The sequence below is a fragment of the Triticum urartu genome, chromosome 2A, assembly GCF_056163025.1.
Source record: "Triticum urartu cultivar PI428250 chromosome 2A, HENAU_Tu73, whole genome shotgun sequence".
In the NCBI taxonomy this organism is placed as follows: domain Eukaryota; kingdom Viridiplantae; phylum Streptophyta; class Magnoliopsida; order Poales; family Poaceae; genus Triticum; species Triticum urartu.
This window is the reverse complement of record NC_141874.1, coordinates 434,948,023-435,020,111: the sequence shown is the minus strand read 5'-3', so window position 1 is coordinate 435,020,111 and position 72,089 is coordinate 434,948,023. Positions and strand designations below refer to the sequence as shown.

Sequence of the window (72,089 nt, the reverse complement as noted above, 5' to 3'; positions counted from 1 at the left end):
CAACGAAACATGGTGTGTAATTTCTCGTGCAAAATGCGATCTGGCCGCGTTGGCCTGAGGTGCCGCATTAGTTATCGACCTTTATTTTTTTAATGGCGTGCCGATCAGTTTTGAAGCACGACTAACTAGTATTGTACACAGAGAAAATGGGTTGTATTTGTCCTCCACGGTTTAGAGGCTGACTTGTGGGCCTAGCAAGTTGACGCGTACACAATCAGGAGAAGATTGTACGTGGAGAGGATGACAGCAGGGACCCGCCAAGGTCATGGCAGTACGCAAGCAAGTGCCTCCTTATTTCAAGCCAATAAAAAAATGGCTCCTCCTAGTGGATTTCTGACATCTGGGTCCCATGCCATTGTCAACGTAGTCAATAAACGAGAGAATTGCACAACGAGCGGCTGACACCAGGGACCCAGCAGCTCGCCCAGTTATTTTTGTTTTGGGTTAATTTGATAAATGCTACTCCAAATCCGGTGTATCCGAGAAATGCCACTGCAATTTCCAAACTTTGAAAAATGCCATTTCATGTCATTTCTAGTGGCATTTTTCGAAGTCTGGAGTGGCGTTTTTCAAAGTTTGCAAACTGCAGTGGCGTTTTTCAAAGTTTGCAAAAATTGTAGTGGCATTTTTCAAAGTTTGGAAATTGCAGTGGCATTTTTATGAATCGCCATAATTGGAGTGGCATTTATCTAATTTGTTTTTGAGACGGAAGCAGGGTGTCAACTGGGCTGTGCGGGACACTCTGGCCTTTCCAGACAGCCTTTTTTTTTATGTTTACCACAGACCAGCCCAATAGTTTTTTTTTCTTTCTGAAAATGGCTAGCCCAGTTCTTTTGTGATTTGTCAAGTCGCTTTATCAAGCCTGTTGGGCTGCAAATCTTTCAAGACGAGGACAGCTTCATTCGGCTGGCCAAGAAAATGGCCTATTAGTAATGAGAAATGGGCTGTACATTTTTAAAACAAATCAAACCAGCAATTATTTTCAAATATCTTTTTTCATTTCGAGATTTTAAATTGCATTGATTTTTATGCGTGGAAAATTTATTGGATTTTATATTGATATACATTTATTTTTAAAATCAGTCTGAATGTGACTCGAAATTTCGAGATTAAAAACAGTTCAGACCGCACCGACATATGCAAAATTTCATATAATTTTTTAACCGTGGCCACAATATGGGCTGTAATGCTAACATAAAGAATATGGGCTCCAAAAAACCCGTAAGAATTAGCAAATTGGTTGTAAATTATTTGGAATAATGGCAGATGGGTTGTATGCTGTTTTCCACAGATTTGAGGCTTTCCACAGATGGCCTGTATAGTGTTGGATGTCCATCCAATGGCCGTCGTGCTTCTTCAATCTCTGCTCTTCCTGCTCCAGCCGCTCAAACAAGCGCCGGCAGGACTGCCTGCTCCCTCCTCCCCGCGGCCGGCTGTGCTGCCGCACATGCCTCACCGCCCACCGTACTCCCATCGCTGGCCTAGCCATCCCTCTACTCACCCACACTGCTGTTATTCTCCGGCGAAGGCAGACGAACCAGTAAACCCTCATACAGTCGTACTCCCCTCCGCGTGGGAAACAAAAACAACGGCCAAGTCTTCTCTGCCTCCGTGTTGTTCCCTTCCTAGGCCTCGCCGTCGTCCACCGCCCTGGTGCTCTCGGCGTGGTGTGGTCAGCGTGGTCAACGACCGACATGCATCTGAAGTGGACTGTACGTGGAGAGGCTGACAGCTGGGTCCACGGCCACAGGCAAGGAAATGCCTCCTTATTACGCGCAAAATAATGATTTCCTCCACCTGACATCTGGGACCCACCGAAACGGCCTCTGTATTTCGTGAAAAAAACATTATCGCCGCTGACAGCTCGGACCCACCTACTATATCTTCGCACGCAAGGAAGTGCCTCCTTATTACGCACCAAAAATTGAATACCCCCCTACTAGCTGGGACCCAGTATAGTGGGCCTACTAAGTTGATGGGGATGAAGGGCTTTGTCAACTTAGTTAATATGCACGATTCTAGCTCCAGTGACCTTACGATGTCCATCCAACGGCCGTAGTGCTTCTTCAACCTCTGGTCTTCTTGCCCCAGCCGCCCAAAGCAGCGCCAGTCGTGTCGCCTGCTCCTGCCTCCCGTGGCCGGCTGTGCTGCCGCGGAGGCCTCACCGCCCCCATACTACTCCCACCGCTGTCCAGGCCATCCCTCCACTCCACTCACCCACACCCCCTGTTATTCTGCGGTGACGGCAGCGCAGCCGAACCAGTGAACCCTTGTACTCGTCTCCGCATGGGTATCCACTGCCGCGTCTTCCCTGGCTCCGCGTCGCCCCCTTCCCGGGCCTCGCCGTCGTCCACCACCGTGGTGCTGTCGGCGCAGCGTGGTCAATGTGGTCAACGACCAAATTCCGTCGGAAGAATACTGTACATGGAGAGGCTGACAGCTGGGTCCACGACAGCCGCAAGGAAGTGCCTCCTTATTACGCGGAAAATAATTATTCCTCCACCTGACAGCAGGGACCCACCAGACGCCCACCAGTATATCACAAAAAAAAACGTTTGCCCCTGACTGCTGGGACCCACCCGACGGGCCACTGTATTTCGTGAAAAAAAGTTCCCCCTCCTGTCAGCTCGGACCCACCGGAAGTGCCTCTTTATTACGCACAAAAAATGAATACCCCCTGCTAGCTGGGACCCACCTTGGTGGGAGGCTAACTTGTGGGCCTACTAAGTTGACGGGGACGGAGGGCTTTGTCAACTTAGTCAATATGCACGATTCTAGCTCCAGTGACCGTACGATGTCCATCCAGGGGCCGTAGTACTTCTTCAACCTCTAGTCTTCTTGCTCCAGCCGCCCAAACCAGCGCTGGTCGTGCCTCATGCTCCTGCCTCCCGTGGCTGGCTGCGATGTGGCGGAGGACTCACCGCCCCCTACTACTCCCACCGCTGGCCAGGCCATCCCTCTACTCACCCACACCCCCTGTTATTCTGCGGCGACGGCAGCCTCACACCGTAGCGAACCAGTGAACCCTCATACTCCTCTACCCGTGGGCATCCACTGCCGCATCTTCCTCGGCTCCGCGGCATCCCCTTCCTAGGCCTCGCCGTCGTCCACCGCCCTGGTGCTCTCGGCGCAGCGTGGTCAACGTGGTCAAGGAACGGCTTCCATCGGACGTGGACTGTATGTGGAGAGGCTGATAGCTGGGTCCACGGCCCAGCAAGGAAGTGCCTCCTTATTACATGCAAAATAATTATTCCTCCACCTGACAGCGGGGACCCACCGGACGGGCCACCGTATTTCATGAAAAAAAACGTTTGCCCCTGACTGCTGGGACCCACCAGCTCCATCTTCGCACGCAAGGAAGTGCCTGACAGTCGGGACCCACCTGGTCGAAGTGTACGTAGCATTGTCATTCTGGTCGCGAACGTGTACGTACATACTGGTCGATGAAGAGGCGTGCACGTGTCGTAGTAGAGGTGCGCATGTGTTGTAGTAGAGGCGCGCACGTAGCATGTACATGTACGTACAGCGGCCAGGGTGCAAGAAAGAAAATACGGCCACGTATGTGTACATACGGGCGGGGTCTCGAATGCCTACTCACGCATACGTACGGCCAGGGTTCGTGTACATGGCTAGGTCGGAACGGAGAAACAGCGTCGTCGTGTTCATGGGGAGCCAACGGAATGCGTCGTGTTCATGGGGAGGCAACAGAACGCGTGGGAGCCAACCATCTGGGTCGGAACGGAATGCGTGGTCGTGTTCATCGGGAGGGCTTGGACGGAACAAGCGATGGAAACGAGCCTGGCGTACCGCAAAACGGAGGAAACGGCCTTGTGTTCGACCGACCACGTTCGAAACAGGATCCTTTTCATCGGGAGGGGTCTGGCGTACCGCAAAACGGAGGAAACAAACCTCCTACGGTCGAAACGGGGGTCCTGTTGATCGGGAGGGGTGTGGCGTACCGCAAAACAGACAAAACGGACTTGTGTTGGAGCGCTACTGTCAAAACGGGGGTCCTGTTCATCGGGAGGGGTGTGGCGTACCACAAAACGGGACTCCACGGGATACTGTTCATCCCCACCATCGACCCCCTCCAGCCTCCACGAGCTACTGTTCATCCACCGTCGACCTCCTCCAGCCTCCACCTGCGACTATTCATCCACGGGCTCCTGTTCATCTAGCCTCCACCGTGCGCTACTCCACCGGCTACTGTTCAACCAGCCCTCTCCACGGGCTCCTGTTCAACCACCCCTCCACGGGCTACTGTTCATCCTGCCCTCCAGCGTCTACTGTTCATCCTGCCCTCCACGGGGTGGTCCTGTTCATCCAGCCCTCCACAGGGTCCTGTTCATCCAGCCCCAACCGGCTCGATCGATCGGGGTCCTGTTCATCCAGAGGCAACACCACGGGGTCCTGTTCATCCACCCCCACCGGGAACTGTTCATCCAACCCCCCCCCCCCCCCCCCCGCAACACTCACTGTTCATCCAGAGGCAGCATCGATCGGCTTCAGTTAGCAGCAGTAGCGAAGGAATCGCTCGATCGGGTTTAGTTAACAGCCATCGATCGATCGCTCGGGTTCAGTAACGCGTAGCCTGCAGTGCAATCGCTCGGGTTCAGTTAGAGCCCAATGCCTCACTCGGGTTCAGTTAGAGCCAACGCCTCGCACACACGCGCGTACGTGTACGAGAGAAGTGCGCATCGCTCGGCCCCCGACCTCCCACCGTAACCGGGAACTCCCCGAAATCCCCCCCCCTCGCTTCTACCATGGTGTTTTCCGTCATGGACGGCCTAAAGAATGTCATGCAGCTGCGTCTCCGGCCCGCCCAGGACGAAAAGCCCATTTTTTGTCATGATTTTTTGTCATAGAAGTAGGAGCCCACCACATCTATGATGATACCAGGTTTTGTCACAATGATCATCATAGAAGTGTCATATGTATGACAGAAAAAAATTTCGTTCGGCCCAAAATGTCACGGATGTGTCTTTTTTTGTAGTGTTGTGAAGAATCACCAGAAGAACGAGAGACCTCGTGCAAAAGTGAAATCACAATTAAAAAGAGCAAGGAAATAGATTCATTGATAAAGGCAAAAGTCAAAGGTGAAAGAAACCTCATTTTGGCGTTTCCGAGGAGTTTTCGGTAAGCCGGAGGGCAGTTCATTGTTGTCGCCGGTCCAGGTCTGACAGCGGCTCTCATGTTGCTGTTTTTTCAAAAGAAAATGAGGATCCAAATAAGCCAAAGGGTGTGAAAACCTTACTTTCTGGGTTACCAGTCGACGTTTTTGTCTTGGCAAAGGTTCTAAGTCCGAGGAAATAGTTACCTCTTCTTCTACTGCCTGGTTGGCCCCCGTGTCATCCTGAAAATAGTCAATGTCAATAAGGTTGTTAAAAAGCAGGCCAAGAGTGTCAAGGGCTACCTCCGACTCAGAGGCATCATCCAGCTTGAGGAGATCAGAAGCGGTTGGTTTCTTTTTGGATTTTCTGGTGGTCTTCTTTGTGGCTATTGTGGCGGCTCTAGTTTTTTTGGCGGCCTCATGATCATATTTGACTTTCCAAAAATCAGATTTGGCCTGTAGGCAAATAACAGATTGAAACATCATGCAAGTGCTTTACTACTAAAAAAAGGAGTCAAGGGGATTTACCTCTGATGCCGGGTTAAGTTTGCAGAAAGGATTCAATCCTACTTTATTGTAGTCTTCATATTTGTTGTTTACAAGGGTAGTTGACATTTCAACGATGGCTTCTTCAGTCAGACGTAGAGAGCTATAACACAACGGATCGTCTGCTCCTCCGGTGTAATTGTACATTAAGTCAGACCGGCGGCTCAGAGGGATGATCCGCATGCGATCCAACAGCGGATCAAGTCAACACCAGTTAAGCCGTTTCCCAGCAAAGCTTGAACCCTTTTGATGGTTGGGATGAGCTTCTTACGTTTAGCGGCAGAAAGCTTGTCAGGGAGTGAAAACTTAGCGTCAAGACGCTCCGCGCGATAACCCGACATTGGTTTTTCATCGGCTGGCGACGTGTCTTTGCAGTAAAACCAAGTTTGGTTCCAATCCTTGGGATGGCTTGGCAAGACTACTAAGGGAAAGACAGCATCCCGTCTGCGCTGAATCGAAATTCCACCAAGTTCCAAGCTGGAGCCGTTGGTGTATTCATTCTGGTGGTTTAAATAGAAATACTCTCTGAAGAGTTCAACAATAGGTTCTTCTTGAAGATAAACCTCGTAGAAAACTTGGAAATTGTAGATATTTGATATGGAATTGGGTCCAAGATCTTGTGGATGAAGCTTGAAAAAGTGTAGAACATCTCTAAAGAATTTTGAGCCGGTCGGTGAAAAACCCCGACTCATATGGTCAGTAAAGACGAAGACTTCACCATCTTTGGGCTGAGGTTTTTCTTCGGCCGGGTCAGGGGCGCGATAGGACATAATGTTCTTCTCTGGTAGATACCCGATGGTGAAAAAATCCTTCAAGGTGTCATCAGTGACCGTGGAAGGGACCCAATTCCAGAATGTTGTCGTCTTTGGCGGCATGGTGAAAAAGGACAAGCTAAAAAGAAAGTAATTTGTCGGTTCAAGTTAATTGGTGGAATCACAGGTTAATGATTGCAATACAGATGGGTAATGGCGTCTTAAGTAAGGGCTAATGATATATGAAGGAAAAATGAGCCGGCATGATAATCCGCCATGACTAAAGGTATTCAAAAGTTGCCAGCGACAAAAAATTGGCTAAGTACTGAGATAAACAAGTTTCACAGGCTGTTGCTATTATTTTGGATCAAGATTGTTCAAAAAAGGAAAATAAGTATAGACCTAAAAAACCAGTACAGAGGAGTTCAGCAGTTCTAAGTAGGCCTTTGTGCAAGAAAAGGGGATCTAATAGCATCTAAAATGGATGCGAAACAGCTACTGCATGAGTTCCATACTTCTTTTAGATCAAAAGAGGATGTGGTGGAGAAACTACGAAGAATCTGTGATGAACAGCGAAGAACACAAAAGAACTTGCAAACCCTAATGCGGATCAAAGGTGCGTAAAAGAAACAACTTACGGACGCAGTTCTACTACGGAGGATCGCCGCCGTTCTCGGGACAAGCTCAGGTTGATGCAGCGGCCAAGGTTGAGGACGACGGTGAGCGCTGCGGTGGCGGCGGATTTTGAGCGATAGAGGGGTTGTGATAGAATGAAGAAGAAGAAGAAGAATGAGGAAGACCAGCCGTGCCTATTTATAAGGAGATAGGTGAACAGGCAGGCGCGAAAAATGAGGAAGGCCAAAATGATGATTATCCAGCTAATTAGACGCCTCGATTTCCGGAAGGCATTTAAGATAAGGATCCGTTAAGATGACGTCGTGGCGGGTTTCCAAATTTTCTGAAGGTGACGTCATGGCGGGTTACAGAGCTTTTACAAGCAGTGGAAGATGGATTTCTTCTAAGTGTTGAAGATTGACATGAACAAAGTTCAAATCAACCTGGAGCCTAATGTTGGGGATATGACTACCAGGTATGACCCACCCAGGAGGGGCCGGGTCAACCACAATGGCGGGTTACATGAATGAAGCCCGAAGAGTATACAAGGTGACAGTTTACAATAAGGCTTATAATAGGCCCAAGCCCAGAGGCGGCTTAAGGCCCGTAAGTATAAACCGCCATGTATGAATAGACTTGTAATGCAAGGCATGAAAGAGATGTCCGATACGTCTCCAACGTATCTATAATTTTTGATTGCTCCATGCTATATTATCTACTGTTTTTGACATTATTGGGCTTTATTATCCACTTTTATATTATTTTTGGGACTAACCTATTAACCGGAGGCCCAGCCCAGAATTGCTGTTATTTGCCTGTTTTAGGGTTTCGAAGAAAAGGAATATCAAACGGAGTCCAAACGGAATGAAACCTTCGGAAATGTGATTTTCTCATCAGATAAGATCCAGCAGACTTGGACCCTAGTCAAGAAAGCCACGAGGCGGTCACGAGGGTGGAGGGCACCCCCCCTAAGGCGCGCCCCCTGCCTCGTGGGCCCCTTGAAGCTCTACCGACGTACTTCTTCCTCCTATATATATCCACGTACCCCCAAACGATCAGAGATGGAGCCAAAAACCTAATTCCACGGCCGCAACTTTTTGTATCCACGAGATCCCATCTTGGGGCCTGTTCTGGAGCTCTGCCGGAGGAGGCATCGATCATGGAGGGCTTCTACATCATCATCCAAGCCTCTCCGATGAAGTGTGAGTAGTTTAGTTCAGACCTACGGGTCCATAGTTAGTAGCTAGATGGCTTTTTCTCTCTTTTTGGATCTCAATACAATGGTCTCCCCCTCTCTCGTGGAGATCTATTCGATGTAATCTTCTTTTTGTGGTGTGTTTGTTGAGACCGATGAATTGTGGGTTTATGATCAAGTCTATCTATGAATAATATTTGAATCTTCTCTGAATTCTTTTATGTATGATTGGTTATCTTTGCAAGTCTCTTCGAATTATCAGTTTGGTTTGGCCTACTAGATTGGTTGTTCTTGCCATGGGAGAAGTGCTTAGCTTTGGGTTCGATATTGCGGTGTCCTTTCCCAGTGACAGAAGGGGCAGCAAGGCACGTATTGTATCGTTGCATCGAGGATAACAAGATGGGTTTTTTATCATATTGCATGAAACTATCCCTCTACATCATGTCATCTTGCTTAAGGCGTTACTCTGTTTTTAACTTAATACTCTAGATGCATGCTGGATAGCGGTCGATGAGTGGAGTAATAGTAGTAGATGCAGGCAGGAGTCGGTCTACTTGTCTCGGACGTGATGCCTATATACATGATCATACCTAGATATTCTCATAACTATGCTCAATTATGTCAATTGCTCAACAGTAATTTGTTCACCCATCGTAGAATACTTATGCTCTTGAGAGAAGCCACCAGTGAAACCTATGCCCCCCGGGTCTCTTTCTCATCATATAAATCTCCATCACTTTATTATTGCTTTGCTTTTACTTTGCTTTTACTTTTTACTTTGCATCTCTATACCAAAAATACCAAAAATATTATTTATCATCTCTATGAGATGTCACTTTCGTAAGTGATCGTGAAGGGATTGACAACCCCTAAGCACGTTGGTTGCGTTGAGCTATTGTTTTTGTGTAGGTACGAGGGACTCGTGCGTAGCCTCCTACTGGATTGATACCTTGGTTCTCAAAAACTGAGGGAAATACTTATGCTACTTTGCTGCATCATCCTCTCCTCTTCGGGGAAATCCAACGGAGTGCTCAAGAGGTAGCAAGAAGAATTTCTGGCGCCGTTGCTGGGGAGTCTGCGCAAAAGTCAACATACCAAGTACCCATCACAATCCCTATCTCCCGCATTACATTACTTGCCATTTGCCTCTCGTTTTCCTCTGCCCCAATTCACCCTTGCCATTTTATTCGCCCTCTCTCTCTCTATCCTCCCTCTCTCTCTATTTGCCTCTTTTGCCCGTTTGCTTTTTGTTTGCTCGTGTGTTGGATTGCTTGTTTGTCGCAATGGCTCAAGATAATACTAAATTGTGTGACTTCACCAATACCAACAACAATGATTTCCTTAGCACTCCGATTGCTCCTCTTACCAATGCTGAATCTTGTGAAATTAATGCTGCTTTGCTGAATCTTGTCATGAAAGATCCGTTCTCCGGCCTTCCTAGTGAAAATGCTGCTACCCATCCTAATAGCTTCGTTGATTTGTGTGACATGCAAAAGAAGAAAGATGTCGATAATGATATTCTTAAATTGAAGCTATTTCCTTTTTCGCTTAGAGATCGTGCTAAAGCTTGGTTTTCATCTTTGCCTAAAAATAGTATTGATTCATGGAACAAGTGCAAAGATGCTTTTATCTCTAAGTATTTTCCTCCCGCTAAGATCATCTCTCTTAGAAATGATATTATGAATTTTAAGCAACTTGATCATGAACATGTTGCACAAGCTTGGGAGAGAATGAAATTAATGATACGTAATTGCCCTACTCATGGTTTAAATTTGTGGATGATTATACAAAATTTTTATGCCGGATTGAATTTTGCTTCTAGAAATCTTTTAGATTCGGCCGCGGGAGGCACTTTTATGGAAATCACTTTAGGAGAAGCTACTAAACTCCTAGATAATATTATGGTTAATTATTCTCAATGGCATACTGAAAGATCTACTAAAAAGGTGCATGCGATAGAAGAAATTAATGTTTTGAGTGGAAAGATGGATGAACTTATGAAATTATTTGCTGATGAGAGTGTTTCTTCTGATACTAATGATGTGCCCTTGTCTACTTTCATTGATAATAATAATGAATCTATGGATGTGAATTTTGTTGGTAGGAACAATTTTGGTAACAACGCGTATAGAGGAAATTTCAATCCTAGGCCTTATCCTAGTAATCCCTCTAATAATTATGGTAATTCCTACAACAATTCTTATGGAAATTATAATAAGATGCCCTCTGATTTTGAATCTAATATTAAAGAATTTATTTCTTCTCAAAATAATTTTAATGCTATGATTGAAGAAAAATTGCTTAAGATTGATGATTTGGCTAGGAACGTTGATAGAATTGCTCTTGATGTTGATTCTTTGAAACTTAGATCTATTCCACCTAAGCATGATATCAATGAGTCTCTCAAAGCCATGAGAATTTCCATTGCCGAGTGCAAAGAAAGAACCGCTAGGATACGTGCTAAGAAAGATGCCTTTATAAAAGCGTGTTCTTCTAGTTCCTATGAAAATAATGATGAAGATCTAAAAGTTATTGATGTGTCCCCTATTAAATCTTTGTTTTGAAATATGAATATTGATAATGATGGGACTGAATATGATCCACCTTTACCTAGAAGGCGTTGTAAGAATTCGGAATTTGTTGATCTTGATGCTAAATTTGATAAAAGTGGGATTGAAGAAATTAAAACCCTAGATGTTACTAAACCCACTATTATGGATTTCAAGGAATTTAACTATGAAAATTTCTCTTTGATTGATTGTATTTCCTTGTTGCAATCCCTGCTAAAATCTCCTCATGCTTATATTCAAAATAAAGCGTTTACTAAACATATCGTTGATGCCTTGATGCAATCTTATGAAGAAAAACTTGAATTGGAAGTTTCTATCCCTAGAAAACTTTATAATGAGTGGGAACCTACTATTAAAATTAAAATTAAAAATCATGAGTTTTATGCTTTGTGTGATTTGGGTGCTAGTGTCTCTACTATTCCCAAAACTTTGTGTGATTTGCTAGATTTCCGTTATTTTGATGATTGCTCTCTAAATTTGCATCTTGCGGATTCCACTATTAAGAAACCTATGGGAATAATTGATGATGTTCTTATTTTTTAAAATAGGAATTATGTTCCCGTAGATTTTATCGTTCTTGATATAGATTGCAATCCTTCTTGCCCTATTATTCTCGGTAGACCTTTCCTTAGAACGGTTGGTGCAATTATTGATATGAAGGAAGGGAATATTAGATTTAAATTTCCATTAAAAATGTCATGGAACACTTCCCTAGAAAGAAAATAAAATTACCATGTGAATCTATCATGAGAGCCACTTATGGATTGCCTACCAAAGATGGCAATACCTAGATCTATTCTTGCTTGTTATGCCTAGCTAGGGGCGTTAAACGATAGCGCTTGTTGGGAGGCAACCCAATTTTATTTTTATTCCTTGCTTTTTTTCTACTTTTTAGTAATAAATAAATTATTTAGCCTCTATTTTGGTTGTGTTTTTTGTGTTTAATTAGCGTTTGTGCCAAGTAGAACCGTTGGAAAGACTTGGGGAAAGTCTTGTTGAACTTGCTGTAAAAAACAGAAACTTTAGCGCTCACGAGAACTGCTGTCATTTTTATTTGGAGAGTGATATTTAGTTAATTATTTTTGCATATGATTAATAGATAAATTCCTCACGTGCAGAAATTTATTTTATAATTTTTGGGTTCCAGATCTTGCGCTAGCTACAGATTACTACAGACTGTTCTGTTTTTGACAGATTCTGTTTTTCGTGTATTGTTTGCTTATTTTGATGAATCTATGGCTAGTAAAATAGTTTATAATCCATAGAGAAATTGGAATACAGTAGGTATAAAACCAATATAAATAAAGAATGAGTTCATTACAGTACCTTGAAGTGGTCTTTTGTTTTCTTTCGCTAACGGAGCTCACGAGATTTTCTACTTTAAGTTTTGTGTTGTGAAGTTTTCAAGTTTTGGGTAAAGATTTGAGGGATTATGGAACAAGGAGAGGCAAGAGACTAATCTTGGGGATGCCCATGGAACCCCCAAGATAATCTAAGGACACCTAAAATCCAAAGCTTGGGGATGCCCCGGAAGGCATCCCTCTTTCGTCTACTTCTATCGGTAACTTTACTTGGAGCTATATTTTTATTCACCACATGATATGTGTTTTGCTTGGAGCGTCTTTTATGATTTGAGTCTTTGCTTATTAGTTTACCACAATCATCCTTGCTGTACACACCTTTTGAGAGAGCCGTGCATAATTTTGAATTTGATAGAATACTCTATGTGCTTCATTTATATCTTTTGAGTTATATAATTTTGCTCTAGTGCTTCACTTATATTTTTTAGAGCACGGTGGTGGATTTGTTTTATAGAAACTATTGATCTCTCATGCTTCACTTAGATTATTTTGAGAGTCTTAATAGCATGGTAATTTGCTTAATAATAAATATGCTTGGTATTCAAGATTTTTAAAACTTTCTTTTGACTGCGTTGAATACTAGGAAAAATTGATGCTTGATAATTGTTTTGAGATATGAGGGTGGTGATATTAGAGTCATGCTAGTTGAGTAGTTGTGAATTTGAGAAATGCTTGTGTTAAAGTTTGTGATTCCCGTAGCATGCACGTATGGTGAACCGTTATGTGATGAAGTCGGAGCATGATTTATTTTTTGATTGTCTTCCTTATGAGTGGCGGTCGGGGACGAGCGATGGTCTTTTCCTACCAATCTATCCCCATAGGAGCATGCGCGTAATACTTTGCTTTGATAACTTCTAGATTTTTGCAATAAGTATATGAGTTCTTTATGACTAATGTTGAGTCCAAGGATTATATGCACTTTCCTTCCTTCCACCATTGCTAGCCTCTCTAATACCGCGCACTTTTCGCCGGTATCATACATCCACCAAATACCTTCCTCAAAACAGCCACCATACCTACCTATCATGGCATTTCCATAGCCATTCCGAGATATATTGCCATGCAACTTTCCACCATTCCGTTCATTATGACATGCTCCATCATTGTCATATTGCTAGCATGATCATGTAGTTGACATCGTATTTGTGGCAAAGCCACCGTTCATAATTCTTTCATACATGTCACTCTTGATTCATTGCATATCCCGGTACACCGCCGGAGGCATTCATATAGAGTCATATTTTGTTCTAAGTATCGAGTTGTAATTGTTGAGTTGTAAGAAAAATAAAAGTGTGATGATCATCATTTTTAGAGCATTGTCCCAAGGGAGGAAAGGATGATGGAGACTATGATTCCCCCACAAGTAGGGATGAGACTCCGGACGAAAAATAAAAAAAAAGAGGCCATAAAAAAGAAAAAAGGGAAGGCCCAAACAAAAAAATGAGAGAAAAAGAGAGAAGGGACAATGTTACTATCCTTTTACCACACTTGTGCTTCAAAGTAGCACCATGATCTTCATGATAGAGAGTCTCTCATTATGTCACTTTCATATACTAGTGAGAATTTTTCATTATAGAACTTGGCTTGTATATTCCAATGATGGGCTTCCTCAAAATGCGCTAGGTCTTCGTGAGCAAGCGAGTTGGATGCACACCCACTTAGTTTCTTTTGAGCTTTTATATACTTATAGCTCTAGTGCTTCTATTGCATGGCAATCCCTACTCACTCACATTGATATGTATTGATGGGCATCTCCATAGCCTGTTGATACGCCTAGTTGATGTGAGACTATCTTCCCCTCTTTTTGTCTTCTCCACAACCACCATTCTATTCCACATATAGTGCTATATCCATGGCTCACGCTCATGTATTGCGTGAAGATCGAAAAAGTTTTGAAAATGTCAAAAGTATGAAACAATAGCTTGGCTTGTCATCGGGGTTGTGCATGATTTAAATACTTTGTGTGGTGAAGATAGAGCATAGCCAGACTATATGATTTTGTAGGGATAGCTTTCTTTGGCCATGTTATTTTGAGAAGACATAATTGCTTTGTTAGTATGCTTGAACTATTATTATTTTTATGTCAATATGAACTATTGTCTTGAATCTTTTGAATCTGAATATTCATACCACAATTAAGAAGATTTACATTGAAATTATGCCAAGTAGCACTCCGCATCAAGAATTCTGTTTTTATCATTTACCTATTCGAGGACGAGCAGGAATTAAGCTTGGGGATGCATGATACGTCTCCAACGTATCTATAATTTTTGATTGCTCCATGCTATATTATCTACTGTTTTTGACATTATTGGGCTTTATTATCCATTTTTATATTACTTTTGGGACTAACCTATTAACCGGAGGCCCAGCCCAGAATTGTTGTTTTTTGCCTGTTTTAGGGTTTCAAAGAAAAGAAATAACAAACGGAGTCCAAACGGAATGAAACCTTCGGAAACGTGATTTTCTCATCAGATAAGATCCAGGAGACTTGGACCCTCCATCAAGAAAGCCACGAGGCGGTCATGAGGGTGGAGGGCACCCCCCTAGGGCGCGCCCCCTGCCTCGTGGGCCCCTCGAAGCTCCACCGACGTACTTCTTCCTCCTATATATATCCACGTACCCCCAAATGATCAGAGATGGAGCCAAAAACCTAATTCGATCGCCACAACTTTCTGTATCCATGAGATCCCATCTTGGGGCCTGTTTCGGAGCTCCGTCGGAGGGGGCATCGATCACGGAGGGCTTCTACATCATCATCCAAGCCTCTCCGATGAACTGTGAGGAGTTTACTTCAGACCTACGGGTCCATAGTTAGTAGCTAGATGGCTTCTTCTCTCTTTTTGGATCTCAATACAATGTTCTCCCCCTCTCTCATGGAGATCTATTCGATTTAATCTTCTTTTTGCTGTGTGTTTGTTGAGACCGATGAATTGTGGGTTTATGATCAAGTCTATCTATGAATAATATTTGAATCTTATCTGAATTCTTTTATGTATGATTGGTTATCTTTGCAAGTCTCTTCGAATTATCAGTTTGGTTTGGCCTACTAGATTGGTTGTTCTTGCCATGGGAGAAGTGCTTAGCTTTGGGTTCGATCTTGCGGTGTCCTTTCCCATTGACAGAAGGGGCAGCAAGGCACGTACTGTATCATTGCCATCGAGGATAACAAGATGGGGTTTTTATCATATTGCATGAAACTATCCCTCTACATCATGTCATCTTGCTTAAGGCATTACTCTGTTTTTAACTTAATACTCTAGATGCATGCTGGATAGCGGTCGATGAGTGGAGTAATAGTAGTAGATGCAGGCAGGAGTCGGTCTACTTGTCTCGGACGTGATGCCTATATACATGATCATACCTAGATATTCTCATAACTATGCTCAATTCTGTCAATTGCTCAACATAATTTGTTCACCCACCATAGAATACTTATGCTCTTGAGAGAAGCCACTAGTGAAACCTATGGCTCCCGGGTCTATTCTCATCATATCAATCTCCATCACTTTAATCTTGCTTTGCTTTTTTACTTTGCCTTTTACTTTTCACTTTGCATCTCTATACCAAAAATACCAAAAACAGTAATTTGTTCTCAAAAACTGAGGGAAATACTTACGCTACTCTGCTGCATCATCCCTTCCTCTTCGGGGAAAACCAACGCAAGCTCAAGACGTAGCAATCATACCATAGGCTAGCTTCTAGGGTTTAGCCTCTCTGCTCTCGTGGTAGATCAACTCTTGTAATACTCATATCATCAAGAATAAATCAAGCAGGACGTAGGGTTTTACCTCCATCAAGAGGGCCCGAACCTGGGTAAAACATCGTGTCCCCTGCCTCTTGTTACCATCCGCCTAGACGCACAGTTCGGGACCCCCTACCCGAGATCCACCGGTTTTGACACCGACATTGGTGCTTTCATTGAGAGTTCCTTTGTGTCGTCGCCGTTAGGCTTGATGGCTCCTTCTATCATCGATAGCGATGCAGTCCAAGGTGAGACTTTTCTCCCCGGACAGATCTTTGTGTTCGGCGGCTTCGCACTACGGGCCAACTCGCTTGGCCATCTGGAGCAGATTGAAAGCTACGCCCCTGGCCATCAGGTCAGGTTTGGAAGCTTAAATTACACGGCCGATATCCGCGGAGACTTGATCTTTGATGGATTTGAGCCCCTGCCTTGTGCGCCTCGCGGTCACGATGAGTACGATTTAGCTCTACCATCGGACCGTATTCAGGAGATCGCACCGGCAGCCGCTCCGAGCCTCAATTTGGAGCCAGTTGCGCCATCCATGGACGGGTGGATAGACCCCGTCACGGAGGCCGTATCCTCAGCGGCGATCGAGCCGAATGTCGACCTTACCCTTCACGAGAGTCGTGTTGCCAAACTGCCGGATCCTTCCCCGGCCATGGACTCCGAACTGCCTGCGCCCGTGCCTATCAAATCCGACTGGGCGCCAATCATGGAGTTCACCTCCGCGGATATCTTTCAGCACTCGCCCTTCGGCGACATACTGAATTCATTAAAGTCTCTCTCCTTGTCAGGAGAGTCCTGGCCAAACTATGTCCGGCAGGATTGGGATGCGGATGACGAAGAAATTCGCCGCCCACCCACCACCCACTTAGTAGCCACTGTCGATGACTTAACCGACATGCTCGACTTCGACTCCGAAGACATCAACGGTATGGACGACGATGCAGGAGACGAACAGGAACCACTGCCCACAGGGCACTGGACGCCCACTTCATCACATGACGTATACATGGTGGACACACTAAAAGAAAACGACGACGAGGAACAGAAGGACACAACAAAGGGTTGTCCCCTCGAGAAGCAGTCAAAGCGGCAGTGTAAGCGCCGCTCCAAATCCCGCCTCGGCAGAAACAACAATCATATAGACCCAGCGTTAGGGCAGGGTGAACCATCGCCGGACCACGGCAACACGGAGAATCAAACCGAACAACCCAACTCTGTCAAAGATAATAGTCCGGACGACATCACACCGGACAGACACCCGGAGCAACAGAATGCCCGTCAAAGGCTTGTTACCACCACGAGGAGTCTAAAAAAGCAGAAGCAAAGGCTCAAGGCTGCGCAAGACACACTCAGAATCAGATGGAGTAAAGTACTCAACACAGCAGCGAAGTACGGCGGTAATCGCCCCACCAAGAGCTACCCGAAGCGGAAGTTGCTACCTAAATTTGATGAGGAGGCCTTAGATCCCCTGCAACCAAAAATTAAAACGGCCATCTGGCCGGATAGTCGACCTCACGGCCAACATAGAGCGGCAAACAACGTCGCACATAAGCCAATACGCGATCCACGTGAGGGCTCGCATCAAAAGGACGGCGCAACCAGATCCATCTATGGACCACGCAAGCGCGCTCCAACATACGATGCAACACAACAAACATCCGAACAACGTGGTACACCCAGATACAGTGGTGCCGCACACCCCCTATGTTTCACCGACGAGGTGCTGGACCATGAATTTCCAGAGGGATTCAAACCTGTAAACATAGAGGCATACGACGGAACAACAGACCCTGGGGTCTGGATTGAGGACTATATCCTCCATATCCATATGGCTCGAGGAGATGATCTCCACGGCATTAAGTATTTACCCCTCAAACTCAAAGGGCCAGCTCGGCACTGGCTTAAAAGCCTCCCTGAAAGCTCCATTGGAAGCTGGGAAGAGCTCGAAGATGCTTTTCGGGCAAATTTTCCAGGGACTTATGTCCGACCTCCGGATGTGGACGATTTAAGTCATATAACTCAATAGCCCGGAGAGTCAGCCCGAAAGCTTTGGAACAGGTTTCTTACTAAAAAGAACCAAATAGTCGACTGTCCAGACACCGAAGCCTTGGCAGCTTTTAAACACAGCCTCCGAGACGAGTGGCTTGACAGACACCTCGGCCAAGAAAAGCCGAGAACAATGGCAGCATTAACAAGCCTCATGACCCCCTTTTGCGCGGGCGAGGACAGCTGGCTAGCCCGATGCAGCACCAGCGACCCAAGTACATCCGAAGTTAGAGATGGAAACGGGAAATCATGATGCAGCAAAAATAATAAGCGCCGGAATAAAGAAGACAGCCCAAAGAGCACGGCGGTAAACGCAGGATTCAGAAGCTCTCGGCCAGGTCAGCAAAAGCCGCCCTCTAAAGGCGCCAGAGATGAACTGTCCAGCCTAAACAAAATTCTGGACCAAATATGTCAGATCCATAGCACCCTTGATAAACCTGCAAATCATACCCATAGAGAATGTTGGGTCTTCAAGCAGTCCGGCAAGCTCAATGCCGAACATAAGGGGTAGGATACACCAAGCGAAGACGAGGATGAGCCTCGCAAGCAAAGCACTGGGGAACAGAAGAAATTTCCACCAGAAGTCAAAACAGTAAATGTGTTACACGTGATAAAGGGGAGAAACAAAGCGGCACTCCCAGATAAATATGCCCAAATGCCTATCACCGTGGAGTTCTACCACTGGCCGTCTCAACCGATCACCTTCGACCATCAGGATTACTCGGCAAGTATCCGGCGCGCAGGATGGGCTGCCTTGGTATTAGATCCAATAATTGATGGATACCACTTCACACGAGTCCTGATGGACGGTGGCAGCAGTCTAAACCAGATATATCAGGACACAATCCGCAAAATGGGGATAGACCCAACGAAAATTTGCCACAGCAATACTACCTTTAAAGGAGTAACACCAGGCCCAGGGGCTCATTGCACAGGCTCCCTGCTACTAGAGGTTATATTCGGCTTCCCCGATAACTTCCTTAGTGAAAATTTAACCTTCCACATTGCTCCATTCCAAAGTGGCTATCAAGCACTACTTGGACGCGAAGCTTTTGCTCGCTTTAATGCAATACCGCATTACGCTTCCCTCACGCTTAAGATGCCCAGTCCACGTGGCATCATTACAGTAAATGGAAATATTGAGCGATCCCTGCGTGCCGAAGAGAGTGCGGCTGCCTTGGCAGTCACACACTAAAACGGCCTCACCAACTAAAGCATTCGATAGGTCGTCAAGACTACGGACACGGTTAGACCAGTCCGACGCAGCTATATGTAATTCACACAGGTTTGATGGCCACACCCCTATTACAAATACAAGGGGCTCAACGCGCGCAGACAAGTGGCAATTTTTACTCATCTTGAATTGTACATGGTTCTTTAAACCTACCTTTTTGCATGACAACTTTTCACCTAAGTTCCTCTCTTTTAGAGATGACCATCGTGCTACACCCGTCCAGGATACGGCACAACGGAGACACAGGCGCAGACGTGCAGTAGGGACCCGTTCCAAGGATTCTTTCTAGATTAAGACCCTGCGTCAACCTTTTTTATTGTCTCTTGTTGATACACATCCCTCGGATTCTCAGTACAATTGAGAAGGATGCTGACGTCTTGGCATGTGGCCACGTCAGAATAATGCACGTACCTGGACACCAGGGGCTTCTTACAAAGGGCACTGTTTAGGCCCGGTTTACACCATAAAGACCGAATACCTTAGGGACTGTTCGGCGTCGCGAGTTTGGCCTTATATGCATCAGCTCCGAATCATGTCTTTGGTCAAATGTTGGGTTTGCCCGGCTCCTGTGTTTTGCTGCCTTACGTTCCGCTCTATCGGCTAAGACGGCACCAGGAGAACTACTGTGATTGTGCCCTGGTTCATCCGGACAAGCACCTCAGTAGAGAAAGCCGAAAACTGACTGTCATGATATAGCGTGAGACTGGTCAACCACTCAATGACCTATCGGAATCTTAGAATTCCTCTGCCTTAACGAAGGGTCGTTTCCAGGCCAGGCATGTACGCACCCCGAATTCGGGTGAGTGCGGAGCCACCAAGGGTTATATAGTAGCCCCACTGTCAAACTCCTCTGGCTAAGTGAAAGTGTTAAAGCATTATAGTCCGGTTGCCTAGTTCGCTGCGCTATCACCTCCTTAATAGGACCAAGACGTTGGATTAAGTGTGAACACGTGTCTTCTACGAACACCCCCGCATTATATGCGTGGGGGCTCAAGCCGACGACTGCAATCTTTCAGGATATACATACGTAAACGTCCGCACAGGAGGCATCATATTACTTTCCGGCAAAAGTATAAATACAGCCTTGATAAATTTACTAAAACATTGTTTTTACAATGGGAATACATGTCACTCAAACATAATATTCTTCGAGCACTGGGCCTCTATCAAACGAGCACCCTCAAGAACTTCTTCAAAATAGTGCTCGGCAGCCACTCGGCCTATGGCCGAACCCTGCGCCACAACAGTGGTAGCATCCATCTCCGCCCAGTATGCTTTGACACGGGCAAGGACCATCCGCGAGTCTTCTATGCACGCCGACCTCTCTCATCGCATTGATGCGCGACACCGCACCAAGGAACTGCTGCACCAGGCTAAAATAGCTGTTCGGCTTTGGCCTTTCCGGCCACATCTGATCCACGACAGACCTCATGGCGAGTCCGGACAACCTATTGAGTTCGGCCCATTCGGCTAGCTGATCAGTCAATGGAGGTGGACGCTCTGGAACATTAAACTGCGACTAGAACAGCTTGTCCACTTCACGATCTGTTTGATCTCGGAAGTATTCGGCCGCATCGACCGCGCTCGCCGCCAAGTCCAGGTATGCGTCTGCCAAACTCCACAGCCGATCCAGAGGGGCGTATCGCGGATCTCCGAACTTCCTCCGCAGCATAAAGGGCTTCGCAGCCACAATATCCCCGGCTTCACGCAACTCCTCCTTCTTCGCTCTCATAGCAGAGCGGGTGTCTTTGGTCGCCATCGTGGCCTTTTCAAGGTCCGTCGCCTTTGCTCGGTTTTCTTCTTCAAGGAACTGGCAACGGTCGGCACTGTCTTTTAACTTTACAGCCATCTTGGCCATTTTCTCTTTGCTCTCGCAATGCGCGGCCTTCTCGGCTCTCAACTCTTCGGCCGCCTTCAAAGCAACCACATTACTACTCCTTGCTTGTTCTTTGGCTCGGGCAAGTTCCGCCCGAAGGGTCTCCACGGTGGCAGCTCCATCTGCAGTCACAACATATTAAAGATACTGGCATCACGCTGCTCTTCCTATGTGACATTCACCAGAAAATATCACTTACCCTATGCCTCGTCAAGCCGCTTGTTAACAAGCTCGATGTCGGCATCTGCCGCATCAAGTTGCCGCTTTAGTTTGGCAAACTCATTAGTCCGGCTAGCCACCGGAGCTTCCACCACTTGCACATAAAAGCGGTATGGTTATTACCTGGGACTACGATCCTCTGTTTGCCGCCGTTCTCGGCGACAACCAGAGTCTCAGGGGCTACTACCTACACAGGGCACACCTAAAAATGTGCGGTACTATCACAAATGTATATCATTTTACGTACCTCAAAGCTCGTTAGTAGACTCATAAAGGCGTCATGCAACCCGCTTTCGGCGGACGAAATCCTTTCCGTCACTGTGCCCATCAACATACGGTGTTCTTCTAAGATGGTCGCTCGCTTCAGTAGATCCCTCAGTGCATCCGACCGCGTACCAGACGGCGCCGGACTCTTTTGTTTGCTCTCTTCAAGGGCCGGATACTGGGGACTTCGGGTGACCATAGGATTATCTTCTGGCCTCACCGGACCCGGGGAGGCCCTCCGTGACGACACCTCAAGGTCACCCGCTTCTTGAACAGGGGAGTCCGGGGGAGGCGTTTCGCTCTCCATCATCTCCAGAAGAAGATCCCCTGAAGACGAGCTCTGTTGAGAAGGGCCAAGATCCGAACTACAAGATAAACACTTCGGTTATTTTCCTCGGAAGTAAGGTATAATATCTTTACTATTAAGCATTTTTTATCACTTACGGCTCGTTAGAGGGCTGATCCCCGCGCGGACTTTGTGCGGCAAGAGCACCCTCTGAGGCAGGACCCTCTGGTGGAGACTTCTTCTCCCGTTTGGAAGCCTTGGTTTCCGGCTCTTCAGACGTAGTCCTCTTCCTTCCCCGGAGCGAGAGAATGTCAGATTCTTCCCCTTGGTTATCCTCCTTCATGGAGGCGCTTATTCCCTCTGTTGGAATTGGTAGCGGTGGGGGCTTTCGCCCTCATTATTCCACCCTTTATCTTCCTTTGAGGGCGCCGGGCAAGGCGCTAGCTCGAGCATCTTTTCCAGTACCGGATTGTCCAAACCCTTAGGAAGGGGGGCGAACACTGAATCATCTTCGCCTTTGTTAGCCAGTCATGGTCAAAGAGCGATTTCTCGGAATGACGTCATGATAAATGAAAGATGGTGTGTTCGGCTAGAGGATTACTTACTTGGTCAGCTGTGTGGCTGCTGCTCAGGCCCACGTCCTCGGTAATATCCGGACACTCTATTTGGGGTCCGAAGAATGATTTATACATCTCCTCGTGCGTCAGGCCGAGGAAATTCTGAATAGTGCGCGGTCCTTCTGGGTTGAACTCCCACATGCGGAGGGGCCGGCGTTTGCAAGGCTGGACTCGACGAACCAGCATGACTTGCACCACCATAACTAGACTGAAATCTCCTTCGAAGAGATCTTGAATGCGGCTTTGCAGTATAGGAACGTCCTTGGCTGGACCCCAGCTCAGCCCTCTGCTAATCCATGACATCACTTGTGGTGGAGGGCCCGAGCGGAAAGCAGGGGCAGCCACCCACTTGGCACTTCTGGGAGCTATGATGTAAAACCACTCCCGTTGCCATAATCCGGACACCTCTGGAAAGGAACCCTTTGGCCATGGAGCTCCAGCGATCTTACTTATTAATGCACCTCTGCACGCTACATGCTGCCCCTCGACCATCTTCGGCTTCACGTCAAAGGTCTTGAGCCATAGGCCGAAGTGAGGGGTAATGCGGAGGAAGGCCTCACATATGACAATAAATGCCGAGATGTGGAGAAAGGAGTCCGGGGCTAGATCGTGGAAATCTAGCCCGTAATAGAACATCAAACCCCTAACGAAGGGATCCAGAGTGAGGCCTAGACCTCGGAGGAAGTGGGAGACGAACACAACGTTCTCGTTGGGTTCGGGAGTAGGGACGACCTGCCCTCGGGCAGGCAGCCGATGCGAAACCTCGGCAGTCAGGTATCTGGCCTCCCTCAACTTCTTGATATCCTCTTCCGTAACGGAGGAGGGCATCCACCGGCCTTGAAGGCTAGATCCGGACATGATTGAAGGTCCGAAGCACCTGACCTGGGCTTTGGGTGTTAGAACTCGAGGCGGGGGAAGGATTCGATTGAGCACGGGAGGGAAAAAAGTGAAAGCCTTGTCCCTTTATAAAGAGGGTGAATATCAAGCGTCCTCCTAGTGGCCATTTGGGACTTGCCTAAAATCTAGGAGTCCTAGGCACAGTTGGGTTACCCATGACCGTATTGATGAGAATCCCGTAATTAGGGGAACACGATCTCTGCTTTGACAAGACGTGTCAAGAAACCACCTCGCGTTATGTGTAGAGCTGGTTGAAGAAAAATGATTTGAATAAATCACTGAGCCATGGCCTGATGTCATGTTGCCGAAACGTGTCAGCAGATTAGATTTGTGGAAATATTATTCTCTCTACAGTGATATGTGGAACTTATTTTGCAGGGTCGGACACTATCCTTGTATTCAAATTCTTCCGGGGTCTATTCGGAGGAGGAACCCGCCTTGCAATGCCGAAGACAATACTGCGTGCCGGACTCGACGTCATTGAAGCCTGGTTCAGGGGCTACTGAGGGAGTCCTGGATTAGGGGGTCTCCGGACAGCCGGACTATATCCTTTGTCCGGACTGTTGGACTATGAAGATACAAGATTGAAGACTTCGTCTCGTGTCCGGATGGGACTCTACTTGGCGTGGAAGGCAAGCTAGGAAGTACGGATATGGATATCTCCTCCTTTCTAACCGACCTTGTGTAACCCTAACCCTCTCCGGTGTCTATATAAACCGGAGGGTTTTAGTCCGTAGGACAAGATACAATCATACCATAGGCTAGCTTCTAGGGTTTAGCCTCTCTGATCTCGTGGTAGATCAACTCTTGTAATACCCATATCATCAAGAATAAATCAAGCAGGAAGTAGGGTTTTACCTCCATCAAGAGGGCCCGAACTTGGGTAAAACATCGTGTCCCCTGCCTCTTGTTACCATCCGCCTAGACGCACAGTTCGGGACCCCCTACCCGAGATCCGCCGGTTTTGACACCGACAGTTGCGTTGAGCTATTGTTTTTGTGTAGGTACGAGGGACTCGTGCGTAGCCTCCTACTGGATTGATACCTTGGTTCTCAAAAACTGAGGGAAATACTTACGCTACTTTGTTACATCATCCTCTCCTCTTCAGGGAAATCCAACGCAGTGCTCAAGAGGTAACAATGTCACCGAGCCGGACACGTTGTATGAGCCGGCCGGGACTCTGTAGGCCGCAGGGCGTCAACCCGTGTATATAAGGGGACGACCCGGCGGCGGCTTATGGCAAGAAACAACAGATCGAGAGCCAAGCTAGCGTATTCGCTCCTTGATCATCGAAACCTAGCAATACCACAGCAACTAGACTAGGCTTTACCTTCACCGCAAGGGGCCGAACCAGTATAAACCTCTCGTGTCCTTTGTCTTGATTAACCCCTTTAAGCTTCCTAGTTGCGATGGCTCCATGACTAAGTCCTTTCACTAGGACATCTGCCGTGAAAATTACACGACATAGGATATGTAGGAACCAATATGTGCATCCCGGTTCCGCTATTGGTTATTGACCGGAAGTGAGTCTCGGTCATGTCTACATAGTGCAAACCCGTAGGGTCCGCACGCTTAATGTTCGATGACGATCGGTATTATGAGTTTATGTGTTTTCATGTACCGAAGGTAGTTCGGAGTCCCGGATGTGACCACAGACATGACAAGGAGTCTCCAAATGGTCGAGACATAAAGATCAGTATATTGGTAGGCTATGTTTGGACATCGGAATGGTTCCGGATGAGTTCGGGCATTTACCAGAGTACCGAGGGGTTACCGGAACCCCCCGGGGAGTCAATGGGTCTTATTGGGCCTTAGTAGGAGAGAGGAGGAGGCGGCCAGGTGGAGGCCGCCCCCCCCCCAAGCCCAATCCGAAGTGGGTGGGGGCAGCCCCCCTTTCCTTCCCTCTCTCTCCCTCTTCCTTCTTCTCCTACTCCAACTAGGGAGGGGGGAACCTACTCCTACTGGGAGTAGGACTCCCCCTTGGGCGCGCTATAGAGAGGGCCGGCCCTCCCCTCCTCCCCTCCTTTATATACGGGGGAGGGGGCACCCCATAGACACACAAGTTGACAGTTGTCTTAGCCATGTGCAGTGCCCCCCTCCACAGATTTCCACCTCGGTCATATCATTGTAGTGCTTAGGCGAAGCCCTACGTTGGTAACTTCATCATCACCGTCATCACGCCGTCGTGGTGATGATACTATCCCTCGGCCTCAGCTGGATCAAGAGTATGAGGGACGTCACCGAGCTGAACGTGTGCAGATCACGGAGGTGTCGTGCGTTCAGTACTTGAGCAGTTGGATAGCGAAGACGTCCGACTACATCAACCACGTTTCATAATGCTTCCGCTTTCGGTCTACAAGGGTACGTAGACATACTCTTCCCCGCTCGTTGCTATGCATCACCTAGATGGATCTTGCGTGTGCGTAGGAATTTTTTTGAAATACTACGTTCCCCAACAGTGGCATCCGAGCCAGGTCTATGCATAGATGTTATACGCATGAGTAGAACACAAAGGAGTTGTGGGCGTGGGTATATACATATTGCTTACCGTCACTAGTTGATTCTTGATTCAGCGGTATTGTTGGATGAAGCGGCTCAGACCGACATTACGCGTACGCTTACGCGAGACTGGTTCTACCGATGTGCTTCGCACACAGGTGGCTAGTGGGTGTCTGTTTCTCCAACTTTAGTTGAATCAGATTCAACGAACAGGGTTCTTTCTGAAGATCAACAAGCAATCACTATATCGCGTTGTGGTTTTTAATGCATAAGTAAGAACGGTTCTTGCTAAGCCCGTAGCAGCCATGTAAAACTTGCAACAACAAAGTAGAGGACATCTAACTTGTTTTTGCAGGGCATGTTGTGATGTGATATGGTCAAGACGTGATTATATAAATTGTTGTATCAGATGAGCATGTTTTGTAACACAGTTATCGGCAACTGGCAGGAGCCATATGATTGTCACTTTATTGTATGAAATGTAATCGTCATGTAATTGCTTTACTTTATCACTGAGCGGTAGCGATAGTCGTAGAAGCAATAGTTGGCGAGACGACAACGATGCTATGATGGAGATCGAGGTGTCAAGCCGGTGACGATGGTGATCATGACGGTGCTTTGGAGATGGATATCAAAGGCACAAGATGATGATGGCCATATCATATCACTTATATTGATTGCATGTGATGTTTATCCTTTATGCATATTATTTTGCTTAGTATGGCGGTAGCACTATAAGATAATCTCTCACTAAATTGCAAGGTATAAGTGTTCTCCCTGAGTATGCACCGTTGCTATAGTTCGTCATGCCGAGACACCACGTGATGATCGGGTGTGATAAGCTCTACGTTCACATACAACGGGTGCAAGCCAGTTTTGCACAAGCAGACTACTCGGGTTAAACTTGACGAGCCTAGCATATGCAGATATGGATTCGGAACACTGAGACTGAAAGGTCGAGCGTGAATCATATAGTAGATATGATCAACATAGTGATGTTCACCATTGAAAACTACTCCATCTCACGTGATGATAGGACATGGTTTAGTTGATATGGATCACGTGATCACTTAGATGATTAGAGGGATGTCTATCTAAGTGGGAGTTCTTAAGTAATATGATTAATTAAACTTTAATTTATCATGAACTCAGTACCTGATAGTATTTTGCATGTCTATGTTGTTGTAGATAAATGGCCCGTGCTGTTGTTCCATTGAATTTTAATGCGTTCCTAGAGAAAGCTAAGTTGAAAGATGATGGTAGCAATTACATGGACTGGGTCTGTAACTTGAGGATTATCCTCATTGCTGCACAGAAGAATTACGTCCTGGAAGCACTGCTAGGTGCCAAACCTGCTGCAGGAGCAATGCCAGATGTTATGAACACCTAGCAGAGCAAAGCTGATGACTACTCGATAGTTCAGTGTGCCATGCTTTACGGCTTAGAACCGGGACCTCAATGACGTTTTGAATGTCATGGAGCATATGAGATGTTCTAGGAGTTGAAGTTAATATTTCAAGCAAATGCCCGGATTGAGAGATATGAAGTCTCAATAAGTTCTACAGCTGCAAAATGAAGGAGAATAGTTCTGTCAGTGAACATATACTCAGAATGTCTGGGTACCACAATCACTTGACTCAGCTCGGAGTTAATCTTCCAGTTGATAATATCATTGACAGACTTCTTCAATCACTTCCACGAAGCTACAAGAGCTTCGTGATGAACTATAATATGCAGGGGATGGATAAGACGATTCCCGAGCTCTTCGCAATGATAAAGGCTGCGGAGGTAGAAATCAAGAAGGACCATCAAGTGTTGATGGTCAACAAGACCACTAGTTTCAAGAAAAAGGGTAAAGGGAAGAAGGGGAACTTCAAGAAGAACGGCAAGCAAGTTGCTGCTCAAGTGAAGAAGCCCAAGTCTGGACCTAAGCCTGAGACTAAGTGCTTCTACTGCAAAGGGACTGGTCACTGGAAGCGGAACTGCCCCAAGTATTTGGCGGATAAGAAGGATGGCAAAGTGAAAGGTATATTTGATATTCATGTTATTGATGTGTACCTTACTAATGCTCGCAGTAGCGCCTGGGTATTTGATACTGGTTATGTTTCTAATATTTGCAACTCGAAACAGGGGCTACGGATTAAGCGAAGATTGGCTAAGGACGAGGTGACGATGCGCGTGGGAAATGGTTCCAAAGTCGATGTGATCGCCATCAGCATGCTACCTCTACATCTACCTTCGGGGTTAGTTTTAGACATGAATAATTGTTATTTGGTGCCAGTGTTAAGCATGAACATTATATCTGGATCTTGTTTGATGCGAGACGGTTATTCATTTAAATCAGAGAATAATTGTTCTATTTATATGAATAATATATTTTATGGTCATGCATCCTTGATGAGTGCTCTATTTTTACTAAATCTTGGTAGTAGTGATACACATATTCATAGTATTGAAGACAAAAGATATAATTTAATGATAGTGCAACTTATTTGTGGCACTGCCGTTTAGGTCATATTGGTGTAAAGCGCATGAAGAAACTCCATGCTGATGGGCTTTTGGAATCACTTGATTATGAATCACTTGATGCTTGCGAAGCATGCCTCATGGGCAAGATGACTAAGACTCCATTCTCCGGAACAATGGAACGAGCAACATACTCATTGGAAATTATACATATTGATGTATGCGGTCCGATGAGTGTTGATGCTCGTGGCGGGTATCGTTATTTTCTGACCTTCACAGATGATTTGAGAAAATATGGGTATATCTACTTGATGAAACATAAGTCTAAAACATTTGAAAAGTTCAAAGAATTTCAGAGTGAAGTGGAAAATCATCGTAACAAGAAAATTAAGTTTCTATGTTCTGATCATGGAGGAGAATATTTGAGTTACGAGTTTGGTCTTCACTTGAAACAATGCGGAATAGTTTTGCAACTCACGCCACCTGGAACACCACAGCATAATGGTGTGTCCAAACGTCGTAACCGCACTTTATTAGATATGGTGTGATCTATGACGTCTCTTACTGATTTACCGCTATCGTTTTGGGGTTATACTTTAGAGACGGCTGCATTCATGTTAAATAGGGCACCATCGAAATCCATTGAGACGACACCTTATGAACTGTGGTTTGGCAAGAAACCCAAGTTGTCGCTAATTAAAGTTTGGGGCTGCGATGCTTATGTGAAAAAGATTCAACCTGATAAGATCGAACCCAAATCGAGAAATGTGTGTTCATAGGATACCCAAAAGAGACTGTTGTGTACACCTTCTATCACAAATCCGAAGGCAAGATATTCGTTGCTAAGAATGGATCCTTTCTAGAGAAGGAGTTTCTCTGTAAAGAAGTGAGTGGGGGAAAGTAGAACTTGATGAGGTAACTGTACCTGCTCCCTCATTGGAAAGTAGTTCACAGAAATCAGTTCCAGTGATTCCTACACCAGTAAGCGAGGAAGCTAATGATGATGATCATGAAACTTCTGATCAAGTTACTAACGAACCTCGTAGGTCAACCGGGGTAAGATCCGCACCAGAGTGGTATGGTAATCCTATTATGGAATTCATGTTACTTGACCATGACGAACCTACGAACTATGAGGAAGCGATGATAAGCCCAGATTCTGCAAAATGGCTTGAGGCCATGAAATCTAAGATGGGATCCATGTATGAGAACAAAGTGTGGACTTTGGTTGACTTGCCCGATGATCGGCAAGCCATAGAGAATAAATGGATCTTCAAGAAGAAGACTGACGCTGACAGTAATATTACTGTCTACAATGCTTGACTTATTGCGAAAGGTTTTCTACAAGTTCAAGGAGTTGACTATGATGAGACCTTCCCACCCGTAGTGATGCTTAAGTCCATCCGAATCATGTTAGCAATTGCCGCATTTTATGATTATGAAATTTGTCAAATGGATGTCAAAACTGCATTCCTTAATGGATATCTTAAAGAAGAGTTGTATATGATGCAACCGGAAGGTTTTGTCGATCCAAAAGGTGCTAACAAAGGGTGCAAGCTCCAGCGATCCATTTATGGACTGGTGCAAGCCTCTCGGAGTTGGAATTAATGTTTTGATAGTGTGATCAAAGCTTATGGTTTTATACAGACTTTTGGAGAAGCCTGTATTTACAAGAAAGTGAGTGGGAGCTCTGTAGCATTTCTGATATTATATGTGGATGACATATTGCTGATCGGAAATGATATTGAATTTCTGAATAGCATAAAAGGATACTTGAATAAGAATTTTTCAACGAAATATTTATATTGGGCATCAAGATCTATAGAGATAGATCAAGACGCTTAATTGGACTTTCACAAAGCACATACCTTGATAAAGTTTTGAAGAAGTTCAAAATGGGTCAAGCAAAGAAAGGGTTCTTGCCTGTGTTACAAGGTGTGAAGTTGAGTCAGACTCAATGCCTGGCCACTAGAGAAGATAGAGAGAAAATGAAAGTCATTCCGTATGCTTCAGCCATAGGTTCTATCATGTATGCAATTCTATGTACCAGACCTGATGTGTGCCTTGCTATTAGTTTAGCAGTGAGGTACCAAAGTAATCTAGGAGTGGATCACTTGACAGCGGTCAAGAACATCCTGAAATACCAGAAAAGGACTAAGGATATGTTTCTCGTTTATGGAGGTGACAAAGAGCTCATCCTACACGGTTACATTGATGCAAGCTTTGACATTGATCTGGATGACTCTAAGTCACAAACCGGATACGTATTTTTATTGAATGGTGGAGCTGTCAGTTGGTGCAGTTGCAAGCAGAGCGTCGTGGCGGGATCTACGTGTGAAGCGGAGTACATAGCTGCTTCAGAAGCAGCAAATGAAGGAGTCTGGATGAAGGAGTTCATATCCGATCTAGGTGTCATACCTAGTGCATCGGGTCCAATGAAAATCTTTTGTGACAATACTGGTGCAATTGCCTTGGCAAAGTAATCCAGATTTCACAAGAGAACCAAGCACATCAAGAGACGCTTCAATTCCATCCGCGATCAAGTCAAGGAGGGAGACATAGAGATTTGCAAGATACATACGGATCTGAATGTTGTATACCCATTGACTAAGCCTCTCTCACGAGCAAAACATGATCAACACCAAGACTCCATGGGTGTTAGAATCATTACAATGTAATCTAGATTATTGACTCTAGTGCAAGTGGGAGAGTGAAGGAAATATGCCCTAGAGGCAATAATAAAGTTGTTATTTATATTTCCTTATATCATGGTAAATGTTTATTATTCATGCTAGAATCGTAATAACCGGAAACTTAGTACATGTGTGAATACATAGACAAACAGAGTGTCACTAGTATGCCTTTACTTGACTAGCTCGTTAATCAAAGATGGTTAAGTTTCCTAACCATAGACATGAGTTGTCATTTGATGAACGGATTGACTTGACCCATCCATTAACTTAGCACTATGGTCGTTTAGTTTATTGCTATTGCTTTCTCCATGACTTATACATCTTCCTATGACTATGAGATTATGCAACTCCCGAATACCGGAGGAACACTTAGTGTGCTATAAAATGTCACAACATAACTGGGTGACTATAAAGATGATCTACATGTGCCGACAAATCCTTATAGGAACTGCACATATCTCGTTCTCAGGGCACACCGGATTGTCCAAGATTCCGGTAGGCCAACACAGAGTTGCCCCTGGTGGTCACCGGCGGCTGACAGGTTCAACCAACACTCAGAGGAGCACTGGCTCGGGGGTTTAAAATAAAGATGACCCTTGAGTTTGCAGAACCCAAGGGAAAAAGGCTTAGGTGGCAAATGTTAAAACCAAGGTTGGGCCTTGCTGGAGGAGTTTTATTCAAAGCGAACTATCAAGGGTTCCCATAACACCCAACCGCGTAAGGAATGCAAAATCAAGGAACATAACACTGGTATGACGGAAACTAGGGCGGCAAGAGTGGAACAAAACACCAGGCATAAGGCCGATCCTTCCACCCTTTACCAAGTAATAGATGCATTAATTAAAATAATAGGTATTGTGATATCCCAACAATATCCATGTTCCAACAATGAACAAACTTCAACTTCACCTGCAACTAGTAACGCTATAAGAGGGGGCTGAACAAAGCGGTAAAATAGCCAAACAATGGTTTGCTAGGAAAGGTGGGTTATAGGCTTGACATGGCAATATAGGGGGCATGATATAGCAAGTGGTAGGTATCGCAGCATAGCAAAAGAGCGAACAACTAGCAAGCAAAGATAGAAGTGATTTCGAGGGTATGGTTGTCGGTGTCAAAACCGGTGGATCTCGGGTAGGGGGTCCCGAACTGTGCGTCTAGGCCGAATGGTAACAGGAGGCAAGGGACACGAAGTTTTACCCAGGTTCGGGCCCTCTTGATGGAGGTAAAACCCTACGTCCTGCTTGATTAATATTGAAGATATGGGTATTACGAGTAGATCTACCACGAGATCAGAGAGGCTAAACCCTAGAAGCTAGCCTACGGTATGATTGTATGTTGTGATTGTTGTCCTACGGACTAAAACCCTTTGGTTTATATAGACACCGGAGAGGGTTAGGGTTACACAAGGTCAGTTACAAAGGAGGAGATATCCATATACGTATTGCCTAGCTTGCCTTCCACGCCAAGTAGAGTCCCATCCGGACACGAGACGAAGTCTTCAATCTTGTATCTTCATAGTCTAACAGTCCGGCTATCCGGAGACCCCCTAATCTAGGACTCCCTCAGTAGCCCCTGAACCAGGCTTCAATGACGATGAGTCCGGCGCGCACTTGTCTTCGGCATTGCAAGGCGGGTTCCTTCTCCGAATACATCACAGAAGAATTTGAATACAAGGATAGTGTCCGACCCTGCAAAATAAGTTCCACATTCCACCGTAGAGAGAATAATGCTTTCGCAGATATAATCCGCTAGCTTGTTTTGGCAACATGACGTTACGTCGTGGCCCAGTGATTATTCGAACTGTTTCTCTTAACCAGCTCCACACATAACGCAAGGCGGTTTCTTGACACGTCTTGCCAAAGCAGAGATCGTGTTCCCTTGATTACGGGATTCTCATTAATGCGGTTCGTGGGTAACCCAACCGTGTCTAGGACTCCTAGATTATAGCTAAGTCCAAAACGGCTACGGAGAGGATGCTTGATATTCACCCTCTTTATAAGGGGACAAGGTTTTCGCTTTTTCCCTCTCGTGCTCAACCAAACCCTTCCCCCGCCTCGAGTTCTAACACCCAAAGCCCAGGTTAGGTGCTCCGGATCTTCAATCATGTCCGGATCCGGCCTTCACGGCCGATGGATGCCCTCCTCCGTGACGGAAGAGGACATTAAGAAGTTGAGGGAGGCCAGATACCTGACCGCCGAGGTTTCGCATCGGCTGCCTACCCGAGGGCAGGTCGTCCCTACTCCCGAACCCAACGAGAATGTTGTGTTCGTCTCCCACTTCCTCCCAGGTCTAGGCCTCACTCTGGATCCCTTCGTCAGGGGCTTGATGTTCTATTACGAGCTAGATTTCCACGACCTAGCTCCGGACCCCTTTCTCCACATCACGACATTTATTGTCGTGTGTGAGGCCTTCCTCCGTGTGACCCCTCACTTCGGCCTCTGGCTCAAGACCTTTGAAGTACAACCGAAGGTGATCGAGGGGCAGCATGCAGCGTGCGGAGGTGCATCAATAGGCAAGATGGCAGGAGCTCCATGGCCGAAAGGTTCAAATCCAAATTATGGCAACGGGAGTGGTTCTACGTCACGGCTCCCAGAAGTGCCAAGTGGGCGGCTGCCCCCGCTTTTCGCCCGGGCCCCCCACCACAACTGATGTCATGGATTAGCAGGGGCCTGAGCTGGGGTCCAGCCAAGGACATGCCTATACTGCAAAGCCGCATCAGAGATCTCTTCGAGGGAGATTTTAATTTGGTTGCGGTAATACAAGTTATGCTGGTTCGTCAAGTCCAGCCTTGCAAACGCCGGCCCCTACGCTTGTGGGAGTTCAACCCAGAAGGACCACATGCCATTCAAAGTTTCCTCGGCCTGACGCACGAGGAGATGTACAAGTCATTCTTTGGACCTCAAGTGGAGTGTCCGGATATCACCGAGGATGTGGGCCTGAGCAGTGATCGCGTCGCCGAACAAGTAAGAAATCCTCTAGCCCAACACACTGTCTTTTATTCGAGGTTATTTTTGAGAGTTTGGTTTTTGACCAGGACTGGCTAACGAAGGCGAAGATGATTCGGTGTTCGGCCCCCCTCCCTAAGGGTTTGGAAAATTCGGTATTGGAGAAGATGCTCGAGGTCGCACCTTACCCGGAACCCTTGAAGGAAGATACCGAGGGGGATAATACAGGCGAACACGGGTCCCCATCGCTACCCGCTCCGACCGAGGGAACGAGCGTTTCCACGAAGGAGGACAATCGAGGGAGGAAAAGGACTGCTTCTGAGGATCCGGAAGCCGAAGCCTCCAAGCAGGAGAAGAAGTCTCCCACGGAGGGTCCTGCCTCGGGGGGTGCTTTTGCCGCACAAAGTCCGCGAGGGGATCTCCCCTCCAACGAGTCGTAAGTGATCCAAAATATTTTAATAGTAAGAGTATGCTATCTTTTTCCTCTGAGAAAACAACCACCGCATATATCTTGCAGTTCGGGCCTCAGCCCCTCTCAAATGAGTTCGTCTTTGGGGGATCTTCTTCCGGAGATGATGGAGAGCGAAACGTCTCCCTCGGACTCCTCCGCTCCAGAAGCGGGTGAGCCCAAAGTGTCGTCGCAGAGGGCCTCTCCGGATCCGGTGAGGCCAGAAGATAGTCCCGTAGACACCAGAAGTCCCTAGTGTCCGGCTCCCGAAGAGAGCATACGAAAGAGTCCGGCACCGTCAAGTGTGCCGTCGGACGTTCTGAGGGAGTTGGTGGGGCGAGCGGCCATCTCAGAAGAGCACCATACGCTGATGGGTACGGTGATGGAGAGAATCTCGTCCGCTGAAAGCGGATTAGATGAAGCCTTTATGAGTCTATTGACAGGCTTTGAGGTATGTGAGATAATATGTGATAGTACTGCACATGTTATAGTAGCCCCTAAGACTCTGGTTGTCGTCGAGAACGGCGGCGAACAGAGGATCAAATTCCCAGGCAATAACCAATCTGCTTTTATGCGCAGGTGGTGAGAGCTCCGGTGGCTAGCCGGACTAGGGAGTTTGCCCAATTAAAACGACAATTGGATGCGGCAGACGCCGACATCGAGCTTGTTAACAAGAGGCTTGACGAGGCACAGGGTAAGTGTTATTATCCGGTGATTGCCACATAGTAAGAGCAGCATAATGCCAGTATCTTTAATATGTTGTGACTGCAGATGGGGCTGCCACCATGGAAGCCTTGCGGGCGGAACTTGCCCGAGCCAAGGAACAAGCGAGGAGTAGTAATGCGGCTGCTTTGAAGGCGGCTGAAGAGTTGAAAGCCGAGAAGGCCGCACATTGCGAGAGCCAAGAGAAGATGGCCAAGATGGCCGTAGAATTGAAAGACACTGCCGACCATTGCCGGGTCCTTGAGAAAGAGAACCAAGCGAAGGCAACGGACCTTGAGAAGGACGCGGAGGCAGACAAAGACACCCGTTCTGCTATGAGAGCGAAGAAGGAGGAGCTGCGGGAAGCCAGGGATATTGCGGCTGGAAAACCCTTCATGTTACGGAGGAAGTTCGGAGATCCACGGTATGCCCCTCTAGATCGGCTGTGGAGCTCGGCAGATGCGTATATGGATTTGGCGGCGAGCGCTGCCGATGCGGCCAAGTACTTCCAAGGTCAGACAGATCGTGAAGTGGACAAGCTGTTCTGGACGCAATTCCACGTTCCAGAGCGTCCGCTTTCATTGACTGGCCAGCTAGCTGAATGGGCCGAACTGAATAGGTTGTCCGGACTCACCATGAGGTCTGTTGTGGATCAATTATGGCCGGAAGGGCCTAAGCCGAACAGCTATTTCAGCTTAGTGCAAAAGCTCCTTGATGCGGTGCCGCGCATTAATGAGATGAAGACGTCAACGTGCATAGAAGGCTCGCGGATGGATCTTGCCTGTGTTAAAGCATATTGGGCGGAGATGGACGCTACCACTGTTGCGGCGCAGGGTTTGGCCATAGGCCGTGTGGCTGCCGAACACTATTTCAAGGAAGTTCTCGAGGGTGCTCGTTTGATAGAGGCCCAGTGCTCGAAAAATATTATGTTTGAGTGATATGTATTCTCATTGTAAACATAATGCTTTTATGAAGTTTTTATAAGGCTGTGTTCATACTTTTGCCTGAAAGTAGTATGATGCCTCCTGTGCGACCGTTTATGTATACATGTGTATAACCTGAAAGATTGCAGCCGTCGGCTTCAACCCCCACGCATATAATGCGGAGGTGCTCACAAAAAACGCGTGTTCACACTTAACCCAACGTCTTGGTCCTGATAAGGAGGTGATAGCACAGCGAGCGAGGCAACTGGACTATAATGCTTGAACACTTTCACTTAGCCATAGGAGTTTGACAGTGGGGCTACTAGATAGCCCCTGGTGGCTCCGCACTCTACCGATCGTGGGGTGCGCATATGCCTGGCTAGAAAACGGCCCTTCATTAAGGCGGAGGAATTCTAACATTCCGATAGGTCATCGAGTGGTTGACCAGTCTCATGCTATATCATGACAGTCAGTTTTCGGCTTTCTCTACTGAGGTGCTCGTCCGGATGAACCAGGGCACAATCGTAGTAGTTCTCCTGGTGCTACCTTAGCCGGCAAAGTGGAACGTAAGGCACCAAAACACAGGAGCCGGGCAAACCCAACATTTGACCAAAGACAATGATTCGGAGCTGATGCATATAAGGACGAACTCGCGACGCCGAACACTCCCTAAGGTATTCGGTCTTTATGGTATAAACCAGGCCGAAATAGTGCCTCTTGTAAGAAGCCCCTTGTGTCCAGGTATGTGCGTTATTCTGACGTGGCCACATGCCAAGACGTCAGCATCCTTCTCAATTATGCTGAGAATTCGGTGGATATGTATCAACAAGAGACAGTAAAAAAGGTTTACGCATGGTCTTAATCTAAAAAGAATCCTTGGAGCGGGTCCCTGCTGCACGTATGCGCCTGTGTCTCCGTTGTGCCGTATCCTGGACGGGTGTAGCACGATGATTATCTGTAAAAGAGAGGAGCTTAGGTAAAAAAGTTGTCGTGCAAAAGGATAGTTTTTTTAAATAAACCATGTATAATTCAAGGTGAGTAAGAATTGCCACTTGTCTGCGCCCGTTGAGCCCCTTGTATTGTAGTAGGGGGCCTGCTAATTAGTTGGTGAGGCCGTTTTTAGTGTGCGGCTGTTAAGGCAGCCGCACGCTCTTCGGCGCGCAGAAATCGCTAAATATTTCCGTTCACTGTAATGATGCCACGTGGACCGGGCATCTTGAGTGTGAGGGAAGCGTAGTGTGGTATTGCATTAAAGCAAGCGAAAGATTCGCGTTCGAGTAGTGCTTGATAGCCACTTTGGAACGGAGCGGTCTGGAAGGTTGGATGTTCGCTACGGAAGTTAGCAGGGGAGCCGAATATAACGTTTAGTAGCAGGGAGCCCGCGCAACGAGCCCCTGGGCCTGGCGTTACTCCTTTAAAGGTAATATTGCTATGGTGAATTTTTCTTGGGTCTATCCCCATTTCGCGGATCGTATCCTGGTATATCAGGTTTAGACTACTGCCACCGTCCATCAGGACTCGTGCGAGGCGGTATCCGTCAATTATTGAGTCTAATACCAGGGCAGCCCATCCTGCACGCCGGATACTTGCTGAGTAATCACGATGGTCGAAAGTGATCGGTTGAGACGACCAGTGGCAGGACTCCGCGGTGATAGGCCTTCGGGCGTATTTTTCTGGGAGTGCCATTTTGTTTTTTCCATTGATCACGTGTAGCACGTTTACTGTTTTGACTTCTGGTGGAAATTTCTTTTGTTCCCCAGCGTCTCCCTTGAGAGGCTCATCCTCATTTTCGCTTGGTGTATCCTCCCCCTTGTGTACGGCGTTGAGCTTGCCGGACTACTTGAAGACCCAACATTCTTTGTGGGTATGATTGGCTGGTTTGCCAGGGGTGCTATGGACCTGACATATTTGGTCCAGAATTTTATTTAGGCTGGACAGTTCGTCTCTGGCGCCTTTAGAGGGCGGCTTCTGACCTGGCCGAGAGCTTTTGAATCCGGCGTTTACTGTTGTGCTCTTCGTGCTGTCTCCTTTGTTCTGGCGTTTGTTATTGTTGTTGCACCGTGATTTCCCATTTCCATCTCTAACTTCGGATGTACTAGGGTCGCTGGTGCTACATCTGGCTAGCCAGCTGTCCTCACCCACGCAAAAGCGGGTCATGAGGCTTGTTAATGTTGCCATCGTTCTCGGCTTTTCTTGGCCGAGGTGTCTGGCGAGCCATTCATCACGGACGCTATGTTTAAAATCTGCCAATGCTTTGGTGTCCGGATAGTCGACAATTTGGTTCTTTTTAGTAAGAAACCTGTTCCAAAGTTGGGCTGACTCTCCGGGTTGTTGAGTTATATGGCTCAAATCATCCGCGTCCGGAGGCCGGACATAAGTTCCTTGGAAATTTGCCCGAAAAGCGTCTTCAAGCTGTTCCCAACTTCCAGTGAAGTTTTCGGGGAGGCCTTTAAGCCAGTGGCGGGCTGGCCCTTTGAGCTTGAGGGGTAAGTACTTGATGGCATGGAGATCATCTCCTCGAGCCATATGGATATGGAGGATATAGTCCTCAATCCAGACCCCAGGGTCTGTTGTTCCGTCATATGCCTCTATGTTCACGGGTTTGAATCCCTCTTGAAATTCATGGTCCATCACCTCATTGGTGAAACATAGGGGGTGTGCTGCACCCCTGTATCTGGGTGTACCGCGTTGTTCGGATGTTTGTTGTGTTACATTGTAAGCTGGGGCGTGCTTGCGTGGTCCATAGATGGATCTCGTTGCGCCGTCCTTTTGGTGCGAGCCCTCGCGTGGGTCGCGTATTGACTTGTGAGTGGTGTTGTTTGCCGCTTGATGTTGGCCATGAGGTCGTCTATCCGGCCAGGTGGCCATGTTGATTTTTGGTTGTGAGGGGTCTGAGGCCTCCTCATCGAATTCAGGTAGCAATTTCCGCTTTGGGTAGCTCTTTGTGGGGTGATTGTCGCCGTACTTCGCTGTTGTGTTGGGTACTTTACTCCATCTGATTTGGAGTGTGTCCTGCGCAGCCTTGAGCCTTTGCTTCTGCTTTTTTAGGCTCCTCACGGTGGCAACAAGCCTTTAACGGGCATTCTGCTGCTCCGGGTGCCTGTCCGGCATTGTGTCGTCCGAACTATTATCTTTGACAGAATTGGTTTGTTCGGTTTGATTTTCCGTATTTCCATGGTCCGGCAGTGATTCGCCCTACTCGAACGCTGGGTCTGTGTGGTCGTTATTTCTGGCAAGGCGGGATTTGGGGCGCTTTGACTGCTTCTCGAGGGAACAAGCCTTCGGTGCGTCCTTCCGTTCCTCGTCGTCATTTTCTTTTGGTCTGTCCACCATGTATACGTCATATGATGAAGTGGACGTCCGGCGCCCTGTGGGCGGTGGTTCATCTTCGCCTCCCGCGTCGTTGTCCATACCGCCGATGTCTGCGGAGTCGAAGTCGAGCATGTCGGTTAAATCCTCGACAGTGGATACAAAGTGGGTGGTGGGTGGGCGTCGAATTTCTTCGTTGTCTGCATCCCAATCCTGTTGGCCATAATCCGGCCAGGGCTCTCCTGACAAAGAGAGAGACCTTAGTGAATTCAGGATGTCACTGAAGGGCGAGTGCTGAAAGATATCCGCGGTGGTGAATTCCATGATCGGCGCCCAATCGGATTCGATTGGCGGGGGCGTGGATGATTCTGGGTCCGGAAGAGAGTCCGGCACCTTGGAGTCACGGCCCGTGCGGAGGATTATGCTGGTGTTTGGCTCGACCGCCGTTGAGACTGCAGCCCCTGAGGCGGTGTCTAGCCACCCGTCCTCGATTGGCGCAGTTGGCTCCGAGGTGAGGGTCGGAGCTGATGTGGGCGCGGCCTCTGGGGTACTGTCCGGTGGCAGAGCTAGGTCATACCCATCGCGACAGTGCGGCACGCCCGGCTGTGGCTCGAATCCGTCGAAGATCAAGTCCCCACGGATGTTGGCCGTGTAATTCAAACTTCCAAATCTGACCTGATGGCCAGGGGCGTAGCTTTCAATCTGCTCCAGATGGCCAAGCGAATTAGCCCGCAGTGTAGAGCCGCCTAATACGAAGATCTGTCTGGGGAGAAAAGTCTCACCCTGGACCGCATCGCTACCGATGATAGTGGGAGCCATCAAGCCTAACGGTGACGACACAGAGGAACTCTCAATGAAAGCACCAATGTCAGTGTCAAAACCGGCGGATCTCAGGTAGGGGGTCCCGAACTGTGCGTCTAGGCCGGATGGTAACAGGAGGCAAGGGACATGAAGTTTTACCCAGGTTCGGGCCCTCTTGATGGAGGTAAAACCCTACGTCCTGCTTGATTAATATTGAAGATATGGGTATTACAAGAGTAGATCTACCACGAGATCAGAGAGGCTAAACCCTAGAAGCTAGCCTACTATATGATTGTATGTTGTGATTGTTTTCCTACGGACTAAAACCCTTCGGTTTATATAGACACCGGAGAGGGTTAGGGTTACACAAGATCGGTTACAAAGGAGGAGATATCCATATACGTATTTCCTAGCTTGCCTTCCACGCCAAGTAGAGTCCCATCCGAACACGAGACGAAGTCTTCAATCTTGTATCTTCATAGTCTAACAGTCCGGCCAATGGAGACAGTCCGGCTATCCGGAGACCCCCTAATCCAGGACTCCCTCAATGGTCATCTTGCCTGCAAAGTTCTCAGAGTTGACGAAAGCTTGATCCTCGTTAGCGTACTCAACAGGTTCCTCGATCACGTACTCGTCTCCTGGCTCTACCCAAAGAAAGAACACAAGCAAAAGGGTCAACAATCAATCACGGTGCAATGCACAATCAACATGATGCAAAACATGGCATGACATGTGGGATGTGATATGCAATGCATATGCGTCCTTCGGAAGGGAAAGAAAGAACAAGGCATCAACTTGGTAAACCAAGTGTGCTGCTGGAAAGATGAGATGATTTCGGTCGAAATCGATATAAAGATCACCGGAATCGGATGCACAGTTTGCAAATGGCAAGCAAAAACAAGAATGGCACAATTATGCGATTAACAGCACGATGCCATCTAGAATGCAACAAGAAACTAAGCAACTGTACTCCAACATACCAACAAAGCATATGGAAGTGATGTACTCAAGATGCTTGAAAAACATGAACACTGAGCTACGGCTAAATCACACAAGAGCAGGTTCAAACAAGCATGGCAAAAGTGCAAAAGATATCAGCTTCATAGACTTAGTGAAAATACTAACATGCCAAAAATTAACATCAGGAAGCCATGTTTATAGCAAGCAAACAACATGCTACAGGAACAGATCATAGCAAAACAAGGCATGGCATGAAGCTACTAAAAGCATGGAACAAAAGTCCCTTACTGATCATTAGCCAAAAAGGCATAGAAGATATGATGGCACCCATGTAAACATAGCAAGTTTTATTAAGAGATTCAGACTTAGCAGAAAACTGAGCATGGCATAAACAGAATTATGAAGGCATCTTTGTGAGCTCAAATCACTCATCACAAGGCATCGCATGACAAGACAAGCATACCTACAGCAAGAAGGCATGTTCATGAAGCTAAACATGGCAAGAAAAAGTTCATAGCATGCATGGATCAACTACAACAACCATGGCAAAATTGATTAACATGTAAACAATCTGCCAAGAACATTTTATAGCAAAAGTAGAGCAAGATTAAGAAATTCTAGGGCACTCCATAATTGCAAACAGGGGCATGGATGGATACAAAATAACCATATGTTCGAATCATCCTTACTGAAGTAACTCAAAACTAGCATGTATCTCACTGTAGCATCATGTTTACATGGCATAAAAATAACAGCAGAGCAAGGACTTAGCAAAAATCCTAAGTCCGTGAAATCAGCAATATCACAAAGGCTACTTTGCATGCTTGTGCTAGTCACCACATTGATAACAAAAATACATAGCAAGCACCCCTGTAAAGCTGGCATGGCATAGATCAAAACACATGTAGAGCTCATGCCCATATGCAGCACACAACAAATGTGACAAAATTGACAAATCCTCATAATCTGCTAAGTAACAGGAGCTAACATTTTAAAGCACTCTTGCATCAATGATTTGGGCATCAATATGGACTCAAACAAGCATGTCACAATGGAATGAAATGAAGAACACATCATGATGAACATTTTGATATATCATGCGCATAAAACGGAGCAGCACACAAGAAACTATGGCATGTCAAAGGAGGCACCAGAATGCAATAATTAAAAGACTTAGGATTATTTCGGGGTCAACCTTAGATCAGATCTAGGGTTAGGGCGCGACTCCCGAGGTAGGCCGGACCTCGCCGGAGCGGAAGGGGACGGTGGCGGTGGAAGGAGGCGCTGGGGAGGCCGGAGCGACCGGATCCGGGCGGCGCCGGCCCGGATCTGGCCGGAGGAGGGCCGGCAACGACGGGGCGACATGGGCGCGGCCGGGCGGCGGGCTGCAGCCCACCGGTGGTGGCGGGACGAAGCTGGCGGGGCGGCGGCGTGCGGTGGAGGCGGCGCAGCACGACGGCGCGAAGGTGGCGGCGCGGGAGTAGCGCTCGGCGGCGGGGAGCACGCGAGGCGGCGCAGAGGAGATGGGCTCGGGGTGCTGCCTCGGGCCCGAGCGGGCCGGCGCGGGAGGCGGCGGCGCTCACCACGCGGCGGCTCACTGGTGCGGGGCGGCGGCGTGGTATGTCCGGCTGGATCCGGACATGTCCGGCGGCGATGGAGGGGAGGTGGCTAGGGTTTGGACTGTGAAAATTTGGAGGGGTGCACATATTTATAGGTAGGAGGTGGTAGGAGTGTTTAAATGGAGTGTAGTTTTCGCCCACGCGATCGCGATCCAGCGGCGGAGGACATGGGAGTGGTTTGGATGGGTTATTGGGCCGTTTTGGAGGGGTGTTAGGCTGCAACACACAAGAGGCCTTTACGGTTCCCCGGTTAACCGTTGGAGCATCAAACGGACTCCAAATGACACGAAATTTGACAGGCGGTCTACCGGTGGTGTACCAAGGCCTGATACGTCTCTGTCATATCTACTTTTCCAAACACTTTTGCCCTTGTTTTGGACTCTAACTTGTATGATTTGAATGGAACTAACTCGGACTGACGCTGTTTTCAGCAGAATTACCATGGTGTTGTTCTATGTGCAGAAAACAAATATTCTCGGAATGACCTGAAACTCCACAGAACACCTTAGGAAAAACAATAAAAAATCCTCGCCAAAGATGAAGACCAGGGGGCCCACACCCTTCTCACAAGGGTGGGGGCGCCCCCCCTAGGGCTCGCCCCCCTACCTCGTGGGCCCCCTGGAAACCCTCCGACGCCAACTCGAACTCTATATATTTACTTTCGGCGAGAAAAAAATCAAAGAGAAGAAATCATCACGTTTTATGATATGGAGCTGCCGCCAAGCCCTAAAACCTCTCGGGAGGGCTGATCTGGAGTCCGTTCGGGGCTCCGGAGAGGGGGATTCGTCGCCGTCGTCATCATCAACCATCCTCCATCACCAATTTCATGATGCTCACCGCCATGCGTGAGTAATTGCATCGTAGGCTTGGTGGACGGTGATGGGTTGGATGAGATTTATCATGTAATCGAGTTAGTTTTGTTAGGGTTTGATCCCTAGTATCCATTATGTTCTGAGATTGATGTTGCTATGACTTTGCTATGCTTAATGCTTGTCACTAGGGCCCGAGTGCCATGATTTCAGATCTGAACCTATTATGTTTTCATGAATATATGTGAGTTCTTGATCCTATCTTGCAAGTCTATAGTCACCTACTATGTGTTATTATCCGGCAACCCCGAAGTGACAATAATCGGGACCACTCCCGGTGATGACCATAGTTTGAGGAGTTCATGTATTCACTATGTGCTAATGCTTTGTTCCAGTTCTCTATTAAAAGGAGGCCTTAATATCCCTTAGTTTCCAATAGGACCCGCTGCCACGGGAGGGTAGGACAAAAGATGTCATGCAAGTTCTTTTCCATAAGCATGTATGACTATATACGGAATACATGCCTACATTACATTAATGAATTGGAGCTAGTTCTGTGTCACCCAATGTTATGACTGTTACATGATGAACCGCATCCGGCATAATTATCCATCACTGATCCGGTGCCTATGAGTTTTCCATATACTGGTTCTCTCTTATTTACTTTCCCGCTGCTACTGTTACAATCATTACAAAATACCAAAAACATTACTTTTGTTGTCTTTACTTTTGTTGCCGCTACCACCACTATCATATTACTTTGCTACTAAACACCTTGCTGCAGATACTAAGTTTCCAGGTGTGGTTGAATTGACAACTCAGCTGCTAATACTTGAGAATATTCTTTGGCTCCCCTTTTGTCGAATCAATAAATTTGGGTTGAATACTCTACCCTCGAAAGCTGTTGCGATCCCTTATACTTGTGGGTTATCAAGACTAATTTCTGGCGTCGTTGCCGGGTTGCATAGCTCTATTCTTGGAGTCACTTGGGATTTATATCTGCTGGACACTATGAAGAACTTGAGAGATCCAAAAACCAAGATCTATCCCTCAACTACGAGGGGAGGTAAGGAACTTCCATCTAGCTCTGCACTTGATTCACCTTCTGTTATGAGTAAGCTAGCGACACCTACACCTGCTTCTGCTATTCGTTCTGATATGGTGCATGTTATTGATGATGCCACTTCTGCTATGCATGATACTTATGATGAAACTGCTTCTATGCGTGATACTACTGTGCCCCTTAGTGAATTTCTTGATGAAAAAATTGCTAGGGCTAGAGAAAAAGAAATTATTGAATCTAAATACGATGATGATAGTGATGATGAAAATATGCCTGTTATTCCTGAGGGCTATCTTTTTGATATGGAATCTTCTGCCGCTATTTTAGCTTGCAAAGATAGATATGAGCTTAAGAGGCTATTAGTTAAATGGAACAAAGAATCACTTAGAGATAAAATGAGGCCCGACCCTGCTTTTGCTACTTCACCTATATGTGTTCCCGATAAGGATTATGAATTCTCTATTGATCCTGATATAATTACTTTGGTTGAATCTGATCCGTTTTATGGCTATGAATCTGAAACTGTTATGGCACATCTTACTAAGTTAAATGATATAGCTGCCCTGTTCACTAATGATGAGAGATCGCGTTACTTTTATATACTCAAAATATTTCCGTTCTCATTAAAGGGTGATGCTAAGATATGGTTTAATTCTCTTGATCCTGGTTGTGTGTGTAGTCCCCAGGATATGATTTATTACTTCTCTGTTAAATATTTCCCTGCTCATAAGAAACAAGCTGCTTTGAGGGAAATATACAACTTCGTGCAAATTAAAGAAGAGAATCTCCCACAAGCTTGGGGGAGGCTTCTCAAGTTACTTAATGCTTTGCCTGATCATCCTCTTAAGAAACCTGAAATACTTGATATCTTTTATAATGGACTAACCGATGCTTCCAGAGATTACCTGGATAGTTGTGATGGTTCTCTTTTCAGGGAAAGAACACCGGATGAAGCTGAAATTCTATTGAATAATATGTTGAAAAATGAAAATAATTGGGCACCTCCTGAGCCATCTCCTACTCCAATTACTGAGCCTATTCCTAAACCAACTCCGAAGAAGAGAGGTATTTTATTTCTCAGTCCCGAAGATATGCAAGAGGCAAAGAAATCTATGAAAGAAAAAGGTATTAAAGCTGAAGACGTTGAGAATTTACCTCCTATTGAAGAAATACATGGTCTTAATATACCACCTGTTGAAGAAACATATGAGCTTAATTATTTATTTACTGAAGAACCTCCTCATCCCGATATCCCGACATAGGTAGTAAAGGTAAATTCTCTCTATAGATTTGATGAAGGTGATATCTCTCACTCTAAGCCTGCTAGGCAATGCTTTGATGAGTTTGATAATTTTATTGTCAAACAAGAAAATTTCAATGCTTATTTTGGTAGACAATTGAAATATGATTTCGATATGCTTAAATACTTGGGTGATTATATGGCTAATATTAAAAGTGAACTTAAACTTGTTAGCAAACATGCTTCTATGGTTACCACTCAAGTAGAACAAGTACTTAAGGCTCAAAAAGAAGTGCTTAATGAAATGAATAGTAAGAAAAACGATTATGCTGTTAGAGTGGCTACTAGAACTGGTAGAATGACTCAGGAACCTTTGTATCCTAAAGGCCACCCTAAGAGAATCGAGCTAGATTCTCAAAGAAATAATATTGATGTTCCTAGTTCTTCTAAAAAGAAGAAGAAGAAAAATGATAGAACTGTGCAAACTTCTAGTGAACCTATTGCTGAACCACCTGATAATCCAAATGATATATCTATGTCTGATGCTGAAACACAATCTGGTAATGAACATGAACCTAATGAAAATATTAATGATGATGTTCATGATGATGCTCAACCTAGTAATGATAATGATGTAGAAATTGAACCTGTTGTTGATCTTGATAACCCACAATCAAAGAATCAACGTTATGATAAAAGAGACTTTGTTGCTAGGAAACATGGTAAAGAAAGGGAACCTTGGGTTCAAAACCCATGCCTTTTCCTCCAAAACCATCCAAGAAAAAGGATGATGAGGATTTTGAGCGCTTTGCTGAAATGATTAGGCCTATCTTTTTGCGTATGCGATTAACTGATGTGCTCAAAACAAATCCTTATGCTAAATATATGAAGGATATCATTACTAATAAAAGAAAGATACCGGAAGCTGAGATTTCCACCATGCTTGCTAATTATACTTATAAGGGTGGAATACCAAAGAAACTTGGAGATCCTGGAGTACCTACTATACCTTGCTCCATTAAAAGAAATTATATTAAAACTGCTTTATGTGATCTTGGAGCCGGTGTTAGTGTTATGCCTCTCTCTTTATATCATAGACTTGACTTGAATAAGCTGACACCTACCGAAATATCTTTGCAAATGGCTGATAAATCAACTGCTATACCTGTCGGTATCTGTGAGGATGTGCCTGTTGTGGTTGCAAACGTTACTATTTTAACAGACTTTGTTATTCTTGATATTCCCGAGGATGATAGTATGTCTATTATTCTTGAAAGACCTTTTCTTAATACTGCAGGGGCTGTTATTGATTGCAACAAAGGCAATGTCACTTTTCATGTTAATGGTAATGAGCATATGGTACACTTTTCGAGGAAACAACCTCAAGTTCATAGTATCAACTCCATTGGAAAAATTCCATCGATTATAATTGGAGGTTTTGAATTTCCTCATCCTACTATCAAAAAGAAACGTGATATACTTATTATAGGGGATGTGCATATCCCCGTTGAGGTAACTTAGTGTTATTCGAAATTTCTCCAGTTTCATGATTATCGGAATGAGTTTGTTAACAAGACTTGATCAACCTTGTTACTGGATTCTTTTTGATGAGCATGAGATGGATGAAACTAGAAGCACCACCTTCTGTACCTTCTCTTTATTTTCTGTCAATTACTAGAAATAAAGTAAAAATAGTATTTTTCTGTCTGTTCCTGACTTATCCATGCAATATAAAAATATCCCGAAAATAAAAGTCCTCAGAATGACATGCCAATTTAATATGATTTTTTCGGGAATATTTGAGGATTTACTGTGCGAAAATTACCGCGGGAGGAGCTGCCACCTGGCCACGAGGGTGGTGCCCCCCCCCTCTAGGGCGCGCCCCCTGCCTTGTGGGCCCACGGTGGCCCTCCTCCACTTATCCCAGCACCCATCTTTTTCCCCTGTCTCACACAAACCCGAAAAACCAACTCAAGCACGAGTTCCAGCCACTTTTGCTGTTATTTTCGATCTCCTTGCTCAAAGCACCTCTCACAAAACTGCTTGGGGAGATTGTTCATTGGTATGTGACTCCTCCATTGGTCCAATTAGTTTTTGTTCTAGCGCTTTATTCTTTGCAAATTTGTGCTGCATAGGTGACCATGTTCTTGAGCTTGCATGTCAAATTTATATGGTTCCAAGTAGTTCTAATGCTTGATATAGGCTCTAGGCACTTGTAGGAGTAGTTGCTATCAGTTTTATTGAAGTTGGTTCACTTTTGTTTGAAGTTACTAAAAATTTCAGATTGTTTCAGAAAAGTAATGAGGAGATTTTTGAGGGGCTCGTCGAGCCAAAGCTCGAAGGAAAAGGCACCGAAGCCTAAGTATAATTTGTCGCGCACTGCGGAGATTCGGGCGTGTGAATGGCCTTTTGAAGATTTCTTGAGAGCAGCCGGTATCTATGAAGATTTTTCATGAATTGGCTCACAATGCAGGCCTCACCGCTTTCCTCCACGACCAATGCGATCAGTATCTCTTACTCACAAATACTTTTGCGCAAAACTTTCATTTTCATTCTAGGAACTCACCACCTGCAGTGGAGTTTCATTTATATGATGAGCATAAGGAGATGTCACTTTATGATTTCTGTCGGATTTGTTTAATCCCTTTTGAGGGCAAGACAGAAGAACCACATCATGATGATGTGGCTGGGTTTATTGATACTATCACTGTAGGAGAAACTAGAAAGGTTTCCGATGCACGAATCACTAGCATACATTTTCCTGTTTTACGTTACTTTGCATTATTTGCTAGTAGTTGTTTAATTGGACGCGGAAACAGTGGAAATCTTTGTATCCCTGATATAATTATTCTGCACCACGGTTTATACAGTGATAACACTTTTAGTATGGGCGGTATTATTGCTAGACGGTTAAGTATGAACCGTACTAAGGGTCCCATCTTTGGAGGCGTCTATGCCACATGCCTAGCTGCACATTTTAACATACCTATTAGGCACGCTGAGAAGGAAGAAAAGGTGTTGCCCCATGTTTATCTAGATCATAAAAGTATGGTGGCACATGATTTTATTGTTAAGAATAGGGCAGGAGAGCTTAAATATCAATTGTTCTTTAACAAACATCATCCTGAGACTATTATCCTGCCTGCTCCTTCTCTATTTAATTTTGTAGGACCCTACCTCGTTACATGGGCTGTCATCCAAGCTTACAAGAATCCCGCACCAGCCCCGGAACAGGAACCACAAGATGAGCCTCCACGACAATCTGTTTATTCTTGGGATCCAGAGATGACTGTCAGCCAGTGGCAGTCAGAGTCTTCTTCTTCATCACAGTATGATCCCAACTATTCCTCCTCATCACAGTACAACCCCAACAACTATTATTATGGATATCCGCCAGGCCAGCTGTGGCCATAGACCAACTTAGGCCAAAAGCCTAAGCTTGGGGGAGTACGTATTTCTCACCGACATTACATTTATGCTCACACACACTCATTGCTAGATGTCGGTGCTCATACTTTTTCACTGTAATATCCATGCTAGTTTATTTTCTTTTTCATGCTTTCTTCTTGTGTGTTTGTTAAACCTTAAGAAAAACAAAAAAATTAGTAGTAGTTTATTTTTCTGTTGTAGTAGTAATAATTAAAAAGAAAACCCAAAAATATTTCCAGTTCTTCTTTTGCTTGTTGGGAGCTTTCCCGTGTAAATAGTTTTATTTCTTTTCTTTTATTTGGGGGTCGGTAGGAGAAGACCATAATTAAATTGTTGAAGTGGCTCTTATATGCATTATTGTTGATTTAACCCAGAGCCCATATTGCCTTGTCTCTCCTGTTTATTGAATGCTCGCAGATTCCAGCTTAGTCCAATGCACGTACACTCTTATTATTATTCACACCGTTCGGTCGTGCAAGTGAAAGGAAATTATGATGATATATGATGGACTGACTGAGACGAGAAAAGCTGGTATGAACTCGACCTCTTTTGTTTTTGTAAATATGATGAGTCCCTCGTTCTTGATTCAGCTTATTATGAATAAACATGTTTGCAATGACAATTAGAGATCATAGTTGCTTGTGTCATGCTTGATTAGCTATGAGTTATAATGATTTACCTTGTATGCCAACATGCTATTGAGATGATTATGATGTGGTATGATGGGGTGGTATCCTCCTTTGAATGATTTAAGTGACTTGACTTGGCACATGTTCACGCATGTAGTTGAAACAAAATCAACATAGCCTTCACGATATTTATGTTCATGGTGGATTATATCCTACTCATGCTTGCATCCAATGTTTATTAATTTTAATGCATGTACGTGGTTGTTGTCGCTCTCTAGTTGGTCGCTTCCAAGTCTTTTGCTAGCCTTCACTTGTACTAAGCGGGAATATTGCTTGTGCATCCAATCCCTTAAACCCCAAAGTTATTCCAGATGAGTCCACCATACCTTCCTATATGCGGTATCTACCTGCCGTTCCAAGTAGATTTGTATGTGCCAAACTCTAAACCTTCAAATAATCATTCTGTTTTGTATGCTCGAATAGCTCATGTATCAACCAAGGTTGTCCTTATCTTCCATGTTAGGCGGGTTATTCTCAAGAGGAGTGGACTTCGCTCCTCACTCACAAGAAAATGGCTGGTCACCGGGATGCCTAGTCCCATGCTTTATGCAAACTAAATCAAAATTAATTGCAAACAAAACTCCCCATGGGACCTGATGTATGTTGGAGGCACTCGTTGTTTCGAGCAAGCCATGGATTGATGCTTGTTGGTGGAGGGGGAGTATAAACTTTACCATTCTGTTTGGGAACCGCCTATAATGTGTTTAGCATGGAAGATATCGCCATCTCTTAGTTGTTACGTTGACAATGAAAGTATACCGCTCAAAATACAATTTATCTCTATTTCAAAACCGAGCTCTGGCACCTCTACAAATCCCTGCTTCCCTCTGCAAAGGGCCTATCCATTTACTTTTATGTTGAGTCATCACCCTCTTATTAAAAAGCACTAGCTGGAGAGCATAGCTGTCATTTGCATTCATCACTGTTAATTTATATTGGCTATGACTATGATTGGATCTCTTTTACCATGAATTACAATGTCTAGTCAGTCCTTGATCTTTAAAGGTACTCTGCATTTATGTTTTGCGGTCTCAGAAAGGGCTAGCGAGATACCATCTTGTTATATCATATTATGATTGTTTTGAGAAAGTGTTGTCATCCGAGATTTATTATTATGACTTGCTAGTTGATTATGCTATTGATATGAGTAATTGTGAAACCTGAGAATTATTGCAAATGTGGTTAGTTATGATCTATGCTGAAAACTTGAATGCTGGCTTGACATAGTTACAACAACAAGAGCAAACAGAGTTTGTAAAAGTTTTTCTTTCTTTCAGTTTGTCAACTGAATTTCTTGAGGACAAGCAAGGGTTTAAGCTTGGGGGAGTTGATACGTCTCCGTCGTATCTACTTTTCCAAACACTTTGGCCCTTGTTTTGGACTCTAACTTGTATGATTTGAATAGAACTAACCCGAACTGACGCTGTTTTCAGCAGAATTACCATGGTGTTGTTTTATGTGCAAAAAACAAATATTCTCAGAATGACCTGAAACTCCATGGAACATCTTAGAAAAAACAATAAAAAATCCTCGCCAAAGATGAAGACCAGGGGGCCCAAACCCTTCTCACGAGGGTGGGGGGCGCCCCCCCCTAGGGCGCGCCCCCTACCTCATGGGCCCCCTGGAAACCCTCCGACGCCAACTCCAACTCTATATATTTGCTTTCGAAGAGAAAAAAATCAGAGAGAAGAAATTATCGCGTTTTACGATACAGAGCCGCTGCCAAGCCCTAAAACCTCTCGGGAGGGCTGATCTGGAGTCCGTTCGGGGCTCCGGAGAGGGGGATTCGTCGTCGTCGTCATCATCAACCATCCTCCATCACCAATTTCATGATGCTCACCGCCGTGCGTGAGTAATTCCATCGTAGGATTGCTGGACGGTGATGGGTTGGATGAGATTTATCATGTAATCGAGTTAGTTTTGTTAGGGTTTGATCCCTAGTATCCATTATGTTCTAAGATTGATGTTGCTATGACTTTGCTATGCTTAATGCTTGTCACTAGGGCCCGAGTGCCATGATTTCAGATCTGAACCTATTATGTTTTCATGAATATATGTGAGTTCTTGATCCTATCTTGCAAGTCTATAGTCACCTACTATGTGTTATGATCCGGCAACCCCGAAGTGACAATAATCGGGACCACTCCCGGTGATGACCATAGTTTGAGGAGTTCATGTATTCACTATGTGCTAATGCTTTGTTCCGGTTCTCTATTAAAAGGAGGCCTTAATATCCCTTAGTTTCCAATAGGACCCCGCTGCCACGGGAGGGTAGGACAAAAGATGTCATGCAAGTTCTTTTCCATAAGCACGTATGACTATATACGGAATACATGCCTACATTACATTGATGAATTGGAGCTAGTTCTGTGTCACCCTATGTTATGATGTTACATGATGAACCGCATCCGGCATAATTATCCATCACTGATCCGGTGCCTACGAGTTTTCCATATACTGGTTCTCGCTACTAAACACTTTGCTGCAGATACTAAGTTTCCAGGTGTGGTTGAATTGAAAACTCAGCTGCTAATACTTGAGAATATTCTTTGGCTCCCCTTGTGTCGAATCAATAAATTTGGGTTGAATACTCTACCCTCGAAAGCTGTTGTGATCCCCTATACTTGTGGGTTATCAAGGCCGCTTGGCAAATCTTGGTCCATTTCGAGAATGTTTAACACCCGCTCACGAAAAGAGACAAAAGGGGACGCTGGCGCACGTAGGAGTGTCGGATTGTGAAACGGACAACGGGGAAAATGCTCGGATGCATGAGACGAACACGAATGCAAATGTGATGCACATGATGACATGATATGGAATGCAAGACATGAGCAAAATGCAAAACGAAGACAAAAACCCAACCACGAAGGGAATCTCATAACTTAGAGCCGACAATGGAAAGAGTCGGAGTACAAATATGGAAAGTTGCATTTGGGGCGTTACAAAGTGCGTCTTCGGCGTACTGGCCGGAAAGCTACTTGGCTTCCTCATCTCGGAGCGCGGCATTGAGGCGAACCCGAAGAAGATCAAGGCCATCGAGCGCATACGCAAGCCGGCCCGGCTGCATGATGTCCAGAAATTCACCGGCTGCTTGGCCTCGGTCAGCCGGTTTCTCAGTCGGTTGGGCAAGAGGGCATTGCCCGTGTATCAGCTGATGAAGAAGATGTCGCCGTTCGAGTAGATCGACCAGGCGGACGAAGCCTTCCGGGATCTCAAGCGCATGCTCTCCACTACACCCGTCCTAGCCGCACCAACCGAGAAGGAGTCGTTGTTGCTCTTCATTGCCGCCACCTCGCAGTCGGTCAGCACGGTGATGGTGGTCGAGCGACCAGAGAAGGGCAAGATCCAGTCTATCCAGCGTCTAGTCTACTAACCTGAGCGAGGTGCTTTTCTCCTCCAAGCAAAACTACTCGCACTACCAAAAGATGTGTTATGGCATGCTGTACCGCCAAGTGATACGTCTCCGTCGTATTAATAATTTTTGATTGTTCCATGCCAATATTCTACAACTTTCATATACTTCTGGCAACTTTTTATACTATTTTTGGGACTAACATATTAATCCAGTGCCCAGTGCCAGTTCCTGTTTGTTGCATGTTTTTTGTTTCGCAGAATATCCATATCAAACGGAGTCCAAACGGGATAAAAACTGATGGAGATTTTTTGGAATATATATGGTTTTGGTGAAGAAAAATCCACGCGAGACGGTGCCCGAGGTGGCCACGAGGCAGGGGGCGCGCCTGCCCCCCTGGGCGCGCCCCTGACCCTCATGGGCCACCCGTAAGGTGGTTGATGCCCTTCTTTCGCCGCAACAAAGCTAATATCCGGATAGATATCGTGTTAAAATTTCAACCCAATCGGAGTTACGGATCTCCGGGAATATAAGAAACGGTGAAAGGGAAGAATCTGAGAACGCAGAAACAGAGAGAGACAGAGAGACAGATCCAATCTCGGAGGGGCTCTCGCCCCTCCCATGCCATGGAGGCCAAGGACCAGAGAGGAAACTCTTCTCCCATCTAGGGAGGAGGTCAAGGAAGAAGAAGACGAAGGGGCCCCCTCTCCCCTTCTCTTCCGGTGGCGCCGAAACGCTGTCGTGGCCATCATCATCATCACCGCGATCTACACCAACACCTCCACCATCTTCACCAACATCTCCATCACCTTCCCCCCTCTATCTACAGCGGTCCACTCTCCCGCAACCCGCCGTACCCTCTACTTGAACATGGTGCTTTATGCTTCATATTATTATCCAATGATGTGTTGCCATCCTATGATGTCTGAGTAGATTTTCGTTGTCCTAGCGGTGGTTGATGAATTGCTATGATTGATTTAATTTGCTTGTGGTTATGTTGTTGTCCTTTGGTGCCCATCATATGATTGCGCGCATGGATCACACCATAGGGTTAGTTGTATGTTGATAGGACTATGTATTGGAGGGCAAGAGGGACAGAAGCTTCAACCTAGCATAGAAATTGATGCATACGGGATTGAAGGGGGACCAATATATCTTAATGCTATGGTTGGGTTTTACCCTAATGAACATTAGTAGTTGCGGATGCTTGCTAATAGTTCCAATCATAAGTGCATAGAATTCCAAGTCAGGGATGACATGCCAGCAGTGGCCTCTCCCACATAATACTTGCTATCGGTCTAGTAAAGTAGTCAATTGCTTAGGGGCAATTTCACAACTCCTACCACCACTTTTCCACACTCGCTATATTCACTTTATTGTTTCTTTATCTAAACAGCCCCTACTTTTTATTTATGTACTCTTTATTATCTTGCAAACCTATCCAACAACACCTACAAAGTACTTCTAGTTTCATACTTGTTCTAGGTAAAGCGAACGTCAAGCGAGCGTAGAGTTGTATCGGTGGTCGATAGAACTTGAGGGAATATTTGTTCTACATTTAGCTCCTCGTTGGGTTCGACACTCTTACTTATCGAAAACTATTGTGATCCCCTATACTTGTGGGCTATCATGACCTTTTTCTGGCGCCGTTGCCGGGGAGCAATAGCGTGGGGTGAATATTCTCATGTGTGCTTGTTTGCTTTATCACTAAGTAATTTTTATTTGCTGTTCTTAGTTGTTTTCTATCTTTATTTATGGGTAGGAAACGCACAATACCAAAAAAATTAGTTGTACCTACTAAACCAATGGTTGAAGAACCACTCAGAATCTATCACACCGCTGAAGCTTATTACTTGGATCATCTTCGATCCCTATGTGCTCGTGCTGAAACCCCAACTAGCTTAGTTGAGGGCAAATCTTTAGATGAGCATGCTTGTTATGTGCGACACCGAATATCTGAAAAAGGGAAACTTTTACTGGATCAAATTCATCGTTTGCAATGCTATGCTTGGAATTTTTGTGAAATATATGATTATACTTGTTGTTCTGAAGACCCTAAGAAACACCTTCCCTACCAATGTTTGTTTAATGATAATGGAATCGTATCTTCTTATGCTAAGGGTGTTTATAATTACTATGATGTTCAACAAATTAAAGAATTTGTTGCTTTTAAGGGTGCTTATGAAATTGCTTCTTTGATTGAAAAGTATGATGCTACTCTTTACAAATCTGAAATTTTTGCCATACTTAAATATTGCTATGATGATTATGCTTCTAATGCCTATGTTGAACCATATATTGAGTACTACTCCGCTGTCCAAGAAGAGACTAATATTTTGCAGGAGTCTATGGAAGAAGAAATTGATGAAACTGTGAGCTCATTGGATGAAAAAGATGATGAGGAGAGCGAAGAATAAAAGGAGGAAGAGAGGATTAGCTACCCGTGCCCACCTTCTAATGAGAGTAACTCTCCAACTCATACCTTGTTTAATTTCCCTTCGTACTTACCAAAGGATGATTGCTATGATGATTGTTATGATCCCGTTGATTCTTTTGAAATATCCCTTTTTTGATGATGCCTGCTATGCTTGTGGCCAAGATGCCAATATGAATTGTGCTTATGGAGATGAACTTGCTATAGTTCCTTATGTTAAACATGAAATTGTTGCTATTGCACCCACGCATGATAGTCCTATTATCTTTTTGAATTCTCCCGACTACACTCTATCGGAGAAGTTTGCACTTATTAAGGATTATATTGATGGGTTGCCTTTTACCGTTGCACATGATGATTTTGATGAATATAATATGCATGTGCTTGCTGCTCCTACTTGCAATTATTATGAGAGAGGAACTATATCTCCACCTCTCTATGTTTCCAACATGGTAAAATTGCAAGAAACTGTTTATACTATGCATTGGCCTTTACTATGTGTGCATGAATTGTTCTTTTATGACATGCCGATGCATAGGAAGAGAGTTAGACTTTGTCATTACATGATATATGTTACTTTGTGCTCACTACTAAATTACAAATCATTGTTAATTAAAATTGGCTTTGATATACCTTGGGATCCGGGTGGATTCATTACTTGAGCACTGTATGCCTAGCTCAATGGCTTTAAAGAAAGCACTGCCAGGGAGACAACCCGGAAGTTTTAGAGAGTCATTTATTTCTGTTGAGTGCTTTTATATAGTTTAAAAACAACAAAAGTAAAGATGGGAACCCAAAACTTTTTCAAAAAGGAAAGCGAAAGTGAGAAAGACAAGCATTGTTGAAGTGGGAGCTAGCCTTGAACTTTGTTCATGCTCACGGAAACTTTGAGAATCTTGATTACAGAAAATTTTCAATAAAAATAATTATCCCCTTGTACAATTCCATTGTATTATAAAAATAATGTGCCAAGGTTTTCCTTTAGGATGTTTACATTTGCTTGATGGTTTGTACGGTGCAGGACAGTAACTTTGGCTGTAGTGCGCGATTTTACATTTTTATCTGGAATGTCAAATGGTTCTGATTCTTTTTGAACTGTCTTCCTATACAAATTTTTTATTTTTCCTAATTTTGGTAGAAGTTTTCAAGTATTAGAAGTATGGTGAATGTTCAGATTATTAAAGACTGTTCTGTTTTAGACAGATTCTGTTTTTGATGCATAGTTTACTTGTTTTGATGAAACTATAAATTTGTATCAGTGGATTAAGCCATGGAAAAGTTATATTACAGTAGACACAATGCAAAAACAAAATATGAATTGGTTTGCAACAGTACTTAGAGTAGTGATTTGCTTTATTATACTAACAGATCTTACCGAGTTTTCTGTTGAAGTTTTGTGAGGATGAAGTGTTCGATGATCGAGAAGGTCTTGATGTGAGAAGAAGTTAGAGAGGCAAGAGCTCAACCTTGGGGATGCCCGAGGCACCCCAAGTAAATATTCAATGAGACTCGAGTGTCTAAGCTTGGGGATGCCCCGGAAGGCATCCCCTCTTTCTTCAACAAGTATCGGTAAGTTTTCGGATTCGTTTCGTTCATGCGATATGTGCAAATCTTGGAGCGTCTTTTGCATTAATTTTTATTTTTTCTTTTATGCACCATGCTGGTATGAGATAGTCCTTGGTTGATTTATAGAATGCTCTATACACTTCACTTATATCTTTTGAGTATGGCTTTATAGAATGCTTCATGTGCTTCACTTATATCATTTGAAGTTTGGATTGCATCTTTCTCTTTACATAGACAACCGCCATTTGTAGAATGCTCTCTTGCTTCACTTATATTTGTTAGAGCGTGGGCATATCTTTTGTAGAAAGAAGTAAACTCTCGTGCTTCACTTATATCTATTTACAGAGATGACAGGAACTGGTCATTCACATGGTTAGTCATAAAATCCTACATAAAACTTGTAGATCACTGAATATGATATGTTTGATTCCTTGCAATAGTTTTGCGATATAAAGATGGTGATATTAGAGTCATGCTAGTGGGTAGTTGTGGATTAGTGGAAATACTTGTGTTAAGGTTTGTGATTCCCGTAGCATGCACGCATGGTGAACTGTTATGTAACAAAGTCGGAGCATAATTTATTTATTGATTGTCTTCCTTATGAGTGGCGATCGGGGACGAACAATGGTCTTTTCCTACCAATCTATCCCCCTAGGAGCATGCGCGTAGTACTTTGTTTCGATGACTAATAGATTTTCGCAATAAGTATGTGAGCTCTTTATGACTAATGTTGAGTCCATGGATTATACGCACTCTCACCCTTCCGCCGTTGCTAGCCTCTCTAGTATCGCGCAACTTTCGCCGGTACCATAAACCCACCATATACCTTCCTCAAAACAGCCACCATACCTACCTATCATGGCATTTCCATAGCCATTCCGAGATATATTGCCATGCAACTTCCATCATCATCATATACATGACTTGAGCATTCATTGTCATATTGCTTTGCATGATCATAAGATAGCTAGCATGATGTTGTCATGGCTTGTCCGTTTTTTGATGTCATTGCAATGCTAGATCATTGCACATCCTGGTACACTGCCGGAGGCATTCATATAGAGTCATATCTTTGTTCTAGTATCGAGTTGTAATATTGAGTTGTAAGTAAAGAAAAGTGTGATGATCATCATTATTAGAGCATTGCCCTAGTGAGGAAAGGATGATGCAGACTATGATTACCCCACATCGGGATGAGACTCCGGACTTAAAAAATAAATAAAAGAGGCCAAAGAAGCCCAAATAAAAAAAAGAGGCCAAAGAAGCCCACCAAAAAAATAAAAAAATGAGTGAAAAAGAGAGAAGGGGCAGTGCTACTATCCTTTTTCCACACTTGTGCTTCAAAGTAGCACCATGTTCTTCATATAGAGAGTCTCTTGAGTTATCACTTTCATATACTAGTGGGAATTTTCATTATAGAACATGGCTTGTATATTCCGATGATGGGCTTCCTCAAATGCCCGAGGTCTTCATGAGCAAGCAAGTTGGATGCACACCCACTTAGTCTCAGTTGGAGCTTTCTTACACTTATAGCTCTAGTGCATCTGTTGCATTGCAATCCCTACTCACTCACATTGATATCTATTGATGGGCATCTCCATAGCTCGTTGATACGCCTAGTTGATGTGAGACTATCTTCTCCTTTTTGTCTTCTCCGCCATCATATTCTATTCCACCTATAGTGCTATGTCCATGGCTCACGCTCATGTATTGCATGAAAGTTGAAAAGGTTTGAGAACGTCAAAAGTATGAAACAATTGCTTGGGTTGTCATCGGGGCTGTGCATGATGTGAATATTTTGTGTGGTGAAGATGGAGCATAGCCAGACTATATGATTTTGTAGGGATAACTTTCTTTGGCCTTGTTATTTTGAAAAGACATGATTGCTTTATTAGTGGGCTTGAAGTATTATTGTTTTTATGTCAAATGATAGACTATTGCTTTGAATCACTCGTATCTTACTATTCATGCCATGATTAGATGACATGATCAAGATTATGCTAGGTAGCATTCCACATCAAAAATTATCTTTTTTATCATTTACCTACTTGAGGACGAGCAGGAATTAAGCTTGCGGATGCTGATACGTCTCCGTCGTATCTATAATTTTTTATTGTTCCATGCCAATATTCTACAACTTTCATATACTTTTGGCAACTTTTTATACTATTTTTGGGACTAACATATTGATCTAGTGCCCAGTGCCAGTTCCTATTTGTTGCATGTTTTTTGTTTCGCAGAATATCCAAATCAAACGGAGTCCAAACGGGATAAAAACTGACGGAGATTTTTTTTGGAATATATATGATTTTGGGGAAGAAAAATCCACGCAAGACGGTGCCCGTGGTGGCCACGAGGCAGGGGGCGCGCCTGTGACCCTCGTGGGCCACCCGTAAGGCCGTTGGTGCCCTTCTTTCTCCGCAAGAAAGCTAATATCCGGATAGATATCGTGTTAAAATTTCAGCCCAATCGGAGTTACGGATCTCCGGGAATATAAGAAACGGTGAAAGGGAAGAATCTGAGAATGCAGAAACAGAGAGAGACAGAGAGACATATCCAATCTTGGAGGGGCTCTCGCCCCTCCCATGCCATGGAGGCCAAGGACCAGAGGGGAAACCCTTCTCCCATCTAGGGAGGAGGTCAAGGAAGAAGAAGACGAAGGGGGCCCCTCTCCCCTTCTCTTCCGGTGGCGCCGAAACGCTGTCGTGGCCATCATCATCATCACCGCGATCTACACCAACACCTCCACCATCTTCACCAACATCTCCATCACCTTCTCCCCTCTATCTACAGCGGTCCACTCTCCCGCAACCCGCTATACCCTCTACTTGAACATGGTGCTTTATGCTTCATATTATTATCCAATGATGTGTTGCCATCCTATGATGTCTGAGTAGATTTTCATTGTCCTAGCGGTGGTTGATGAATTGCTATGATTGATTTAATTTGCTTGTGGTTATGTTGTTGTCCTTTGGTGCCCATCATATGATTGCGCGCGTGGATCACACCATAGGGTTAGTTGTATGTTGATAGGACTATGTATTGGAGGGCAAGAGTGACAGAAGCTTCAACCTAGCATAGAAATTGATGCATACGGGATTGAAGGGGGACCAATATATCTTAATGCTATGGTTGGGTTTTACCTTAATGAACATTAGTAGTTGCAGATGCTTGCTAATAGTTCCAATCATAAGTGCATATAATTCCAAGTCAGGGATGACATGCTAGTAGTGGCCTCTCGCACATAATACTTGCTATCGGTCTAGTAAAGTAGTCAATTGCTTAGGGGCAATTTCACAACTCCTACCACCACTTTTCCACACTCGCTATATTCACTTTATTGTTTCTTTATCTAAACAGCCCCTACTTTTTATTTACGTACTCTTTATTATCTTGCAAACCTATCCAACAACACCTACAAAGTACTTCTAGTTTCATACTTGTTCTAGGTAAAGCGAACGTCAAGCGTGCGTAGAGTTGTATCGATGGTCGATAGAACTTGAGGGGATATTTGTTCTACCTTTAGCTCCTCGTTGGGTTTGACACTCTTACTTATCGAAAACTATTGTGATCCCCTATACTTGTGGGTTATCACCAAGAAACTGAAGCAATACTTCCAAGAGCATGTTGTCACCGTAGTTAGCACGGCCCCCATCGGCGAGATCATGGGCTGTCGGGATGCCTCTGGCCGGGTTGCCAAATGGGCAATCGAGCTAGCCGGCCACACCATCCTCTACGAGCCCCGCACTACGGTCAAGTCCCAATCTTTGGCCGACTTCCTCGTCGACTGGAAGGAGACCTAGTACCTGCTGCTACCGCCAGATTCAATGCACTGGCACATGCACTTCGACAACTCCAAGATGCACTCCAACTTGGAAGCCGGCATCGTGTTGTCATCTCCGAAGGGCGACCGGCTTTGGTACGCGCTCCAGATCCACTTCACCACCTCCAACAACCTTGCCAGGTACGAAGCCCTTGCGCACGGCCTTCGGCTTGCCAAGGAACTCGGCATCTGGTGCATCCTATGCTACGGCGACTCGGACCTAGTGGTGCAGTAGTGTTCCAGCGAGTGGGACGCCCGAGACGCCAATATGGCCAGCTACCGCTTCCTCATCCAGCAGCTCTCCAGCTTCTTCGACGGTTGCGAGTTCCTCCACATCCCGCGTGCAGAAAACGATGTCGCCGATGTGCTAGCCAAGATTGGCTCATCCCGACAGGCCATACTGTCTGGAGTATCCCTCGAGCACCTACACAAGCCGTCTGTCAAGCTGTCTCCCGACTCCGAGTCCATCTTCGTCCCGGATGACCCGGTCGCGCCCCTCCCCAGCATGGACCCAGCGACCGTAGGCCAAAGCTCGGAGGCTGCTGTCTTCAACCCAGACCCAGAAGCTGTGGAACCCGGCCCGGTGGCTGCCGATCCCAGCCCGGGGACTGTCGCGTCTGACTCGGCCAACACCATCTCCGACCCGATCCCGAGGGTTGCGGAACCTGACCCAGGGACTGCTGAACCTGACCCGGGGGCTGCCGTGCTCAACCCGGCCACTGTCGTCTCTAACCCGAGGGCTGCCGCCCCAGAACCCGCCATGGTGGACGTCTTCACCATGGTGACGGCTCCATCGATCATGGGCCATGCCGATCTCAGAGTTCTTGGAAAACAGGGTCCTCCCCATGGACGAGACCGAGGCCCGGCAAGTGCAGCGCCGGGCGTCTGCATACAGCATCATCAACAATGAGCTGGTCAAGCGCAGCTCGACGGGCATTTTCCAATGCTGCGTCGAGCAGGACAAGGGTGTAGAGATCCTCCTCGACATACACCAGGGCGAGTGCGGGCACCACGCCGCCTCGAGGTCCCTGGTGGCCAAGGCTTTCTCATGGTATCTACTGGCCCATGGCCCTCCAAGATGCCAAGTCGCTTGTCCTCAAATGTGAGGGATGCCAGCGCTAGCTTGCCCTCTGACTATAGCGCTACAAAAGCTCTTGTCTGCTAGGACTAAGTCGGTATTTCCCCAAAGAGGAAGGAATGATGCAGCACAACGACGGTAGGTATTTCCCTCAGTGAAGAAACCAAGGTTATCGAACCAGTAGGAGAACCAAGCAATACAATGTAAACAGCAACTGCACACAAATAACAACACCTCGCCACCCGACGTGTTAAAGAGGTTGTCAATCCCTTTCGGGTAACGATGCCAAAAAATTGTAGTAGATTGAAATAATAGATCACAAATAAAATAAAGTGCAGCAAAGTATTTTTGTGTTTTTGGTTTAATAGATCTGAATAAAAATGCAAAGGAAAAGTAGATCGCAAGCAAATATATGAGGAAGAAGACCCGAGGGCCGTAGGTTTCACTAGTGGCTTCTCTCGAGAAAGATAGCAAATGGTGGGTAAACAAATTACTGTTGGGCAATTGATAGAGCCTCAAATAATTATGGCGATATCCAGCAAATGATCATTACATAGGCATCACATCCAAGATTAGTAGACCGACTCCTGCCTGCATCTACTACTATTACTCCACATATCGACCGCTATCCAGCATGCATCTAGTGTATTAAGTTCATGGAAAAATGGAGTAATGCAAAAAGAATGATGACATGATGTAGACAAGATATGTTTATCTATTGCGTAGATATGTATCCCATATTTTTATCCTTAGTAGCAACGATACATACATGTTGGTTTCCTTTTCTGTCACTATGATCAAGCACCGTAAGATCGAACCCACAACCGGGCACCTCTTCCCATTGCAAGATAAATAGATCAAGTTGGCCAAACAAAACCCAAATATCGGAGAAGAAATACGAGGCTATAAGAGATCATGCATATAAGAGATCAAAGAAACTCAAATGACTTTTCATGGATATAAAAAGATATGACTAGTCATAAACTCAAAGTTCATCGGATCCCAACAAACACACTGCAAAAAGAGTTACATCATATCGATCTCCAAGAGACCATTGTATTGAGAATCAAGAGAGAGAGACATGAAGCCATCTAGCTACTAACTACGGACCCGAAGGTCTATGTCGGTGTCTGTCGGTGTCAAAACCGGCAGATCTCGGGTAGGGGGTCCCGAACTGTGCATCTAGGCCGGATGGTAACAGGAGGCAAGGGACATGAAGTTTTACCCAGGTTCGGGCCCTCTTGATGGAGGTAAAACCCTACGTCCTACTTGATTAATATTGATGATATGGGTAGTACAAGAGTAGATCTACCACGAGATCGGAGAGGCTAAACCCTAGAAGCTAGCCTATGGTATGATTGTTGTTCTGTATGTTATCCTACGGACTAAAACCCTCCGGTTTATATAGACACCGGAGAGGGTTAGGGTTACACAAAGTCGGTTACAATGGTAGGAGTTCTACATATCCGTATCGCCAAGCTTGCCTTACACGCCAAGGAAAGTCCCTTCCGGACACGGGACGAAGTCTTCAATCTTGTATCTTCATAGTCCAGGAGTCCGGCTGAAGGTATAGTCCGGCCATCCGGACACCCCCTAATACAGGACTCCCTCAGTAGCCCCTGAACCAGGCTTCAATGACGACGAGTCCGGCGCGCAGATTGTCTTCGGCATTGCAAGGCGGGTTCCTCCTCCAAGTACTTCATAGAAGATTTTGAACACAAAGATAGTGTCCGGCTCTGCAAAATAAATTTCCACATATTGCCATAGAGAGAATAATATTTACACAAATCTAATCTGCTGACGTATTCCGTAGTGTGACACACCACGGCCAAGCCTTTATCCGAATCGTTTTATTATCCCACCTCAGTGCGTCATGTGAGGCGGTTTCCTTGGCACGTCTTGTTAAAGCAGAGATCGTGTCCCCTTATTCTGGGATTCTCATCAATACGGGCGTGGGTAACCCAACCGCTTATAGGACTCCTAGACTATAGGCAAGTCCAAACGGCCACGGAGAGGACGCTTGATATTCACCCTCTTTATAAAGGGACAAGGATTTTATTTTTTTCCTCCCATGCTCAATCGAATCCTTCCCCCACCTCAAGCTCAAACACCCAAAGTTCAGGTCAGGTGCTCCGAACCTTCAATCATGTCCGAATCTAGCCTTCAAGGCCGATGGGTGCCTTCCTCCGTCATGGAAGAAGACATCAAAAAATTGAGGGAGGCCAGATATCTGACCGCCGAGATTTTGCATCGGCTGCCTGCCCGAGGGCAGGCCGTCCCCTCCCCCGAACCCAACGAGAGCGTTGTGTTCGTCTCCCACTTCCTCCGAGGTCTAGGCCTTGCTCTGGATCCTTTCGTCAGGGGGTTGATGTTTTATTACGGGCTAGACATCCATGATCTAGCTCCGGACTCCTTTCTTCATATCACGACATTTATCGTCGTGTGCGAGGCCTTCCTGCGGGTGACCCCTCACTTTGGCCAATGGCTCAAGACCTTTGAAGTAAAGCCGAAGATGATCGAGGGGCAACATGCAGTGTGTGGAGGTGCCTCAATACGCAAGATGAAGGGAGCCCCATGGCCCAAAGGTTCCATTCCAGAGGTGTCTGAATTGTGGCAACAGGAGTGGTTCTACATCACGGCTCCTAGAAGTGCCAAGTGGGTGACCGCCCCTGTTTTCCGCTCGGGCCCTCCACCACAACTGATGTCATGGATCAGCAGAGGTCTGAGCTGGGGTCCAGCCAAGGATGTGCCTATACTGCAAAGCCGCGTTCGAGATCTCTTCAATGGATATTTTAGTTTGGTTGTAGTAATACAAGTTATGCTGGTTCGTCAAGTCCAGCCTTGCAAACGCCGGCCTCTTCGCTTGTGGGAGTTCAATCCCGAGGGACCGCGTGTCATCCAAAATTTCCTCGGCCTGACGCACGAGGAGATGTACAAGTCATTCTTCGGACCTCAGGTAGAGTGTCCGGAAATCACCGAGGACGTGGGCCTGAGCAGTAACCACGCCACCGAACAGGTAAGGAATATTCCGGCCGAACATACTATCTCTCATTTGTTACGAAGTTATTTCTAAGAGTTCGCTTTTTGACCAGGACTGGCTAACAAAGGCGAAGTTGATTCGGTGTTCGGCCCCCCTCCCTGAGGGTTTGGACAATCTGGTATTGGAAAAGATGCTCCGGGTCGCACCTTACCCAGAGCCCTTGAAGGAAGATACTGGAGAGGATAATACGGGCAGACGCGGGCCCCCAATGCTGCCCATTCTAACCGAGGGAGCGAGCGTCTCCATGAAGGAAGACGACCGGAGGAGGAAAAGGACTGCGCCCAGGGATTCGGAAGCCGAAGCTTCCAAACGGGAGAAGAAGTCTCCCATAGAGGGTCCTACCTCGGGGGGTGCTTTTGCCGCACAAAGTCCGCGAGGGGATCAATTCTCTGGCGAGTCATAAGTGACCCGAAATACTTTAATAGTACATGTATGCCATCTTTTTCTTCTGAGAAAATAACCACCGCATATATCTTTGCAGTTCGGGCCTTAGCCCCTCTCAAATGAGCTCGTCTTCGGGGGATCTTCTTCCAGAGATGATGGAGAGCGAAACGCCTCCTCCGGACTCCTCCGCTCCGGAAGCGGGCGACCCCGAAGTGTCGTCGCGGAGGACCTCTCTGAATCCGGTGAGGCCAGAAGATAATACCATTGACCCCCAAAGCTCCCAGTGTTCGGCTCTCGAAGAGAGCGGAAAAAAGAGTTCGGCACCATCTGGTGTGCAATCGGATGTTCTGAGGGAGTTGGTGGGGCGAGCGGCCATCTCAGATGAATACCGTGTGCTGATGAATACGGTGATGGAGAGAATCTCGTCCGTCGAAAACGGATTGCATGAAGCTTTTATGAGTCTACTGACAGGCTTTGAGGTACATGAAATAATGTATGATAGTCCTGCACATGCTAGGTGTGCCCTGTGTAGATAGTAGCCGCTGAGACTCTGGTTGTCGTCGGAAACGACGACGAACAGAGGATCATATTCCCAGGTAATAACCATACTGCCTCTATGTGCAGGTGATGGAAGCTCCGGTGGCTAGCCGGACTAGCGAGTTTTCCCGTTTAAAACGGCAGTTGGATGCGGCAGACGCCGACATCGAGCTTGTTAACAAAAGGCTTGACGAGGCACAGGGTAAGTGTCATTATCTGGTAAACGCCACATAGTAAGAGCAGCATGATGCCAGTATCTTTAATATGTTGTGACTGCAGATGGAGCTGCCACTGTTGAAGCCTTGCGGGAAGAAGTTGCCCGAGCCAAGGAACAAGCGAGGTTTGATAATGCGGCTGCATTGAAGGCGGCCAAAGAGTTGAAAGCCGAGAAGGCCGCGCATGGCGAGAGCCGAGATAAGATGGCCAAGATGGCCGTAGAATTAAAAGCCACCACCGACCATTGCCGGGTTCTTGAAAAGGAAAACCTAGCAAAGGCATCGGACCTTGAGAAGGCTGCTACAACGAGAAAAGACATCCGCTCTGCTATGAGGGCGAAGAAGGAGGAGCTGTGGGAAGCCGGGGATATTGTAGCTGGGAAATCCTTTATGTCGCGGAGGAATTTCGGAGATCCACGGTATGCCTCTCTGGATCGGCTGTGGAGTTCGGAGGATGCGTATATGGATTTGGCGGCGAGCGCTGCCGATGCGGCCAAGTACTTCCAGGGTCAGACGGACTGTGAAGTGGACCAGTTGTTTTGGACACAATTCCATTCTCCCGAGCGTCCGCTTTCATTGACTGACCAATTAGCCGAATGGGCCGAACTAAATAGGTTGTCCGGACTCGCCATGAGGGCTGTTGTGGATCAGCTATGGCCGGAAAGGCCAAAACCGAACAGCTATTTCAGCTTGGTGCAGCAGTTCCTTGACGTGGCGCCGCGCATTAATGCGATGAAGAGGTCGGCGTGTATAGAGGGATCACGGATGGCCTTTGCCCATGTTAAAGCATACTGGGCGGAGATGGATGCTACCACTGTTGCAGCGCGGGATTCGGCCATAGGTCGAATGGCTGCTGAGCACTACTTTGAAGAAGTTCTTGAGGGTGCTCGTTTGATAGAGACCCAGTGCTCAAAAAATATTATGTTTGAGTGATATGTAATCTCATTGTAAGCGAAACCCTTTTATGAATTTTTATAAGGATATTTTTATACTTTTGTCTGAAAGTAATATGATGCCTCCTGGGCGGCCGTTTATGTATACATGTGTATAACCTGAAAGATTGCAGCCGTCGGCTTCAACCCCCACGCATATAATGCGGAGGTGCTCGCAAAAAACACGCGTTCACACTTAACCCAACGTCTTGGTCCTATTAAGGACGTGACAGCGGAGCGAGCGAGGCAGCCGGACTATAATGCTTTAGCACTTTCACTTAGCCATAGGAGTTTGACAGTGGGGCTACTAGATAGCCCCTGGTGGCCCCGCACTCTCCCGATCCCGGGGTGCGTACATGCCTGGCCGGAAAACGGCCCTTCGTTAAGGCAGAGGAATTCTAACATTCCAACAGGTCATCGAGTGGTTGACCAGTCTCATGCTATATCATGACAGTCAGTTTTCGGCTTTCTCTACTGAGGTGCTCGTCCGGATGAACCAGGGAACAATCGCAGTAGTTCTCCTGGTGCTACCTTAGCCGGTAAAGCGGAATGTAAGGCACCAAAACACAGGAGCCGGGCAAACCCAACATTTAACCAAAGACAATGATTCGGAGCTGGTGCATATAGGGCAAAACTCGCGACGCCGAACACTCCCTAAGGTATTCGGTCTTTGTGGTATAAACCGGGCCTAAATAATGGCCTTTGTAAGAAGCCCCTTGTGTCCAGGTACATGCATTGTTCTGGCATGGCCACATGCCAAGACGTCATCATCCTTCTCAACGGTGGATATGTATCAACAAGAGATAGTAAAAAAGGTTTACGCAGGGTCTTAACCTAAAAAGAATCCTTGGAGCGGGTCCCTGCTGCACGTCTGCGCCTGTGTCTCCGTTGTGCCGTATCCTGGACGGGTGTAGCACGATGATCGTCTGTAAAAGAGAGGAATTTAGGTGAAAAAGTTGTCGTGCAAAAAGATAGTTTTTAAAGAAACCATGTATAATTCAAGATGAGAAGAAATTGCCACTTGTCTGCGCGCGTTGAGCCCCTTGTGTTGACAAATGGGGGTGTGACCATTTATTCGGTATAAATAGTGGTGCCGGACTTGATTAGTTGTGTCTGAGGTCTTGACGACCTATTGGATGCTTTCACTGGTCCGGGCGCCTTTAGTGTGCGGCTGCCAAGGCAGCCGCACTCTCTTCGGCGCGCAGAGATGGCTTGATATTTCCGTTCACTGAAATGATGCCACGTGGACCGGGCATCTTGAGTGTGAGGGAGGCGTGGTGTGGTATTGCATTAAAGCGAGCGAAAGCTTCGCGTCCGAGCAGTGCTTGATAGCCACTTTGGAACGGAGCGATGTGGAAGGTTAAATGCTCGCGACGGAAGTTATCGGGGGAGCCGAATATAACTTGTAGTAGGAGGGAGCCCGTACAATGAGCCCCTGGGCCTGGCGTTACTCCTTTAAAGGTAGTATTGCTATAGTGAATTTTTGTTGGGTCTAACCCCATCCCGCAGATTGCATCCTGATATATTAGGTTTAGATTGCTGCCATCGTCCATCAAGACTCGTGTGAAGTGATATCCGCCAATTACTGGGTCTAATACCAGGGCAGCCCATCCTGCGCGTCGGATACTTGCTGAGTAATCGCGATGGTCGAAAGTGATCGGTTGAGACGACCAGTGGCAGGACTTCGCGGTGACAGGCACTTGGGTATATTTTCCTGGGAGTGCCGCGTTGTTTTTTCCCTTGATCACGTGTAACACGTTTACTGTTTTGACTTCTGGTGGTAATTTCTTTTGTTCCCCAGTGTCTTGCTTGGGAGGCTCGTCCTCGTCTTCACTTGGTGTATCCTCCCCCTTGTGTACGGCGTTGAGCTTGCCGGACTGCTTGAAGACCCAACATTCTCTGTGGGTATGATTAGCAGGTTTACCAGGGGTACTATGGATCTGACATATTTGGTCTAGAATTTTGTTGAGGCTGGACAGTTCATCCCTGGTGCCTTTAGAGGGCAGCTTTTGACCTGGCCGAGAGCTTTTGAATCCGGCATTTACTGTCGTGCCCTTCATGTTGTCTTCTTTATTCCGGCGTTTGTTATTGCTGTTGCGCCGTGATTTCCCGTTTCCATCTCTAACTTCAGATGTATTGGGGTCGCTCGTGCTGCATCTGGCTAGCCATCTGTCCTCACCCACGCAAAAGCGGGTCATGAGGTTTGTTAATGCGGCCAACGTTCTCGGCTTATTTTGGCCGAGGTGTCTGGCGAGCCATTCGTCACGGACGCTATGCTTAAAAGCTGCCAAGGCTTCGGCGTCCGGACAGTTGACAATCTGGTTCTTTTTAGTAAGAAACATGTTCCAAAGCTTTCGGGCTGACTCTCCGGGCTGTTGAGTTATATGACTCAAATCGTCCGCATCCGGAGGTCGGACATAAGACCCCTGAAAATTTGCTCGAAAGGCGTCTTCGAGCTCTTCCCAATTTCCAATGGAGCTTTCGGGGAGGCCTTTAAGCCAGTGACGAGTTGGCCCTTTGAGCTTGAGGGGTAAGTACTTGGCGGCGTGGAGATCATCTCCTCGAGCCATATGGATATGAAGGATGTAGTCCTCAATCCAGACCCCAGGGTTGTGGGGTGTCTGAGGCCTCCTCATCGAATTCAGGTAGCAGCTTCCGCTTTGGGTAGCTCTTGGAGGGGCGATTGTCGCCGTACCTCGCTGCTGTGTTGAGTATTTTATTCCATCTGATTTGGAGTGTGTCTTGTGCAGCCTTGAGCCTTTGCTTTTGCTTTTTAAGACTCCTCGCGGTGGCAACAAGCCTTTTACGGGCATTCTGCTGCTCCGGGTGCCTATCCGGCGTTATGTCGTCCAGACCATTATCCTTGCTAGAATTTGTTTGTTCGGTTTGATTATCTGGATTGCCGTTGTCCGGCAGTGGTTCACCATGCTCCAGCGCTGGGTCTGTGTGGTCGTTATTTCTATCGGGGCGGGATTTGGGGCGGCGCTTGCGTCGCCACTTTGACTGCTTCTCGAGGGAACAAGCCTTCGGTGCGTCCTTCCACTCCTCGTAGTCATCTTTTGGTGCATCCACCATGTATACGTCATATGATGAGGTGGCTTTCCAGGGCCCAATAGGCGCTGGTTCTTCATCGTCTCCTTCATCGGCGTCCATACCGTCGATGTCTTCGGAGTCGAAGTCGAGCATGTCGGTTAAATCGTCGACAGTGGCTACAAAGTGGGTGGTGGGTGGGCTTTGAATTTCTTCATCGTCCGTATCCCAACCTTGCTGACCGTAGTCCGGCCAGGGCTCTCCTGATAAAGAGAGAGACTTTAGTGTCTTCAAAATATCGCCGAAAGGCGAGTGCTGAAAGATGTCCGCGGCAGTAAACTCCATGATCGGCGCCCAATCGGATTCGATTGGCAGGGGCGCGGAGGGTTCAGAGTCTGGAGAGGAGTCCGGCTCCTTGGAGTCATGAGTCTCGCGGAGTGCGGGGCTGGTGTTCGGCTCGATCGCCGTTGGGATCGCAGCCCCCGAGGCGGCGTCCAACCACCCATCCTCGATCGGCGCAGTTGGCTCCGAATTAAGGGTCGAAGCCGATGCGGGTGCGGCCTCCAGGGCACTGTTCGGTGGCAGAGCTAGATCATGCTCGTCGTGACAGTGCGGCGCGCTCGGCAGTGGCTCGAATCCGTCGAAGATCAAGTCCCCACGGATGGCAGCCGTGTAGTTTAAACTTCCAAATCTGACCTGACGGCCAGGGGCATAGCTTTTGATCTGCTCCAGATGGCCAAGTGAATTGGCCCGAAGTGCGAAGCCGCCGACGACGAAGATCTATCCGGGGAGGAAGGTCTCACCCTGGACTACATCGCTATTGATGATCGTAGGAGCCATGAAGCCTAACGGCGACGACACAGAGGAACTCTCAATGAAAGCACCAATGTCGGTGTCAAAACCGGCGGATCTCGGGTAGGGGGTCCCGAACTGTGCGTCTAGGCCGGATGGTAACAGGAGGCAAGGGACACAAAGTTTTACCCAGGTTCGGGCCCTCTTGATGGAGGTAAAACCCTACGTCCTGCTTGATTAATATTGATGATATGGGTAGTACAAGAGTAGATCTACCACGAGATCGGAGAGGCTAAACCCTAGAAGCTAGCCTATGGTATGATTGCTGTTCTGTATGTTGTCCTACGGACTAAAACCCTCCGGTTTATATAGACACCGGAGAGGGTTAGGGTTACACAAAGTCGGTTACAATGGTAGGAGATCTACATATCCGTATCACCAAGCTTGCCTTCCACGCCAAGGAAAGTCCCTTCCGGACACGGGACGAAGTCTTCAATCTTGTATCTTCATAGTCCAGGAGTCCGGCTGAAGGTATAGTCCGGCCATCCGGACACCCCCTAATCCAGGACTCCCTCAGTGTCAAAACCGGCGGATCTCGGGTGGGGGTCCCGAACTGTGCGTCTAAGGCGGATGGTAACAGGAGGCGGGAAACACGATCTTTTACCCAGGTTTGGGCCCTCTTGATGGAGGTAAAACCCTACGTCCTGCTTGATTATTCTTGATAATATGAGTAGTACAAGAGTTGATCTACCACAAGATCAGAGAGGCTAAACCCTAGAAGCTAGCCTATGGTATGATTGTCTGTTGTCCTATGGACTAAAACCCTCCGGTTTATATAGACACCGGAGGGGACTAGGGTTACACAAGGTCGGTTACAAAGGAGGAGATATACATATCCGTATTGCCTAGCTTTCCCTCCACGCCAAGTAGAGTCCCATGTAGACACGGGACGAACTCTTCAATCTTGTGTCT

General features: G+C 46.2%; 1 protein-coding gene across 1 annotated transcript; it reads left to right on the top strand.

The window, feature by feature from the left end:
* Nucleotides 1–27,410: 27,410 nt before the first annotated feature.
* On the top strand, nucleotides 27,411–61,089 carry LOC147985374 (uncharacterized). The gene is made up of 2 exons (XM_087541535.1): nucleotides 27,411–27,923; nucleotides 60,886–61,089. Exons 1-2 carry the CDS (start codon nucleotides 27,411–27,413, stop codon nucleotides 61,087–61,089), a joined length of 717 nt encoding a protein of 238 aa, XP_087397661.1.
* The last annotated feature ends 11,000 nt before the right edge of the window (nucleotides 61,090–72,089 follow it).

Coding starts and splice junctions, on each gene's coding strand:
- LOC147985374 (XM_087541535.1), top strand. CDS start 27,411: ATGAAGGAGAATAGTTCTGTCAGTGAACATATACTCAGAATGTCTGGG. Junction 27,924..60,885: donor ATGCTCGCAGTAGCGCCTGG/GTATTTGATACT, acceptor GTTATCACCAAG/AAACTGAAGCAATACTTCCA.